Source organism: Wyeomyia smithii, chromosome 1 (genome assembly GCF_029784165.1).
Source record: "Wyeomyia smithii strain HCP4-BCI-WySm-NY-G18 chromosome 1, ASM2978416v1, whole genome shotgun sequence".
Taxonomy (NCBI): Eukaryota; Metazoa; Arthropoda; class Insecta; order Diptera; family Culicidae; genus Wyeomyia; species Wyeomyia smithii.
Window position 1 is genome coordinate 24,472,313 of NC_073694.1, and position 67,330 is coordinate 24,539,642.

At 39.8% G+C, this 67,330-nt stretch overlaps 12 protein-coding genes across 16 annotated transcripts; 7 read left to right on the top strand and 5 right to left on the bottom strand.

Annotated features, from left to right (window-relative positions):
* Positions 1 to 4,431: 4,431 nt before the first annotated feature.
* On the top strand, positions 4,432 to 7,305 carry LOC129717915 (zinc finger protein 728-like). The gene is made up of 2 exons (XM_055668202.1): positions 4,432 to 5,260; positions 5,321 to 7,305. The coding sequence occupies exons 1-2, from the start codon at positions 5,187 to 5,189 to the stop codon at positions 6,420 to 6,422; spliced, it is 1,176 nt and encodes a 391-aa protein (XP_055524177.1). The 5' UTR covers positions 4,432 to 5,186; the 3' UTR covers positions 6,423 to 7,305.
* A 2,313-nt stretch (positions 7,306 to 9,618) lies between these two features.
* On the top strand, positions 9,619 to 10,789 carry LOC129717921 (zinc finger protein 239-like). Its single transcript, XM_055668207.1, has 2 exons — positions 9,619 to 9,750; positions 9,813 to 10,789. Exons 1-2 carry the CDS (start codon positions 9,677 to 9,679, stop codon positions 10,756 to 10,758), a joined length of 1,020 nt encoding a protein of 339 aa, XP_055524182.1. The 5' UTR covers positions 9,619 to 9,676; the 3' UTR covers positions 10,759 to 10,789.
* Positions 10,790 to 11,534: 745 nt separating this feature from the next.
* Positions 11,535 to 13,002, bottom strand: LOC129717917 (zinc finger protein 239-like). The gene is made up of 2 exons (XM_055668204.1): positions 12,702 to 13,002; positions 11,535 to 12,642 (listed from the first exon to the last, which is right to left on the bottom strand). Exons 1-2 carry the CDS (start codon positions 12,773 to 12,775, stop codon positions 11,556 to 11,558), a joined length of 1,161 nt encoding a protein of 386 aa, XP_055524179.1. The 5' UTR covers positions 12,776 to 13,002; the 3' UTR covers positions 11,535 to 11,555.
* A 124-nt stretch (positions 13,003 to 13,126) lies between these two features.
* On the bottom strand, positions 13,127 to 30,646 carry LOC129716643 (zinc finger protein 91-like). The gene is made up of 9 exons (XM_055666479.1): positions 30,408 to 30,646; positions 29,169 to 30,352; positions 28,778 to 28,850; positions 27,620 to 28,722; positions 25,377 to 25,410; positions 25,235 to 25,327; positions 24,377 to 25,181; positions 14,218 to 14,372; positions 13,127 to 14,164 (listed from the first exon to the last, which is right to left on the bottom strand). The coding sequence occupies exons 1-9, from the start codon at positions 30,500 to 30,502 to the stop codon at positions 13,219 to 13,221; spliced, it is 4,488 nt and encodes a 1,495-aa protein (XP_055522454.1). The 5' UTR covers positions 30,503 to 30,646; the 3' UTR covers positions 13,127 to 13,218.
* On the bottom strand, positions 24,207 to 29,087 carry LOC129717912 (zinc finger protein OZF-like). Of its 4 annotated transcripts, none has more exons than XM_055668199.1 (3): positions 27,617 to 27,757; positions 25,235 to 25,410; positions 24,207 to 25,181 (listed from the first exon to the last, which is right to left on the bottom strand). In XM_055668199.1, the coding sequence occupies exons 2-3, from the start codon at positions 25,306 to 25,308 to the stop codon at positions 24,302 to 24,304; spliced, it is 954 nt and encodes a 317-aa protein (XP_055524174.1). In that variant the 5' UTR covers positions 25,309 to 25,410; positions 27,617 to 27,757; the 3' UTR covers positions 24,207 to 24,301. The 4 variants fall into 4 exon arrangements, with proteins under 4 accessions (XP_055524174.1, XP_055524170.1, XP_055524172.1 ...); XM_055668195.1 differs by lacking the exon at positions 24,207 to 25,181 and adding an exon at positions 28,778 to 29,087 and having other exon boundaries at positions 25,241 to 25,410; positions 27,617 to 28,722; XM_055668197.1 differs by lacking the exon at positions 24,207 to 25,181 and adding an exon at positions 28,778 to 29,086 and having other exon boundaries at positions 25,276 to 25,410; positions 27,605 to 28,722.
* Positions 30,647 to 30,798: 152 nt separating the features above from the next.
* On the bottom strand, positions 30,799 to 32,351 carry LOC129717913 (zinc finger protein OZF-like). Its single transcript, XM_055668200.1, has 2 exons — positions 32,217 to 32,351; positions 30,799 to 32,159 (listed from the first exon to the last, which is right to left on the bottom strand). Exons 1-2 carry the CDS (start codon positions 32,348 to 32,350, stop codon positions 30,962 to 30,964), a joined length of 1,332 nt encoding a protein of 443 aa, XP_055524175.1. The 5' UTR covers position 32,351; the 3' UTR covers positions 30,799 to 30,961.
* Positions 32,352 to 33,223: 872 nt separating this feature from the next.
* On the top strand, positions 33,224 to 34,382 carry LOC129717922 (zinc finger protein OZF-like). Its single transcript, XM_055668208.1, has 3 exons — positions 33,224 to 33,231; positions 33,302 to 33,409; positions 33,466 to 34,382. The coding sequence occupies exons 2-3, from the start codon at positions 33,309 to 33,311 to the stop codon at positions 34,307 to 34,309; spliced, it is 945 nt and encodes a 314-aa protein (XP_055524183.1). The 5' UTR covers positions 33,224 to 33,231; positions 33,302 to 33,308; the 3' UTR covers positions 34,310 to 34,382.
* A 184-nt stretch (positions 34,383 to 34,566) lies between these two features.
* LOC129717916 (uncharacterized protein K02A2.6-like) lies at positions 34,567 to 37,236 on the bottom strand. Its single transcript, XM_055668203.1, has 2 exons — positions 37,102 to 37,236; positions 34,567 to 37,048 (listed from the first exon to the last, which is right to left on the bottom strand). The coding sequence occupies exon 2, from the start codon at positions 36,259 to 36,261 to the stop codon at positions 35,086 to 35,088; it is 1,176 nt and encodes a 391-aa protein (XP_055524178.1). The 5' UTR covers positions 36,262 to 37,048; positions 37,102 to 37,236; the 3' UTR covers positions 34,567 to 35,085.
* Positions 37,237 to 41,309: 4,073 nt separating this feature from the next.
* Positions 41,310 to 43,318, top strand: LOC129717923 (zinc finger protein 239-like). The gene is made up of 3 exons (XM_055668210.1): positions 41,310 to 41,503; positions 41,571 to 41,863; positions 41,919 to 43,318. The coding sequence occupies exons 2-3, from the start codon at positions 41,772 to 41,774 to the stop codon at positions 42,757 to 42,759; spliced, it is 933 nt and encodes a 310-aa protein (XP_055524185.1). The 5' UTR covers positions 41,310 to 41,503; positions 41,571 to 41,771; the 3' UTR covers positions 42,760 to 43,318.
* Positions 43,319 to 53,221: 9,903 nt separating this feature from the next.
* On the top strand, positions 53,222 to 54,629 carry LOC129717918 (zinc finger protein OZF-like). Its single transcript, XM_055668205.1, has 2 exons — positions 53,222 to 53,379; positions 53,437 to 54,629. Exons 1-2 carry the CDS (start codon positions 53,306 to 53,308, stop codon positions 54,494 to 54,496), a joined length of 1,134 nt encoding a protein of 377 aa, XP_055524180.1. The 5' UTR covers positions 53,222 to 53,305; the 3' UTR covers positions 54,497 to 54,629.
* Positions 54,630 to 54,753: 124 nt separating this feature from the next.
* On the top strand, positions 54,754 to 63,930 carry LOC129717924 (ERC protein 2-like). Of its 2 annotated transcripts, none has more exons than XM_055668211.1 (5): positions 54,754 to 55,677; positions 62,543 to 62,667; positions 62,719 to 62,943; positions 62,996 to 63,094; positions 63,152 to 63,930. In XM_055668211.1, exons 1-5 carry the CDS (start codon positions 55,620 to 55,622, stop codon positions 63,374 to 63,376), a joined length of 732 nt encoding a protein of 243 aa, XP_055524186.1. In that variant the 5' UTR covers positions 54,754 to 55,619; the 3' UTR covers positions 63,377 to 63,930. The 2 variants fall into 2 exon arrangements, with proteins under 2 accessions (XP_055524186.1, XP_055524187.1); XM_055668212.1 differs by lacking the exon at positions 54,754 to 55,677 and adding an exon at positions 61,455 to 62,357.
* Positions 63,931 to 64,471: 541 nt separating this feature from the next.
* On the top strand, positions 64,472 to 66,446 carry LOC129717926 (DNA damage-regulated autophagy modulator protein 1). Its single transcript, XM_055668214.1, has 5 exons — positions 64,472 to 64,829; positions 64,918 to 65,039; positions 65,117 to 65,346; positions 65,410 to 65,700; positions 65,757 to 66,446. Exons 1-5 carry the CDS (start codon positions 64,765 to 64,767, stop codon positions 65,829 to 65,831), a joined length of 783 nt encoding a protein of 260 aa, XP_055524189.1. The 5' UTR covers positions 64,472 to 64,764; the 3' UTR covers positions 65,832 to 66,446.
* The last annotated feature ends 884 nt before the right edge of the window (positions 66,447 to 67,330 follow it).

Sequence of the window (67,330 nt, forward strand, 5' to 3'; positions counted from 1 at the left end):
AGACACTACGGACAGGATTCTTGCGCTACTTGAGAGCCAAAACGATGGACGCTATAAACCAGCACGTAGAACTTGTGTTCACGGTCGATTAGGTTTCTATGAACTCCAATAAAAAATCCAAATTTGGGCTAGATTATAAATTTGGATCTGCCCAACTGAGGCAGAAGCTTAAAAAAAAAAGTTCAGGTGGAAACAGCTGAATTGAATATGCAAAACAACTTGACTAGTGAGGGATCAGGGCTCACGAGCGAGCGGTCCCATTATCGTAAAAACCCACAAGGAAACTGGAGATGCTGGGACAAATATAAACGTTCAAAGCCAAATCCCACTCGTAACTCGGAGCAAACCGGTCGTACCACACAAAATGCAAACTACAGGAGGATAAAACTGCAATCGAGCGATAAAACAGTGTGAAGCAAAGGCCCCCACAACGATGCGGAAATTTAGGCAGAAGAAATGAATGATAGAAATATCAAATGCGTTCAAGTGTATCTTCACCACGCAAAGGGAGCAATAGAGATGGTCGGGTTTGATGTTTTTCAAACCCGAACCCAACCCGAACCCGAATTTTTTTTTTTCGGTCGAAACCCGAGCCCAACCCGAACCCGAAATTTTTTTTCGTTCAAACCCGAACCCGACCCGAACCAGAAATTGTGGAACCCGAACCCGATATTTCATAGAATTTATAGTCGGGTTTCGGGTTTTCATACCCAAACCCGACCTGAACCCGAAGTTTTCAAACCCGAACCCGACCCGAACCCGAAATTTTTTTTCTCACTTAACCAGAACCCGACCTGTACCCGACACTTTCAAAAATTTTCAAACCCGAACCCGACCATCTTTAGGGAGCAACCGCTGTACTTTGGAAGCGATTCACGGAGATCAAACTGGATGTTGCGTTAATCCAGGAGCCATGGACATATAACAGTATGATACAAGGATTTCCTTCAAATGTATGTAAGCTAATTTATGACGATTGTCAGCCCTCGCCGAGAGCCGCAATCCTAGTCAACAGGAGAACTAATTTCTTTCCAATTACAGAGTAGATTTCGAGAGACTTGACAGCGATCATATTGGAGGCACCAACGATCCACGGCAAAACTGAAATTTGTATTGCATTAGCATACTTTCCACGTGACGTGGGAGAAGTTCCTCCACCAGAGGAGGAACAAAACAAAGCTTTTATAATTGGATGTGATGCAAACGCCCATCACATGATTTGGTCCAGCACAGACGTCAACAACAGAGGTGAGTACCATTTAGACTTTATATCATCACATGGGAAAGATATATGTAATAAGGGGTATAAACCAACTTCTACAAATGTATCAAGACAAGAAGTTCTTGACTTTACACTATGTAGTCCGGTGATCTCCGGCAAAATAAAAAATTGGCACATATCATATGAAGAATCTTTATCTGACCACAAGCAAATCTTATTTGATTATGAAGCAAATCAAGAACGCACTGAGTTTATGAGGGATCCCAGGAAAACAAAATGGGAGCTTTATGATTCGAAGCTAATGGTAGCTTTGAACAGCTTCGAAGGAGGTTCCAAATCATACAGAGAGTTTAAAGAAAACTTCAAACATCTCTCAAATTTGATCCAACAATCTTACCTTGATTGCTGCCCTGCAAAGATACGCTCTACAAATATAGAAGTTTCTTGGTGGAATCAATCTCTACAAAAACTCCGGAAAAAAAACCCGGAAACTCTTCAACCGGGCTAAACGATCCCAACAGTGGGACGAATACAAATAATTCCTCACCGCCTATAATAAAGAAATAAGAAGATCAAAAAGAATTCATTGAAGGTAAAACCCAAGGTTGTAATACCCATTCTAACGCAACTCTTTCAATCCAGTTCAATTCTAGGCTATATTCCGGGAGCGTGGCGACAAATACGGGTTATTTCTATCCCTAAGGCCAACAAAAGGAACAAATCTCTGCCAAAATCCTTTAGGCCAATCAGCTTATCATCAGTCGTTCTCAAAACAATGAAAAAAATAATCGGTGAGCACATCAAATCATCATATCTTTCTAAAACTCCTCTTTGCATAAATCAATTTGCTTAGCAGAAGGGGAAATCACTTAATGACTGCTGCAATGGAGAAACGTGGTTTTGACAATTGCATTATTCATTGGATAAACGAGATGTTATCGAAAAGATAAATATCAGCAAGCCTTGGTAGCTCTAAAATAAGTGTAAAAGCTATGAAAAGGTGCCCGCAAGGACTGTGGTCATTAATAGTTGTTGATCTTCTCAAAACATTGATGGAAGAAGGCTTTGAAAAAGTTGGATTTGCTGATGATATTATCATTATTGTTCGTGGCAAGTATGATGATATCATCGCAAACCGAATGCAAATTGCCCTAAACATTATTTCCTCGTGGTGCGATAGGGAAGACTTAAATGTAAATCCTTCAAAAACCACTATCGTCCCATTTACACATAGAAAAAAAATTATGCGTAATGATATTAGGCTAAAAGGTGAGAGTTTAAGAACTCTCAGATAACCTCAAATACCTTGGAGTAACTCTTGACGAAAAACTTAACTGGAATACGCATCTAGAGCAGGCAATAAAAAAAGCTACAAATACCTACTCTATGGATATGTAACAAAACTTTCGGTAAACAATGGGGACTCAAACCAAAAATGATCCATTGGATTTATACGGCTATTGTGAGACCCAGAATTACCTATGCTTCACTGGTCTGGTGGACAAAAACAAGGGAGAAAGATGCTCAAGATAAGGAAAAACTTCAACGGCTAGCCACTCTCTCAATAACGGGTGCAATGAGAAGCACACCCACCAAGGCATTGGAAACTCTACTTTTTATGCTTACACTGCATCAATTCATACAATTAGAAGCCGAAAAGAGTGCATTACGGATCAAAAGATCATTAAAGCTCTTTGAGGGTGACTTAACGGGTCATCTAGGTACTCTAAAAACTATTCGTATCAAGCCCCTAATGATCAACCATGAAGACTGGATGGAGAAAAGATACAACTTTGAAAGACGATCTCGAATGTTTAAACCTTAGCGTGATGTTTGGGAAGGCGGTGGTCCATTACAAGATCATTACAAGATCAATCATTTTCTACACAGATGGTTCACAAATGAACAATCGATCGGGAGCAGGAGTAACTGGCCCAGGAATAGACCTGTCAATTCCAATGGGCCAATGGCCAACTGTCTTCCAAGCTGACGTCCAAGCAATACTTGAAGTTTCTGAAATATGCCTACGCAGGAAATACAGACACTCAAATATTTGCATGATGTCCGACAGTCAAGCAGTGTTGAAGGATTTGAAGTCTGCGACATGCACATCAAAACTAGTTTGGGAGTGTGTTCAATCACTCCAAACACTGGGTTGTAATAATCAAGTAGACTTATATTGGGTTCCTGGTCACTGTGGAATAGATGGGAACGAAAGAGCCGATGAACTGGCAGGAATTGGATCGTCTCATCAGTTCATAGGACCATAACCCTTCTGTGGTCTATCCGCTTGTTCCCTTAGAATGGAACTAAAAGCATGGGAAACTCTGAAAGTGGAATCCAACTAGACAAACACCTTCATCGGTAGGCAGTCGAAGCGTTTCATCACACCGAACGTTTCTATGACTCGTAAAATACTGGATCTTTCAAAAAAAGATCTAAGCACGTATACTGGTTTAATAGCAGGGCGTTGTCCGGGCCGTTATCATTTGAAGGTTATGAAAAAACTTCAAGATGATACATGTCGAGTATGTGGCATGAAAAAAGAAGACTAGGAATATCTGTTATGCCGATGTCCAGCAATTTTCATCAAAAGATATAAGTTCTTCGAGAGAGGTCTACTGGAACCCTCTGAAATCTGGAGAACAAATCCCAGTACGGTTTTGCGCTTCATACGAAGTATAATATCGGACTGGACTAATGCTATTGGCTAGACTGTAACGATCACTTCCAATAGTGCTACGTTATCCTGTTTTAGCAAGATTGAAACACGAGCAACAATGGGTTTACTCAACTGAAGTCAACAGCTTAAGAAGGAGTATTGGAAATTAGTAAGCTGCGACCCAGCTGTGTCCAACATAGCAATCTATTATTAAGAGAGCAATCAATTAATTTAATTATCGAAAACAAAAGCGTTGTTACTTTCAACCGCTGATGTCGACTTACAATTAAAAATAGGAGACACGGTAATAGAAACCGTTAGATATTCCAAATATTATGGAATATACGTGGTCGAACATCTCAGCTTTGGAACCCACATTAGAACTCCTAAATTTAAAGTGGATCGTCAAAACATGCTAGAAATGATTGAAAGCGCATCAAAAAAGGTGCCAACCCTCAAAGTAATGCTTAATCTACGAGGCTTTCTACGGGAATTATCAGTAATATGGATCGTCCCTGTATGGAAGAACCCCGAAGACTTACCAGAATATGTTAAATGTGTACCACAGACGATGTCAAAGGATTGCTACAGGATGTACAAAGACCACGCCAATGAATGCTCTCGCTGCATTGAGTAAGGAGAGACCGTTGTAACTCACGAGAGAACATCACACAAAGGAAAGAATAGCTCAGCATTCGAAGAGAAATGACCTGATAGGAGAAGATATGATCAACAAAAAATACCAAAACTAGCAGCACATATACGGTACTTGCTAAACCAGCTACAAGAGAAAAACGTGAACCAAACATCGAACGAGATTTTCGGGAGCATGTTGAGCAAGTGAATCAACTGGTCAAACGAGAAATAACGAGTCCAACAATGTTAGTCAACATATAGACATTAAATACTGGTAGGAAACTTTTCAGTATCGTAGGAAACTTTCCTTACAAGCCATGGTATTGAAAAGCAACTTTTTAGTTGGTCAAACTAAAAAACCAAGGATAGTGAAGTCTGTGATCTTTGCAACATTTTTACGATCAGGAATCATACCGAAACCGGACGGAACTGACAGAAAACTTCGAACAATCAAGGATGAAAGAAATAATCAAATTCATCAAAATAGCGAAACTAACACCGTGAAGCACGTTGAAGCAAATTTCCAAAGGGTAATAATTGGCGGCACAAGCTCTTCTAGCCGTGAAAACATAAAATACAACAACAACGATGACAGTTTCACCAGTTTGTTTGAAAACAGTGCAGTTCTAACTTTTTTGCTGTATCTGGTTCAAAGTGAATAACAAAATGAATATTCCCCATATGAACGAAGATTCCAAAGGCTGCGAAGAGGAAAGTTTCATTAAAGTCGAAGAAACACGGTGAGTTAATAGAGGAACCACATACAGTTAATAAAAATGTAAAACAAAAAACTTTTGTAGCTTAAATGAGTCGATCAATCAACCGAATAACATCTACCAGGACCCTTTAATTGATGAGAACAAACCGTACGATTGCAAGATCTGTGGCGTACAGCAGAAAGCTAATCACATTGAACGGCTTTTGTGTACGCACTACGGCAAGAAGTCTTTCGACTGTAATAAATGTGGAAAGAAGTTTCCCTATCGGAGTTCACTTATTCAGCACAAGCTCACTCATTCGGAAGATGATGGATCTTTCGGCTGCGATATCTGCAACAAAAGGTTCAAAGAAGAGGAGGTTTTTACGCGGCACCTTAAAAAGCACGAGAAGAATGTTGAATGTGATGTCTGCGGAAAACGTTTCCTTTATCCATGTCTACTGAAGCAGCACGCGCTGATTCACTCTGATGAGCCGGCCGAACGAAAGCTCAAATGTGAGATTTGTGAGAAAGCGTTCAGGACACGGTCCAATCTAAACGTGCATCTGGAAACGCATGAAAAATCTTTCGCCTGTGACGAGTGCCCGAGAACATTCGTTTACTATAAATCGCTTTGCGCACATAAGCCCTTACATTCCGATAAACAAGCTAACAAATGTGAAATTTGCGGGAAAAGTTACCCGAAAAGTTACCTCAAGGTTCATATGCTAATGCATGCTAGCAATCAGCGCTTCAAATGCGAAGTATGTGGAAAAATCCTTCAGTCCGCAAACACACTTGCAATCCACACGCAAATTCATCGCGGCGAAGAGCCTTACAAGTGTGAGATATGCGGCAAAAGTTTCTCTAGCAACTCTTCTTTGAAAATACATCTACGATCGCATACTAAAGAAGAGCCATTCGGTTGTGACATTTGTGGTAAACGATTTGCAGTGAAAGGCAGCCTCAAGTATCACATGGCAGTGCACAAAAATAGTCGGCCCCACCAGTGTGGCATCTGCGGGAAAGGATTTATTACCGGCTCGAAATTGTTGGCGCACTCGCGCACGCACACCGGCGAACGACCATACAAATGTTGCCTCTGTGACAAGTCCTACATAAGGGGACCATCATTGAAATCTCATTTGATGAATGTCCACAGCAGTGGGAAAGATATAGCTACGACGCAAAGTAGTAATGAATGAATAAAGTCAACTTTCTAGTTAGTTGTAAACTAAGAGTTTAGTTGTACCCAAGCATGGAAAAGTTCAATCACTAGCAATATTTCATGCAAATGTGTTCTTTGATGCATCAGTTATCGTTCAACTATTTCCACTCGCGTACAAAGTTTCCATAGAAACGCTGCTGATTGTTTTTCGCTTTTAAGAGCTCCGAATACCATAGAACAGCGGTGCTCAACCTGGGGTACGCGTACCCCTAGGGGTACGCGAAAGAAACAATCAGTAATGGCGGACAAAGCGTTCTTTTATAATACTTTATTTGTTGTTCAAAGTTGATCTTAAAACATGACTGTAGTAATCAAACAAATCACAGTTCAATTTTACATCTAAACTAGACTACCACAACAGAACATTCCAAGCCAGAGGGTACAATCGATTTAGGAAATATCACCAAGGGGTACGCGGACAAAAAAAGGTTGAGAACCGCTGCCATAGAAGGAGACTGAATGATTCAAACACGATAGTATTTATTGTATCTAAGTTCACTTGCATTCAACAGTATCGCGAGAATCTTTGAGATATTATCGCCAGTGGTACAAAATTATGAATCCAAATAAACGTTAGATTGCGCTCAACTGTTTGCTTACCGGAGCAAGCAAGTATCATCAATGCTAACGAAAATTGTAACATGGTGCATTAGCATATTTGAAATCACCAAGAAACATCGTGGTATATCACGGTGAAAGCACGACGTGGAGTAGCCGAATTCCGCCTATAAGCAACCAACATTTGAAAGAATCGTTGCGATCGCTTGAGTGCAATCGTTTACGATTCTTTTGTGAAACACTCAAAATCATCAAAGAAAGCTGACATATATTTCTTTGCTCTAAGTTGTCTCTTGCATGCGTGAGGATGTGTAACTTTTAATAGCGATGGTTTGCTAGGATTGAAAGCTTATGAATAGCACGTTCAGAAATGATACCCGAATGTGTTATGCGATACGATTTTTTCCATCCTTGGTTGTACCCTTTCAAAGTTCCTACTAATTAAAATAAAATCTTCAAACTGCAACGAACTACAAAGTGTATTTACTGTATTTTTCAATAATAGTTGTTTATTTTTCATTTTGACGCGGTCTTTAAACAACCTGTAGATTAGGGTGTCCCAAAATTGCACAAGTCTGGGGCTCACCCTCCAGATGATAGAAAATGGAATTACGAACAAACTTTTGTTCGGCGGCAACTCTAGAAAATGATGTTTTCAACTGGCCCCGATAACTTTTTTGAAAAAATCGGTTTTTTATATGTTAAATCCAAAAAACATGTCAAGTTATTCAATTTTCCATGAAATCGAAAAACTTTTTTTTTCGGGTCTACAGACTGCACTTGTATCTTCCGGAAGTCAATGTTATCCTGGTATTTATCGATAAAAATGTTAATGATGACTCGAAGAGGAAGGTGGTACAAAACTTGAAAAAAGTGAGCAGTGAAAACGACAATTCAAGAGTGAAAAATTTTCTTATGTTAAAAAACCTAGTGGACTCACAAAGAAGTCACTAAAGTTTTTTCGATAGACTGCGGCTTGATATCAAGTTTTTTTATTCAGGAAGATCCCAAGGTCTGGATAGAAAGAAAATATTATCTTGATGCCAAATCGAAATGTTGAAGCTTAACAGTTATCAATGACCCTGCAGAACGGGCCTTTTGAGTAGCAGGAGATTTAGTTGAAATTTTTATACTAAATGATACGGCAAATGAACATTTTAGTATTGGAAAACATCTGTAACTTTTTATTCCACAGCAAATTACGAATAACTCAAAATCAAGTTATTTCAGAGCCATGTAGTCTTTGGCAATTTTCTTCCCCATAAAATTTCCCAACTTTTAATGGCTTTCAGTTGGTGAGAGCATTAGGTTTAATACCCACTTTTATTGATTGAATGTCAAAGCATACTTGAAAAATCTTTTTTTCAAACGATAGAATTTTTTTTAGGAAAATAAATTGACGATAATCAATCCGAAACGAATTTTTCTCCTACAGTTTGGACCCTAATGTCGTTTTCGTTTTCGTGGTGTACTACACTTTTCGTGCTATACTTTGCAGCTTCAAATAAAACATTTTCAGTGTCATTGCATTGGTATGCGTAATAATGGGATAGCTGTCAATTCGTTTTGTTTTGGTCATAATCGCATTCGTCATTTTGTCTCGTTTCCATTTCATATGTCCATCTCGCAAATGTGCTGAGAAAAAATTTACCTGACACTTTACCACGTGGAACGAAAACCAAAACAAACCAGTTTTGACACATACGTGTGAATGTGTTGGTAACTTCCTACAGCACACTGTGCTTTTTTCGGTTGTCATCAGTGACAGAAAAAGTGTAGGGAGAGACAGAAAAAGGGTAACACGAAAAATCAAAAAAAAAACATTTACGGTGTCAAAAGTGTCATTTGAGTGTAGTACACCGCGAAAACGAAAACGACATAAGGAACCTGTTAAAAATATAAAAGGATTAGGTTTCATGGAAAATTGAATAACTAGACATGTTTTTTGGATTTAACATAAGAAAAACCGATTTTTTCAAAAAAGTCATCGGGGCCAGTTGAAAACATCATTTCCTAGAGCTGCCGCCGAACAAATGTTTGTTCGTAACACCATTTTCTATCATCTGGAGGGTGAGCCCCAGACTTGTGCAATTTTGGGACACCCTACTGTAGATCTTTCAGAGGCGCACTTTTTGTTATAAAGTTTTGAAAACGCTAAGTGATTCATTAGAATAGTTATTAAGTTTTAAAAGGTATTCTAAAATACGCCCTTTTTAAATATTTCTACCGAGCAAAATAGCAGATAGCAGACACTCGTGAATAATTACACTAAAATTAGTAACATTTGACACATTTTCGTAAAAAGTAGAACAACTCTCAAACTGAGTTACTCCACAAATACTCAAAATTAAGTAACCTTATGAGTAGCTGACTCGCTTCCAGCTTACGATGACAGCAATGTTCAAATAAACAGTTGTAGTTTATTTCTTTGCGTGACAATTTTTTTTATATTTAGCTTAAATTACAAAAAAAAAATTATTAAGGTTGGATGACTAAATTCAAAGGTTTTTCCTTTAAGTGTGAGAATACTTTCCGGGGCATCAGTTTCCATTCACAGTGTAGGTATACAAAGCGGACAATAACACTGTGATAACACGATGACAGTTTCAGTTTGTTTGCAAACAGTGCAGTTCTAACTTTTTTTGTCGTATTCGGTTCACAGTAAATAACAAAATGAATACTTGCCAAATAAACGAAAACTCCAACGGTTGCAAACAGGAAAGTTTTATTAAAGTCGAAGAAACACGGTAAGTGAATAAAGGAGCCACCAACAGTGAACAAAAATGTTTAAACAAAAATTTCTTTGCAGCTTAAATGAACCGATCGATCTGAAAACTAATAATATTAAACAGCTTTTGCGTACGCACTCCGGCAAGAAGTCTTTCGACCGTGATGAATGTGAAAGAAAGTTTCCTCGTCGGAGTTCTCTTATTCTGCACAAGCTCACTCATTCGGATGATGGATCTTTCGGCTGCGAGATCTGCAACAAAAGGTTCGAGGAAAAGGAGGTTTTGACGCAGCACCTAAAAATGCACGAGCGGAATTTTAAATGTGATGTCTGCGGTAGAGGTTTCCTTTATCCGTATCTAGTGAAGCTGCACGCGCGGCTACACTCTGATGATCCGGCCGTGCGAAAATTCAAATGTGAGATTTGTGAGAAAGAGTACATTACTCGGTCCAATTTGAACTTTCACCTGGAAAAGCACCAAAAATCTTTCGCGTGTGACGAGTGCCCGAAAACATTCGTTTACTATAAATCACTACGCGAACATAAGGCCGTACATACCAATAAACAAGCTAATAAATGTGAAATTTGTGGGAAAAGTTACCCGAAAAGTTACCTCAAGGCTCATATGCGAATGCATGCTGGCAATCAGCGCTACAAATGCGAAGTATGTGGAAAAATCCTCTCGTCCACAAACGAACTCGATATTCACACGAAAGTTCATCGCGGCGCAAAACCTTACAAGTGCGAGATTTGCGACTTAAGTTGCTCTAGCAACTTTTCTCTGAAGACACATCTACGGACGCATACCAACGAGGATCCTTTTGGTTGCGACGTTTGTGATAAACGATTTGCAGCGAAAGGCAGCCTGAAGTATCACATGGCAGTGCATGAAAATAATCGACCCCACCAGTGTGACATCTGCGGGAAAGGATTTATTACCAGCTGGAAATTGTTGGCGCACACGCGCACGCATACTGGTGCATCCTTGAATTCTCGTTTGATGAGTAGTGGGAATGATGAAAAGTAGTAACGAATGAATAAAGTCAATTTTCTAGTTAGTTGTAAAATATGTTCTTATGTACGCCCTCTCAAAGTTCCTGTAAATTAAAAAAAAATCTTCAAAATTCAACGAAAATTATAGTAGGTGTTGATATCATTGGTAACATGTGCCTACTGCAATGTACAGTCACTGTATATTTTACTAGTCTGGTGGAGTGGATTCGGGAATCTTGATCAACTGTTCGTTCGAATCAAGCAGTTTGGGTGTACTTGGAAAATCCAGAAGAGTACCGATTAATCGTCAATAAACAAGGCATCTGACCAGATCCGGATCAAGTCTCATAAGAAGGTCGTGAATGGGCTTTCAAGAGTGTGTAGTGCAGTTATTTGCTTGACAATTTCTCTCCCGTGATTTTGAGAACACGAATATCGTCCCTTTGAATAAATTCATCGATGTAGCCAAGACTTTCAAAAATACTTTCACCCAGCGACTTGTTAAAGAACTTGTAATATTTCCCAATCACAACTTTATCATGATTGTCTGAATTGAAAAAGTATTCTCCAACTCACGGGTGATTTGTTTTAGTTAAACAATTCTGAATTCAGGATCGAGTAATTTACTAATTTGATTGGTTTTCGTTTCTACCTATCTTTATCCTCAACCAGATTAAATAAAAGTTGCTGAAAAATTTTAGGAAAAATTCTTCAGCAACCGGAATCAACACCTGCTATGATTTTCGTTGAATTTTTAAGATTTTTATTTAATTTGTAGGAACTTCAAAAGAACGTAACTAAGTTAACAACTAACTAGAAAATTGATTTTATTCATTCACTACTACTTTTCGTTACAGCTTTATTTTTCCCACTACTGTGGGCATTCATCAAATGATTTTTCAAGGACCTTGCCGTTCTGTAGGACTGGTCACAGTTGCAGCATTTATAGAACCGTTCGTCAGTATGCGTGCGAGAGTGCACCGACAATTTCGAGCCGGTAATAAATCCTTTCCCGCAGATGTCACACTGGTGGGGTCGACTATTTTTGTGCACTGCCATGTGATACTTCAGGCTGCATTTCGCTGCAAATCGTGCACCACAAATGTCGCAACCGAATGGATCCTCCGTAGTATGCGATCGTAGATGTATCTTCAAGCAAGAGTTACTAGAGCAACTTTTGCCGCAAATCTCGCACTTGTAAGGTGTTTCGCCGCGATGAATTTGCGTGTGAATTGCGAGGGTGTTCGTGGACGAAAGAATTTTTCCACATACTTCGCATTTGTAGCGCTGATTGCCAGCATGCACTCTCATATGAGCCTTGAGGTAGCTCTCCGGGTAACTTTTCCCACAAATTTCACATTTGTTAGCTTGTTTGTCGGAATGTACGGGCTTGTGATCGAGCAGCGATTTATAGTAAACGAATGTTTTTGGGCACTCATCACAGGCGAAAAGTTTTTTGTGCCCCTCCAGATGCACGTTCAGATTGAACTGATTCGTGAACGCTTTCGCACAAATCTCACATTTGAATTTTTGTACGGCCGGATCATCAGAGTGAATCAGCGCATGCTGCTTCAGTAGACATGGATAAAGGAAACCTTTTTCGCAGACATTACATTTATAATTTCTCTCGTGCTTTTTTAGGTGCTGCGTCAAAACCTCCTCTTCCTTGAACCTTTTGTTGCAGATCTCGCAGCAGAAAGAACCATCATCATCCGAATGAGTGAGCTTGTGCTGAATAAGTGAACTCCGATAGGGAAACTTTTTTCCACATTTATTACAGTCGACAAATTTCTTGCTGAAGTGCGTACGCGAGTGCCGTTTAATATTATTAGCTTTCAGCTGTATGCCACAGAGCTTGTTCTCATCAATCGAAGGGTACGGGTTGCTGTTATCCGGTTGATCGATCGGTTCAATTAAGCTACAAAAAATGTTGTTTCACATATTTGTTCACTGTTGGTGATTTCTGTATTAACTCACCTTGTTTCTTCGACTTTAATGAAACTTTCCACTTCGCAATCGTTACGGTCCTTGTTTATTTGGGGAATATTCATTTTGTTGTTCACTGTGAATCTAATACAACAAAAAAGTTAGCACTGCAATGTTTTCAAACAAACTGGTGAAACTGTCCATATCGTGTTATTGATGCGCTTCGTACACTGTAAATGGAAATTGATGCAACGAATAGTATTCTTACACTGAAAAGAAAAAACCTATAGAACTTGTTATCAAACAACTGCAAATGACGAACAACAGGTGAACAATCGGAGCCAAGCTTCGGTAAACAATAAACAAGTCTTTAGTTTTAGGGAAAATCGCATTCGTTCTTCTGAAGATTATTCCAGTTTGTTAAGCCTTTCACAAAATTTCCTAAACCGTTAGTGGTTTCAAGAAGGATACAAAAATTTAAAACAAGCAAGAGATAAATTATTTATTGATACATTACATCAACTAAGTATTATCCTAAAAATGATTGAATCGGGATGATTCTGAACGTTTAGCTACTTTCCGTCGCAGCAATAGCTTTCTCACTGTCGTGAGCAGCCAAATGGGTTTTGATGGATTTTGTCGTTTTGTAGGACTTGCCACAGATGTTACATTTATGTAAAACCGGCGGTTCGCCGGTATGTCTGCGCGAGTGCTTCAACAATTGCGCACCAGTAATAAATCCTTTCCCACAGATTCCACATTTGTGAGGTCGATCATTCGTGTGCACTGCCATATGATACTGCAAGTTGCTTTTCATCGTATAACGTTTACCACAAATTTCGCAACCGAACAGATCCTCCTCTTTATGTGATCGTCGATGTGCCTTCAAAGTGGAGTTGCTGAAAAAACTTTTGCTGCAAAACGCGCACTTGTAAGGCTCTTCGCCACGATGAATTTGCATGTGAATCTCAAGGTCATTTTTGGACGAAAGGATTTTTCCACATATTTCGCATTTGTAGCGCTGATTGCCAGTATGAACCAGCTTGTGAATCTTGAGGTAATCTTTAGTGAAACTTTTCCCACAAATTTGGCATTTGTTAGCTTGTGGATCAGAATGTAGGACTTTGTGTTCGCACAATGATTCATAGTGAAGGTATGTTCTCGGGCACTCATCGCAAGCGAAAGTTCTTTTCCTTTTGAGGCGGGGTTCTAAATGAAGCTTCTTGTGCCTCAATTGACTGGACTTATCATTGAACCTTTTGTCACAGATCTCACACTGGAAAGGTCGCTCATTGGTATGACTCCTTTCGTGCGTGACCAGATAGGTTTGATTCTTGAGCGTTTTGCCACAAATCTTACATTTGAAAGTCTTCGCGCGCGAGTGTACACGCAAGTTCCGTTCCATATTTTGAACTTTTGGTCGTTTGCCACTGATCTTGCTCACGTTTGGTTTGTTCTCAGCAATCGAAGGTTTTGAATGGATGTCATCCGGTTGATCGACTGGCTCACTCAAGCTACAATTGATGGAAATTAATCTAAAAAATTGATTGCGCATTCAAAAACTTACCGTTCTTCTTCGACTCTAATAAAACTTTCCTCTTCGCAACCATTACCATTCTTGATTATTCGGGAAATATTCATTTTGTTATTCACTTTGAACCTAACACAACAAATAGGTAGATCTAGGTAGAGATTTGCGTTTTTAGCATCAAACTGACCAAACTGTCAGCGTATACGGTTGTTTTTGCTATGTACACTGTAAATGTAAACTGTGCACAATGAAATACACACTAATTTTTTATTCTAAACTGAGTAAGATATCACTCATTTGTGTTGAAAGTGGAGGTACAGTGATTATTCGCTCGTTGGATGTTCGTTAGTTGGAGGTTCGTTAGTTGGGTGTTCGCTAGTTGGGCTGTCACCCAACTAAAAAGCAGTCGAATGTCAGAATTCAACGTCATTCAAATGCATTTCAGGGGTCAGAAAAATGAGAAAAAAATTACTAAAATAAAATTATATTATTTATTGTTGTAAAAAATTTGTAAACATGTTTAGTTATTACGCTTAATCCATTCAGCACTAATAAGCTTGTTTCTCAGCGCTGTTAACTGGACACTTCATGCAGATCATCTCTGGCATAATCAATCGCGTTTTTTTAAAAGTACATGTTATAAATTTACAAAATTTTGTGTGTAATTTAGAGGTTTACTGTTCGGTTGTTTGTTCTTTTATTTCTTCAACGCCTTCACCGGAAATATACAGCGTAGCGATCCTCCATTTTTTAGGCAAGAAGCAGAGTGATGTGCTTGCGCTTTATCATTTTGCTTCTCGTTGGAATTTTTGTAAAAAAAAGTATTGACCAAATACATAAAATATTTACTACAGTAGCAAGACAGATGAGCAAAGTTCATTTTCTTTGACATAGTTTTGCCGCAATTAAATTAGAAAATTTTCCAAAGCTGGAAGAAAACAAACAATCGGCGCTCTACTTTAAAAAATTTGCCCAGTTGTCAGTTCATCCAGCTAACGAACACGATTCGCTAGTTGGGTGGCAGTTGTGTTCCAACCAACGAAGGGTACAGCCGCCCTAATCTGAGTACTTCTACGGTTACTCACTTTTGCGTAAAGCCACAGACAAATAGACGTACCACTTCGCACAAAATTTTAAGTAAATCGTGGTTCCTACTAACCCGTGCGACACCTACTGGACATATTCCGCAAAAGATGAATGTTCAGCCTTTCTGCTATATTTGTAGCACGATGCGCGACAACTGCCAACTGAGTTTAAAGGGAAAAGCACATTAGCGCCACCACCGCTGCGACGGGAATATTCCGCATAACTGAAACTTATTTCAATTGATCGTTATTTTGATCCACGAAAATAAATTTCGTGATACGAAAAAATTTTTAACATCTTGTAAACAAACCCGTGGGAAATGTCAAAAAAGTGAGGTTATTTTTTGTATGCAATGTTCTATAGGTAAAATTTAGTGTGTTCTATCGTTCAATCGCGAAAAGACAAATCGACCACTTCGGCGATTGCGGCAGTCTCGTGCGACTTGTGCGTTTATATGTTCAATTGCGACCTTTATGTCGTGTTGTGGGCACTCTCTATACGTTTTCTCAAGGAGCTCCTTCACGTTGTCGGTTTTATCTTTTGTCGACGCGTACACGTACACGAGGCTGTAATTGAAGAATCTGCTCTTGATCCTCAATACGCAAAGACGGTCATTAATTGGCCTCTTCCTAATGACACGTTTCATTTGGTTTCCTAATAGCACGAAGCCGACACCCCGTTTCGCTCTGTCGCCGCCACTCTAGTAGATGTCGTACTTAAAAAAAGTGCCCGCGGTCGGATCAACCGTCCGGAATTCACTTTCTCCGGTTTGAGGCCAACGTTCCTTTTGTATAGCTGCCACCTTCACTTTCGCCTTCAGTAGCTCTCTGGTCAAGATGCCCGGGCGTGCCGGTTCGAGCAGAGTCCTAACATTCCAAGTTTCCAATCGTTCTTCCTCGTTTGCCTAGGTCTACACCGGTTGTTCCGATTCGTATCGTTTTCTGGAGTGTTCGTCGTATGCGAGGAGCGAGACAGCTTTTATCTGCGTTACTCTTATGCTTGGGAGTAACCCTAATTTACTCAATATTACTTCGAAATATCCAGATGATTCACATCTTCGCTTACCTTGAGAACAAGAAAAATATATGAGCGGTGAGACCGAGCAACGTTCATATTTATATTCGCGGTGGGGAAAAGGTTTGAGGATAGATGTTCAGAGACACGAGGGAAACTCAGATTTGCCATTTTTTTTCACGTTTTCTCAGAAAAACTCAAATTTACTCACTTTTATCTGAGTTACACTTATGCTTAAGACTTACTCTAACTTACTCAATATTACTCCGTATTTCTCAGCTAAATCACATCTTTGATTACCTTGAGAGCAAGAAATATATATATATATATATATATATATATATATATATATATATATATATATATATATATATATATATATATATATATATATATATATATATATATATATATATATATATATATATATATATATATATATATATATATATATATATATATATATATATATATATATGAACGGTGGGACCGAGCAACATTCATGTCTGTATTTGCGGTGAGAAAAATGTTTAAGGATGGATATTCAGAGACACGAGAGTTACTCAGATTTGCTCTTAATTTTTCAGGTTTCCTCAGAAAAACTCGGAAAACCTCAAATTTACTCACTGTCTTACCCCTCGGTCGTATGTTTATTTTAGCATGCTGTCCGAGGGGCGAGACAGCTTTTATTTGAGTTGCTCTTATGCTTGGGAGTAACTCTAATTTACTCAATATTACTCCGAAATTTCCAGCTGATTCAGATCTTCGATACCTTGAGAACAAGAAAAATATATGAGCGGTGAGACCAAGGGAATGGTATGGTAGCCTTCAAGCGTTACGAACATCTATTCCTGTACCGTTTGTTCCAAAACTACTTTTTCTGCTGTCACAGTTTGCTTTACTTTGCTTTGGGACACAATTAATGTACTAAATATCACTTAGAATATCACATACCATGTGAAAACCTTAAGAAATTGCTCAAAACTGTCTGATATGCTATTAATAATTGCAGTCAACATTTAGCCGGTTTGCCCGAATCAACATAAGATGAGGGTAAACTGCCCATTTTTCGGGTGCCAGTGCCAGTGATGTTGGTAACGCGTCAAATGTATGGTAGCTGACAGCGATGCCATTCCCGTGGGTGAGACCGAGTAACATTCATATTTATATTCCCGGTGGGTGAAAGATTTAAGGATGGATTTTCGGAGACACGAGAGTTACTCAGATTTGCTCTTTATTTTTCACGTTTTCTCAGAAAAACTCAAATTTTCTCACTTTTGTCTTAGTTGCTCTTTTACTTGGGAGTTACTCTAATATACTCAATATTACTCTGAAATTCTCAGATGATTCACATCTTTGATTACCTTGAAAGCAAGAAATATATATGAACGGTGGGACCGAGCAACATTCATGTGTATATTTGCGGTGGGATAAAAGTTTAAGGATGGATATTCAGAGACACGAGAGTTACTCAGATTTGCTCTTTATTTTTCAGGTTTCCTCAGAAAAACTCGGAAAACCTCAAATTTACTCACTGTCTTACCCCTCGATGCTGTCTTACTAGGGTACTAGGGCTACAATGCCTACCCTAATAAATAGGAACCATAAACGGACGATAATCTATATGGTTCAACTATAACCCAGACAGTTCGGACTATACCCCGAATAGGCTGTTAAGCATGTTGTTATGGTTATTGGTTTTGCGGGTATTCTCGCTACGGGGCTGTCGTCTTGGGTGTAGCTGGCAAGTCATCGCATTTCATAGTTCAGCCGTCCGTTCCGGATTAGACGCCGTTTGAGCCGCCACTAACCTGGGGAACAGACGCTCATATGGTAAATTAAAATGTGTACCACTCCATACAAAATTCTAATAGCATCCGACTAACTTGTGCGACACCTACTGGACATATTCCGCGGAAGATAAACTAAGCCTTTTTGTTGTTTTTGGCAGTACGACGTGCAACAACTGTCAACTGAATTCAAAGAGAAAAGGCACATCCAGAGTTGCCGTTTCGAAATCAGTGTTTCGACAGTAAAAATCTGTGAAAATCTGTGACCAGAGAAAAAAAATCTGTAATCATATTTGTGATACAAATATTTGTTTGAAACAAAACGAGTTAATGTAAATACTGAATATAATCTGGTAGTTTGTTAATTAGTCATTCTTTTTTTTTTTAAGGGGGGGGAGCTACTAAGCTTCAGTATTTATGATAAATATTAGTAAATAATGAGTATGTGTGTCCAATCACAAATGGTGACTTCTCAACACTGTTAGAAATTTGTAATTTCAATTGTTAGGATTTCTTTGCTTTCGCAATAAGGACTTATCATTCGTAGGGATTTAAACCTACTTGTCAGAAAAGGGGAAGTTAACTTACAACTAACTTAATTGCTAACTTATTGGCTATAAAGAGAGCTTATCGTAGCAATTGAGGATTGAATCGATTTTTGTCGAAAATTGTTAATAATTTTATTTGACATAGCTTCTAATGCTTCAACACCAGTAAGTCTATGTAATTCGAGTGTACCAAACCAAGGAGGACGCTTCAAAATCATTTTCAGAATTTTATTCTGAATCCTTTGAAGCGTTTTCTTCCTTGTTGAACAGCAACTTGACCAGATCGGTACAGCATAAAGCATTGCTGGTGTAAAAATTTGTTTGTAAATCAAAAGTTTGTTCTTTAAACAAAGTTTAGAATTCCTGTTAATGAGAGGATATAAACATCTCGTATATTTGATGCACTTGGCTTGTATACTTTCAATGTGCTCTTTGAAAATAAGTTTTTTGATTAGTCATTCTATAAATATTCTAGGACGTTGTATTATCATGCAATATTCCTCCGCTCGATTGAATGAACTAATTAGCTTTGAAAATTGCATTGGAACCAGCGTTGCCAGGTCATTTTTTTTTAAATCTGGAAAAGGCAAAAAAAAAAATCTGGAAAAAATCTGGAAGTCATTTCGTGGGGTGAAAGGTAAATTCTTCGGATAGAAGTCTTGGGGTACGTAAAATTTGAGGTGACAAAATTGCAAAATTTCGCGCCAAATTTGAAGTGATGACCTTTTCGCGGAACAGAGAAAATAAAATCTGGATCATTCATGAAAAATCTGGTTAATTGGACATCAAATCTGTCTACCTGGATACATGTTCAAAAATCTTGATAATCCAGCTAAATCTGGATACCTGGCAACGCTGATTGGAACAGTCAACTTGTTCAGGTTTTGTTCAGGTTGGTATTGAAACCAGATAAGCTGCGGATTAGAGAAAGTGGTCATGATTTAGTCAGAAGGCGTTGGATAAAGTAAACGCCAGAATATCGTAAATTCAATCATAATGAGGTGATTCAATAGGGTGTTTTAAGAGTATGTATATTATTCTTTCTTTTTAAAGAAATGTCAGAAATATACATGTTCTACTGACTTTTTTTTTTAATTTATACAGTAGAACCACATACATAAGACATACGTAACACTCAGGAAGAAATCTTCCAAAAAAGTTGGTACAAAATGAACTACTCGAAAGTACCAACCTCTGTAAAAAAACCTCTGTTTGAGTTGTTTTTAAAGGCAGTGTACCTGCGCAGCCCTGCATTTGTCTCGTTCCTACTTGAAAAATGCTGCATTGATTTTGTAAATAACTTTTTGACAGTTCCTTATGGGATTTTCTTTGGGGCTCAATAAGGCCGAGAAAAAGAAAATTCATTTTGTTCATTATTTATCGAGCAGTTTGACAGGGCGAGGTACGGAGTACTATGGGGCAAAGTGTACCAGAAAAAAACGCCAGTGTTACGTATGTCTTATGTATGTGGTAGAACTATTGAAATAAAGCGATTTCGAATTTAAACAACTGTAAGTGATTTTAAGACAAACCCTGCCGTTAAGAAATCATGACACAGTGGTGCCAGGTCATTTTTCAAATGTCTTCACACTCCATAAAAAATGTCTTCACACATAAAAAATCTGTAAACATGGTTTACAGTTAGCAAAAATCCCAGTGAAAACATTAAATCAGGTGCGTAATTTGTGTTGACTATTAGGCGTCAACTTCTTCACACGAGCTCTAATGTTTTCGAAATTGAGACATGTCTTCACATTTGGCATACCTGTCATAACACGCGAACCAGGGTTATATTTCGACACGCCAGCAGTATAAATGTCTCTTTGTGGTCTGTCAGGGTTATATTTTCCATAAGCCAGCAGCAGAAATGACATTTTGTGCCCTACCAGGGTTATATTTTCCAGCAGTAGAAGTGTCACTCTGTGCACTACTTGCCAGTTAGTGAAAATTCAAAAAAATCTAATTTTTCAATTTAAAAATCAAGAAAAATCGTAGAGATTTAAGAAAAAATACGTAGTGGCTAGTGAAAGGGGTGAAAGTTGTCGATTAGTATAAGAAAAAGCAGGTATTTTACCAAATCAAAACCCCCTATTAGGAGTAGGACCCCCCCTCCCCCTAGTGGTAGACATTAGTGCAGAATTTTGTCTTCAATAACTCTAATGGTATAAACGACATCTTTAGCCCATAGAAACATCTGTGTAAAGTATCAGCCAGATCAAAAATAATTGATTGGAAATTTCGCCCTATGTACCGGGCTAATCCGTCTGCATCAACTAGCTTGCAGTATAGGAACCGAGCTGTGACAATTCCTTACCTTGATTCTCTTGTAACCCCATTAGAAACACGGTTCGGTGAAGATAGTGCACCTGCCTACGCGTTGTCCATGCTGCATTCCGCTAACGAAACACGCATATCGTTGGAAGAGTTCAAGCGCAAAACCGAAGCTTTCGTAATTTTTTACGAAATTGACAATTTTGTTTGAGAGGTGGAAGTCTGGTATTAACATTGTAGCAGCGTGAGAGCAGACAGTAATCATCGGCAGATGGTTAACAACAATCGTGAAAAATTTACTGAATTAGCGATGCGGAAGAACAGGAACAGCATCCATCTTTGTGGCTAATGCGGTTGCAGTGCTTGCTAAAGTGGTTGTTGAAAAAGCAGTCCTTCACAAAATGCATTTGACCGCATTGCCAACATGATGTCTTCGGTTTCTTACCGCTTTGCTTCGAAGAATTTCGCTGATACGGTGCACTCTTCCTGTCCCTGACGGCGTAGATTTCGAGCCGCTGCATTGTTGCTCGATGATCGTGGTGTCTTCCTTTAAGTTGACAAGGCGTTGATACTCATCAATTGGGTTGTTTAGCTATTCACGAATTTCTGATTGTTATGTATCATCTGAAAGAGTGTAATTTTCTGAGCAAAACGTGATTTTTTAAAACTTTATATCATTACCCTTCGATTTTTAAATGAAGGATAAAAAATCACTCTAATGTCGAATTCGTTTTTACGGCAGGGCTTTGCTGCTGAAAAAAAAAACACTTTCCGAGCAGTTGCAATGGTGTGCGTAATACCAGAGGTAGCTGTCACTTTTTGGTCATTATCGCCATTGTCTTTTATCGCGTTTGTGCTACTGTACGAAAAATTTGCCAATTTACTGAAAAATGACAAAATAACAAAATAAAATAAATAAAATTCAACCTGATGTTTGACACGCGAAGAACGATAATCAAAGCAAACCGATTTTGACACATTTTTTTATTGATTTTGACACATACGTGTGAATGTGCTGGTGTCTTCAAAACTGCACTCTGTTTCTTGCGCGGACTGTCCGGGACAGAAAAGGGTAGTCCGGGATAGTCCGAAAATATAAAAAAAACAGTGGTAGGACAAAATGTAGTCCGCGGGGTAGCTACACCGCAAATACGAAAACGACATAAATAGCTACAGTGACAGTTGGTATATGGGCGAACTGTCATTGTAGCGATTTCGAGCAGTTTTGAATCGTGATTTAAAAAGCGAAGGACAATGATAGAAAATTTTTTTAAATCACGTTTTACTAAAAAAATGCAGATCTTTCAGATGATATAAAAAACTGATATAGCTAAACAACCCAATTAACGATTGGAGAATAATTGGTGATTCAGGCCTTCCATTGCCTAGCATGGAAAGTAGTCTTGCCCGGACATCCGCATATTTAGTGGCTTTCAATCCGCTGACGAAAATCAGGCACTTGAAATGGTCCGGTGTTAGGTTCTGGAACTGAAAATCTCCATAGGCTCGATTGACGTTGCCACCGTAGCTGATATCTTCAGATTCGCATTTCACTAACTGCAGACACATGAACCGCTTCCGGAACGTTGACGTTTGATGCCCAAAGATTTTATTTAGAATTTTGGCTGTATCTTCAAACTTAACGTCCTTGGGAAGCTTTGGCAGCATGTAGTTGAAATAGCGGCTGTGCGAATGGGTGTCCAGCTTCCGGAGAAGTAGACGTACCTTTGCCGCATCATTCAGCTGCCTTGCATCGTTCTCAAAGAGGCCCTGGTAGCGGTTAAACCAGCGTTCGAACGTAACTCCGTTTTCTTCGTCGAAGACAAATTCGGTGATGTTCGATGGGAGGGACTCCAAACTCTGCCACGGGGCATGATACTCAGGCTGCTGCTGCTGGGCTGCCATCTGCTGTATAAGTTGGGCCATTTTGAGAATCATACATTGAATTTCCGGTTGCGGCTGCTGAGCAACTCTATCTTCTTCAATGTTTGTGGATTCTTGAGATCCTCGTCGCCAAAATGATATGTCCAAAGGTTCAAATGAACCTACGAATTTTTACTAAAGAACATCTACATATTCACTTTCGAGGTTGGACAAAGAATAATCAAACTTTTCACTCTGATGTCGAGGACAACTTTTCACTGGTTGCCTCGATATAACAATCACTAAACACTAGTATTTATTTCTATTTTTCAAAATACCATTTTTTACTTTTATCTTAAATTTTGAAGAGCTGGAAAACTATCGATTTTATCGATTCATTGACCACTGAGTGTTCTTAGCGCCACCATACTGCGTATTGCGACATGCTAAAAAACCGTTGCGTCTTTTTACACATGAAGTAAAATTAGCTTGAATGTCTGTTATCTATGGTCCCCGTGGTTCTGTGGTTAGCGATGTCGGTCGGCTAGCTCTCCCATACGGTTGTGATATCGGGTTCGATTCCCGATCGAGTCGAGGATCTTTTCGAGCTGGAAATTTTCTCGACTCAGCACTGGGGCACGGTGTATCGTCCAGGGGGAATCTATCTGTCAAATATCGTGAAACCATGACCAACACATTTGGCAACAAGGCGTCTGTATGTTTTGGTTTTTGTCGTTTTGATCGAAGTAGAATGGAACGTTCTTTTTTATCAAAACTTGAGAAATCGCGGAACACTTTTATTTATAATGCGTTTCGTAGTGAAATTTTGGGACAGCAACAAGTTTTTGACGAAAATTGATGATGTTTTATCGTCACATTGGTAATTTATCAAACGTCATGGACCAACAAACTTCATGGACCAGAGTTGATCTGCGATAACGCACACATATATGAAATTTGACAGCGGTAAATCCCCCCTGGTATCGTCGTACTTATCCTACACATACCAAATGTGCCAAAAGCAATATCGATAACGAATTCTCTCAACTAATCTAGTTGATCGAGACCGCTATTAGCCCCAACGCTAAGCGTGCGATATTGTTGTTTGTTGTCTGTTATCTGTGGTGATACTTATCTATTTCACATTCAATGCTTCGAAAGTGGGACTCAAAAATAGGCGTACTTATTCCTTACCAATAGTTGACAGATCCGTAGAAGTTTGGTTATCTATGTGCGACATGCAGTTTGCTGCGTAAAATTGTTTACCAAATAACCGCAAATGACATTGAGCATGTCTTAAGTTTAAGTAAAAATCGCATCCGTTTTATTCTAGACTATACTCGTTACCGTTTTAGTACGGAGTGTCCTGAACGTTAATATAACAATACTGATAATCTACCTCTAATAGAAACCAGCCTCGTTTTATTATCAACAAAAAGTAAAACGAAACACGCAAGAGATACAGTATTTATTGATACATTAAATTAACACAGCATCATACTCTATATTTTGGAATCTAAATATTAAGCTTAGGATGATTTTAAACGTTTAGCTACTTTCCGTCGCAGCAATAGCGTTCCCACTGTTGTGTGCAGCCAAATGGTTTTTGAAGGAATTTGCCACTCTGTAGGACTTGCCACAGATGTAACATTTATGTGGCCGTTCCTTGGTATGCGTGCGAGAGTGCCTCAACATCTGCGAACCGGTAATAAATCCTTTCCCACAGATTCCACATTTGTGGGGCCGATTATTAGTGTGCACTGCCATGTGATACTGCAAGCTGTTCTTCAATGTGTATCGGTTACCACAAATTTCGCAGTCGAACAGACCCTTCTCTGTATGCAACCGTAGATGTGCCTTAAAAGAAGAGCTGCTTAAGCAACTCTTGCCGCAAATCTCGCACTTGTAAGGCTCTTCGCCACGATGAATTTTCATGTGAATCTCAAGGTCATTTTTGGACGTAGAAATTTTTCCGCATATTTCACATTTGTAGCGCTGATTACCAGTATGCGTTAGCATATGAATCCTGAGGTAACCTCCAGTGTAACTTTTTCCACAAATTTGGCATTTGTTAGCTTGTGGATCAGAAAGTAAGGCCTTGCGTTTTTTTCTTTCAAGGTGAGTTTGCTGGTGCCTCAATTGATTGTGCTTACTACTGAATCTTTTGTCGCAGAATTCACATTTGAAAGATCGCTCATTGGAATGACTCTTTTTGTGCTTGGTCAGACGGGTTTGATTCTTGAGCGTTTTGCCACAAATGTCACACTTCAAAGTCGACGTGTGGGAGTGCGCACGCAAGTGCCGTTCCATATTATAAACTTTTAGCTGTTTGCCACAGATTTTGCACACGTCTGGTTTGTTCTTATGGTACTCATCAATCAAAGGTTTTGAATGGATGCTATCCGGTTGATCGACTGGCTCACTCAAGCTACAATTGATGGGAATTAATCTAAAACATTGGTTGCACATTCATTAACTTACCATGAATCTTCGACTTTAATAAAACTTTCCTCTTTGCAACCATTGCCGTCCTGGTTTATTTGGAATATATTCATTTTGTTATTCAATCTGAACCTTCAACACAACAAACATGTAGAAATTCTCTTTTTAGCATCAAACTGACCGAACTGTCATCTTACCGTTGTCCGCTATGTACACTGTAAATAAAGACTAAGCATTGAAATGCATTCCTACGATGAAATACATCGAAAACATCGAACATTGTTTGCGCAAGGAGATTTCGACCAAATAAAAAATGGCTGGTATAATACCTACTTATTTTTGACGTAGGACTACGTCTAACCGCACTATATCGAGGGGTCTACTACGAAAGGCTGAAACTCAAAAGGCTAAAACACGAAAGGCTGAAATTCGAAAGGCTGAAATCACGAAAGGCTGAAAACTACATAAGGCTGAAAACACGAAAGGCTGAATCACGAAAAGCTGAAAAATCATAAGGCTGAAATTCACAAAGTTCATTTCTAGAAGAACACTCGCGGCCTACGGCCGACTCGATTGTCCGAGATGTATGCTGTCCTTACTCGCTATCGCTCGTTCGGACTAAACTAAGGGATCACCCCTACGAGTCAGTAGACCTAGGAAAACGAACGAACCTATACAGAGGTGATTTCTGCGGGGGGGCTGCCCCCCCGCAGTGGCCGGCGCTTCCGACGGCGGGTCGCCGGCGCACACTCGCGGCCTTCGGCCGTCTCGCCCTGAATTATCTAGGAAACGTGTACAAGAGTCAAGTGTGTATAGATTCAAATGTTGCCGAAAATTAATTTTCCATTGCACAAACCAATTAATACTCAAACATTGAACTCTGTCACCTTATAAAGGTTTGTTATCCATGTGTCCGAATTTTTCAATGATTATGATTCAAGTTACAAAAGTTTCAGCCTTTCATGTTTCAGCCTTTTGTTCATTCAGCCTTTTGTGGTTTCAGCCTTTTGTGCATTCAGCCTTTCGTTATGAAACATACTTTTCAGCCTTTCGAGTTTCAGCCTTTCGGGTTTCAGCCTTTTGAGTTTCAGCCTTTCGTTACTAACCCATATCGAGATACATTCTGCGGAAACTTAAATCAAGGTGTAACGTTGGAATGAAAGATTTCAAACGGTGATACTGATGTAACCACATGATGGATTACAATAATCAATATGTCGTTGGATTGATAAAATGATGAGCAATTTTATCATTATCACTTCATTTTTAAACAGTGAACATTTCATAAAAGTTTCAAGGTTGAACTTTCCCGAAGAATGTACCAATCACAAGCAAGCACGCCTGGCACAGACTTCATGAGTAGACACCAACTGCCTGCTGTGATAACCTGTATAACAGTGGCAAAAAATCGTCTCCCCGTCCCAATAGGTCAACTAACGTTTGCTTCTATGAGACTAAACTATTTTGATGTCTTGAATTGAAGCTTTTTGGGAAAGTTCGTAACCACCTCCACTATCAAACAGTTTTACTTTCTGCTGTTAGAATGTTATTGAAACGGATGTCTTGAAGGAAACAATTTTCCTGTTGCCAAGATTGAACCATGCCAAAAATTAACGGTTCTCTTTTCATGACTTTTTTTTAAAGATATCTCCACTAATGAACTAGTTTTCGTTCCAGGTCATTTGAGGTGTCGCTTGATGAATTGAGGCTGACGAACTAGATACTTGATATAACTACCCGAGTAATTGGGTTGTTTAGCTATATCAGTTTTTTATATCATCTGAAAGATCTGCATTTTCTAAGTAAAACGTGATTAAAAAGAAAATATCGTTGTCCTTCGCTTTTTAAATCACGATTCAAAACTGCTCGAAATCACTACAATGACAGTTCACTCATATACCAACTGTCATTGTAGCGATTTAGAGCGAATTTTTATTCTTCATTAAAAAATCGAAGGATAATGATATAAAGTTTTAAAAAATCACGTTTTGCTTAAAAAATTACACTCTTTCAGATGATCTATAAAAATCGGAAATCCGTGAATAGCTAAACAACCCAATTAGAGGCATAGTACTGCTTTGATCATGATCATTATATTACCGAGACATGATCCGGACATATTCCAGGAACCGTTTTACCGATTCCGGTCATCCGCTTCGGCAACATAAAGAACCAAAATACTCTTCTTTTGGAGGATGTTGAGCTTAAATTGGTTTAAATAATCAAGAAAACTAAGAAATGTAATTAGACAAATTCGCTCGTTTTTGGCACAGGTGTGTAAAACGAGCTCAAATTAAACAGAGGCTCAAAGGGAAATAGTCCTACGTCAACTATGCGGTCGTGTCTTGGATACCACCCTCCTACTATTATACACAATTTACATCTAAGGTTTGGGTAATTAATATTAACTTCATCCATTACTACTTTTCGTCGGCGCAACAACTTTGCCACTGTTGTGCGCAACCAAATGGTTTTCCAACCATCGTGTCTTCTGGTAGGACTTGCCACAAATGTCGCACTTATGGGGCCGTTCGTCGATATGCACGCGTGAGTGCGCCAACAATTGCGGACCGGTGATAAATCCTTTCCCGCAAATGTCACACTGGTGGGGTCGTTTATTTTGGTGCACTGCCATGTGATACTGCAGGTTACTTTTCAGTGTAAATTGTTTGCCACAAATGTCGCAACCGAACAGATCTTTCTCTGTGTGCAATCTCAGATGTGCCTTCAAGTAAAATTTGCTGGAGCAGTTTTTGCCGCAAATCTCGCACTTGAAAGGCTCTTCACCACGATGAATTGTCATGTGAATCGCGAGTTCATTTCTGGACGAAAGGATTTTTCCACATACTTCGCATTTGTAGAGCTGAGAGCCAGTATGCACTCGCATATGAATCCTGAGGTATCTTTTAAGGTAACTTTTTCCACATATTTGGCATTTGTTTGCTTGTTCTGTGGAATGAATAATGAGCTTGTGATCGGTCAGTGATTGATTGTAAGCGAATGTTTTTGGGCACTCGTCACACGCGAAAGATTTCTCTTTTTTGAAGTGACTTTTCTGGTGCCTCAACTGGGCGTACTTTTCGTGGAACGTTTTGTCACAGAACTCGCACTTGAAAGATCGCTCATTGGAGTGAATCAACTTGTGCCGGGTCAGGCTGCCTCGTACGGCAAAATCGTTCCCACACACGTCACATTCGAAAGGCCTGCTGACATTGGTGTGATCTTCCGAGTGAGTCAGCGCGTGCTTCTTTAGCATAGACTGATAAAGGAAACCTTTTCCGCAGACATTACATATAACATTCCTCCTGTGCCTTTTCAAATGCCTCCTCAAAACCACCTGTTCCTTGAATCTCTTGTCGCAAAGATTGCAGTTGAAGCATCCAGCATCCGAATGCGTCAGCTTGTGCGAAATAAGGGAGTTCCGAAAGGCAAATTTTTTTTCACACTCATTGCATTCGAAAGACTTCCCCTTAGCTTTCAGCTGTCTACCATCAGTCAATGTGTTCGGGAGGACGTCATCCGGCAGGCTACAATTATTGAAAATTTATCTAAAATTTTAATCTATTACTTCCATAAACTTACCGTGCTGGTTCGATTTTAATAATACTATCCTCCTTGATGCATTCAGCTTCGTTTGGCACTTCAACAGATTCCTCTTTTATTTGGGGCAAATTCATTTTGTTATTCACCGTGAACCTAACACAACAAACAGATAGAACCGGTAGAACATGTAGAGATTCACTTTTTAGCATCAAACTGACCGACCTGTCATCGTACAGTTGTTCGCTATGTACACTGTGAATGAAGACTAAGCATTGAAAACCATCCCTACGATGAAATACATTGGAAACATCGAACATTGTTTGCGGAAGGAGATTTCAACCAAATAAAAAACGGCTGGTATAATACCTCTTTATTTTTATACAAAATTTACACGGTTTGGGTAATTTATATTAATGTCATCCATTACTACTTTTCGTCGGCGCAACAACTTTCCCACTGTTGTGCGCAACCAAATGGTTTTCCAACCATCGTGTCTTCTGGTAGGACTTGCCACAAATGTCGCACTTATGGGGCCGTTCGTCGATATGCACGCGTGAGTGCGCCAACAATTGCGGACCGGTGATAAATCCTTTCCCGCAAATGTCACACTGGTGGGGTCGATTATTTTGGTGCACTGCCATATGATACTGCAGGTTACTTTTCAGTGTAAATTGTTTGCCACAAATGTCGCAACCGAACAGATCTTTCTCTGTGTGCAATCTCAGATGTGCCTTCAAGTAAAATTTGCTGGAGCAGTTTTTGCCGCAAACCTCGCACTTGAAAGGCTCTTCACCACGATGAATTTTCATGTGAATCGCGAGTTCATTTCTGGACGAAAGGATTTTTCCACATACTTCGCATTTGTAGAGCTGACTGCCAGTATGCACTCGCATATGAATCCTGAGGTATCTTTTAAGGTAACTTTTTCCACATATTTGGCATTTGTTTGCTTGTTCTGTGGAATGAATAATGAGCTTGTGATCGGTCAGTGATTGATTGTAAGCGAATGTTTTTGGGCACTCGTCACACGCGAAAGATTTCTCCTTTTTGAAGTGACTTTTCTGGTGCCTCAACTGGGCGTACTTTTCGTGGAACGTTTTGTCACAGAACTCGCACTTGAAAGATCGCTCATTGGAGTGAATCAACTTGTGCCGGGTCAGACTGCCTCGTACGGCAAAATTATTCCCACACACGTCACATTCGAAAGGCCTGCTGACATTGGTGTGAGTTCGCAAGTGCAAATTCAAGTTATACTGACTCTTGAACGCTTTATCACAAATCTCACATTTGAACTTTCGTATGGCCGGATCTTCCGAGTGAGTCAGCGCGTGCTTCTTTAGCATAAACTGATAAAGGAAACCTTTTCCGCAGACATTACATTTAACATTCTTCCTGTGCCTTTTCAAATGCCTCCTCAAGACTACCTGTTCCTTGAACCTTTTGTCGCAAAGATTGCAGTTAAAGCATCCAGCATCCGAATGCGTCAGCTTGTGCGAAATAAGGGAGTTCCGAAAGGCAAATTTTTTTTCACACTCATTGCACTCGAAAGACTTCCCCTTAGCTTTCAGCTGTTTACCATCACTCAATGTGTTCGGGAGGACGTCAGCCAGCAGGCTAAAATCAATAGAAATTTACCTAAAATTTTAATCCATTACTTCCATAAACTAACCGTGCTGGTTCGATTTTTATAATACTTTCCTCCTTGATGCATTCAGCTTTGTTTGGCACTTCAATAGATTCCTCGTTTATTTGGGGCAAATTCATTTTGTTATTCACTGTGAACCTAACACAACAAACAGGTAGAACTTCGTTGTTTGAACATCAAACTGACCGAACTGTCATCGTGTTAAGGTGCGCTATGTACACTGTAAATAAAAACTTATGTGCCGAATAGTATTGTCACTATGAAGTACGAAAACATCGCATTAACATAGTACAAATTATTCTTCGATTTATGAACACGAAACAGTAGTTTAAACGTTGAATAATAAAAGAAGGAGAATCATAGTTTTATAAATGTAATTGTTAATTAATTCAAAGTCAGGATTCTCGTTGAGAGCTGGAAAAACATAAAGTAGCTTGTTCGCTATTTTTCAATTGTAATTGTGCGAAACATTCATTTAAGATTTACTAAGTCTTCTACAATGCATAAATCAAAAGCAAATGCAAAATCAAAAGCAGTATAATAAAAATTATTTATTATACAATTTATGATAACTTCACTTATTCATTGCTACTTTTCGGCGCAACTATGACTTTCTCACTGCTGTGACCAGGCAAATGATGTCTTAACGTTTGCGCATTTCTGTAGGCTTTACCACAAATGGAACACTTATGTGGTCGCTCGTCGGTATGCATGCGTAAATGCATCTTTAATCTTGTGGCGTTAACAAATCCTTTCCCGCAGATGCCACACTGATCTTTCGTGTGCTTTGCCATGTGATACTGCAGGCTTTTTTTCATTGTAAACCGTTCACCACAAATGTCGCAACCGAACAGATCCTTCTCTGTGTGCGATCGTAGATGTGCTTTCAAGTATTTGTTGCTCGAGCAATTTTCGCCGCAAATCTCGCATCTGTAAGGCTCTTCGCCAAGATGAATTTTCGTGTGGATGGCGAGGTTTCTTTTAGACGAAGGGTTTTTTCCACATACTTCACATTTGTAGCGCTGAGTACCAGTATGCACCCGCATGTGAATCTTGAGGTAACTTACCGGGTAACTTTTCTGACAGATTTTGCATTTGTTAGCTTGTTCATCAGAATGAACGGACTTGTGTTCGCTCAGCGATTTATAGCGAACGAATGCTTTCGGACACTCGTCACACGCGAAAGGTTTTATCTTTTTAGAGTGAGTTTTCTGGTGCCGCATCTGGGAACACTTTTCGTTGAACGTTTTGTTACAAAACTCGCACTTGAAAGATCGCTCGTTGGAATGACTCAACTTGTGCCGGCTCAGGACTCTCTGATCGACATAATAATTCCCGCACACGTCACATTCGAAAGGCCTTTTAACATCGATGTGCGATGCGCGCCGGTGCCGGTTCAGATTGCTGCGAATCTTGAACGCTTTGTCACAAATCTCACATTTGAACTTTCGTATGGCCGGATCTTCCGAGTGAGACAACGCGTGCATCGATAGTTTATGCTTAAAGGGAAACCCTTTTCCGCAGACATCACATTCAAAATTCCTCTTGTGCCTTGTTAGGTGTCTCCTCAAAACCTCCTTTTCCCTGAACCTTTTGTCGCAGATTTCGCAGCTGAAGGATCCATTATCTGAATGCATTAGCTTGTGCAGAATAAGTGAATTCCGATGGCTAAGCTTCTTTCCACATTGATTACACTCGAAAGATTTCTGCGATTTGTCATTGTCAGCCGATGGGGTATCATGGATGTTATCCGGTTGATCGATCGGCTCACTTAAGCTACAAGATGTTTTTCTATAATTTAATTCACTACTTATGGCTCCTTTAATTGCGTACCGTGTCTCTTCGACCTTAATAAAACTTTCATCTTCGCAACCATTAGACTGCTCGTTTATTCGGGGAATATTCATTTTGTTATTCACTTTGAACCTAACACAACAAACAGGTAAAAGTTTACTGTTTACATGCATCAGACTGACCGAACTGTCATCGTATCGTTGTGCGCTATGTACACTGTAAATGAAAACTGATGCACTATGAAGTGGAAACTAAATACGGTTTGTTTTTCGGTTTCAGATGAAAATGACACATTTTGCTGGTTTTTTATAAAAGAAAAAGCAAAATGGTATGTTCCTATGTAGAAACGTAGGTTTTACGTAGGACTAAAAATAGTATGATATATTTATGAACCGATAGGATCCATTGTTTTCTCTCTGCCTTGTAATTGGTACGTATTGCTTGGCAGTGAAAACATACCTTGTCGAATATATATATTGTGTGAACAAAAAACAACTTGCTATCATTTGCTCAAACTTTTTGATGTCTGTGTTGGAGAAAAAACCAATCGTATAGAATAGAGTAGTACGCAGTTAAAAAGAAATTTCTCTTACTATCTCAGTCCTATACACTGTAAAAAATCTACACGTTACTGCGAAGTGTATTCCACTTACATCTGTGCTAATAGATGAAACATTTGACATCCACGTGGAATACATTTAGGTTTCAGTTCTCAGCACAAAATCAAGTGTGTTACACTTCAATTTGTTACGTCATGCATACCGGAATCAATCTTCCTATACACTCAGATTCCAATGCTTACACACGTCAAATGCCAAAACATGTTAAAACACCGTGGATTCCAATAAAAAAACGATATGGGTCGACATAATAGAATGATTAGGTTCGCTCATTGACATTCATATGTAAAGAGCACAGTGCATAAATTCGCAGATTGAAACTGTGTATTTTAACACTCTATTCTAAATTCCTATTATTTAGTGTGTAAGTTGGAAGCGAATCAGCTGTTCACTGTTTTGATTATTTCATTCGTAATGATGGTGCAGTTAGAGGTGTAAGATTTTTCAAAACCATTAACATAGAATTGATTTGAGTTCTGAAGTTCTACCTGTTTGTTGTGTTAGGTTCACGATGAATAACATGAATTTGCCTCGAATAAAAGAGGAATCTATTGAAGTGACAAACGAAGCTAATTGCAAGGTAGAAAGTATCATCAAAGTCGAAACAGCACGGTAAGATTTCAGAAGTGATAGATCAAAATTTTAGATAAATTTCCATTAATTTGTAGGATAAGTGAGCAACCCCTGCTCAAGCACACCAAACTCAGGCCTTTCGAATGCGACGTCTGTGGGAATAATTTTACGTTACGAGGTAGCCTGACCCGGCACAAGTTGATTCATTCCAATGAGCGATCTTTCAAGTGCGAGTTCTGCGACAAAACATTCAACGAAAAGTACATTAAGTTGAGGCACCAGAAAACCCACCTCAGAAAGGGACCCAACTCAGAGGAGAAACTCTTCGCTTGTGACGAGTGCCCGAAAACATTCGTTCTCTATGAATCACTGTGCGATCACAAGTCCGTTCATTCCACAAAACAAGCTGACAAATGCCAAATATGTGGGAAAAGCTACCATAAAAAATACCTTAAGACTCATATGCAAAAGCATACTGGGAATCACGACTACCAATGTGGAATATGTGGAAAAGCTCTTACGTCCAGATATTATCTCGCAACTCACATGCAATTTCATCTTGGCGAAGCGCCTTTCAAGTGCGAGATTTGCAGTAAAATTTGCTCCAGCAAGTTTTACTTACAGGCACATCTACGGGTGCACACAGCGCAGGATATGTCCGATTGCGACATTTGTGGTAAACGATTTACACTGAAAAGCAGCCTGAAGTATCACATGGCAGTGCACACGAATAATCGACCCCACCAGTGTGGCATCTGCGGGAAAGGATTCACTACCGGTCCGCAATTGTTGGCGCACTCACGCATGCATACCGGCGAACGGCCACATAAGTGCGACATCTGTGGCAAGTCCTACCGAAATGCACGATGGTTGGAAAACCATTCGGTTATTCACAACAGTGGAAAAAAAATTGCGGCAACGAAAAGTAGTAATGAATGACCTGTATAATAGTGCTTACATCTTTACAATTACAAATATTTTTCCAGTAAAGTCATTTTCGTCAGTTTTAAAAGATTGAAATTTTATGAAAATCGTCACTGTACACCATCCATTGTAGCCTTGCTTGTTGGTTTTGCAGGGAAGCCATTTTTGACCATAGTTTTCCATAGCTCTACTTGGTCGATGGTGTGATACTTCACTATTCATCAAGAAAACGTTATGTTATTTCCCAGAATAATCATTTATTAGCACGCGGTACTTAACAACCTTTTCCACTCTCGTTTATTCTCTTTATCCTATATCTCTCGTCAACACTCCTCACCCAGGGCAGTACTTAGGTATATTTAATGTATTTCTATCAGAGCCGTAGCTGGGAACCACATCTTCCCTTCTTTTAAATTAAGTTACATAACAAAATCATTATATTTTTCTGGTTTCTTCGTTATCCTTTGTCGGCGACCGGATAAGCTTTTCGGAAGATCGTTTCCTTCATCATAGCTGTGGAATTCTTCTTCAGATGATGGTTATTATTATTCACATCGTTCGTGTGTACATTCTCAATCGGTTCGAGAGCTTTCTTAAGATGAGCAACATTTCTGTCGTAGCACTTTCCGCTATCTGGATCTTCTACAGTAATACGGGGGCCAGTTCGTGTAACCACTGAGTATTTCTTAGGATTATACGTAGTCGTGAGTTTATTACCTGAAATCTGATATTGCATAAGAACCCTATCTCCCTGTTTAATCGAAGAGCGTCTGGCTCTACGCCGTAAATCCTTAGTTTTTTTTTCCGTTTTCTTTCGCAATTTGATCTTTATCACGAAAATCCGTGCTGGTCGGAATGGTTTCAATATCTTCAAGGGCTGGAATTTTCGATCGAATCGTACGTCCATAGAGTAACTCGGTTGGTGTTTTACCTGTTGTGGAGTGTGGCGTGGTATAATACATTATAAGATAATCGCGAAGGTCTTGCTGCCAATCTCTGCCTAGGGAGTTGCTAATTTGAAGTCTCTTGAGTAAGGATCGATTCTGTCTCTCTACAAGGCAATTTTCTTGTGGCCAATAGGGCGTCGAATGGTTCAGGTGTATCCCGTGTGTTCTGCAATAACTATCAAGCTCAACTCCAACAAATTGCTTAGCATTGTTTAAAGTTATTGTCCGTTGAAAACCCAGTCTTGTGAAAATTCTATCTAGTCGACTGACCGTCTCTTTTGCTGTGATTTTATGCATAATCTCTACTTTCTTGTACCGACTATAATAATCTATCACTACAAGCAGGTAACTGGCACATGGCATCGGACCGAGAAAGTCGATAGCTATATCGATCCAAGGTTTCAATGGTATTGAACGACGATGCATTGGTTCGGGTTTGTTAGGTAGTCCTTCTAAACGGCATTCCTCACATAACGCTACGCATTGTGTGATATCTTTGTCCATTCCAGGCCACCATGCTCTTTCCCTAAGCCGTCGCTTCATTACGGACTCCCCTGGATGTGCTTCATTAGCCAGGTCAATCATTCGGGATCTCAAACTAGTCGGCACAACTAACTTATCTCCGCGTACAAGTAATTCGCCTACACAGCCCAATTCATTTTTGAACGGTAGAAACGGCTTAGCATGTGGATGGTCCCATTGTCCAGTTTGCAAGCATTCTTTAACTACTTTCAGAACACTATCCGATTCCACTACTTTTTCTACGTCCGTAACGTCGATGGCTGCTGACTTTATTATAGCAAGTACCATAAACGTACTTTCAGCATCAAACTCTTCCGGCGGTGAGTTGTCGACCAGACGAGAAAGAGAGTCCGCGATATAACCTGTTCCCTTACGGTATTTTACGATGAATGAGAAGGACTGAAGGCGCAATACCCATCCCTCGATTCTAGAGCAAGGCTTGGATTTGGGCTGGAAGATAGCTTCGAGAGGTTTGTGGTCGGTCTCCAGTTCAAACATGCGCCCGATGAGATAAATCGAAAACCTCTCCACGGCCCAGACTAAAGCTAGCGCCTCCTTCTCTGTCTGGCAGTAGCGACGTTCTGTTTGAGTCAAGCTTTTACTAGCATACGATATTGGGCGTGGTTTGTCATCAGTTAGACCTTCGAATTGGATTAAAACAGCTCCTAAGGAAACAGGAGAAGCATCAGCTATCACTCTTGTCCGGAGTGTGTTGTCGAAAAACCAAAGATGTCGAACGTTTGATATCAGTCGTTTCAATTCCACAAACGCTTCTTGCTGTTCTTTGCCCCAGGAAAACTTGACGCCTGAATGGGTAAGCTCACGAAGCGGAGTGGAGATGGTAACGACGTTGGGAAGAAATCTACCGACGTATGTAACGAGGCCTTAAAAGCTACGGACTTCCTCTGATGTGGAGGGGGCACGAAAAGGCTTCAACCTTACTTTTTGAAAGTTGCACTCCTCTGGAAGAAATTATATGTCCCAAGAACTCCAGCTCCGATACTTTGAACACACATTTCGCTTGGTTTAATAGAATACCTTTTTCGCTTATAATTCGCAGCACCTTTTCCAGTGCTGCATCGTGCTCTTCCTCAGAAGAGCCGAAAATTAGAATGTCAGCAATGAAATTCACTGCATTCTTACTGCAGGGGCTAAGTAGCTGTTTCATGATTCGTTGGAATATTTCAGGCGCAATAGCAACGTCATACATTAAACGTGTATATCGAAATAAACCCATGTGTGTGATGAATGTTGTCATATATCTGCTACCTTCTTCTAGCTCCACCTGATAGATCCTGAAATGGATAAAAGCTCTATAATGAAAATAAACAAACAAACCTGATGGAAGGCCTCCTTAATGTCCAGACGACTGAAAATTTTCGCAGATAAATCTTGGCAAGAAATCGTCTACGGTAGGCATAATATGCCGTTCGCGTAAAATCGCAGTATTCGCTCTGCGCATATCAACGCATAAACGAAGATCTCCGTTGTCCTTTACGACTGTGACTAATGGAGACACCCATTAACAACCGCCTTCTACTGGTTCTACTGGTACTGCCATGACCTTTGCCATGACCATGATCTACGATATTCTTTTTGCATCCTGAGTCTACGAGCATTTGTAACATGACACCTCCAAGTTTAAGCCACATGAAGTCGTCTCTGTCACCGATACTAAATATAAAACTCGTATGAGCTAACAATATTCGTCACAATATCGATATCAAGGGTATCTTTCTGAAGTAACTGTTCTTTAAGGTCGTTTGGAGCGAATAAGATGACCTTGTCGATCACACTTATTGATCTGCTCACTTCCGGTGTCTTACCAAAGTTGCATTTTCTTGATTGATCTTGACATCTTAGCATAAATTTTCCTAAACTTTCATCTAGCTCCGGTTTTAAAGTCCAGAACATATTTCTTACAAACGTATCGTGTTATTTCGGAGAGAAATACGTCTCGAGTTTTGATATTGCAACTTGGTAAGGATCCACAGATTTCGTTGTGTCCTCCTGAACATTCGCACCGGGTATTGACAGGAATACTTCTTGGAGATCAGGTCCTGCTTTGGCTAAAAAGACGTTCTTTATTTTTGTTTTGTCTGTTTCGCCGGTTGCTGCTACGATGTACTCGAAATGTCGCTTGTATTTAATCCATTCATTGTGGATACTGTTCCGAGCAATTTGATAAATCCTTTCTCTTCGCCTGGCGGCCTACCACCTTTGTGGTAATTCACGTTTATCGCTGTAACGTACAGCCGCTAACCTTTGTAGCATAAACTTGTTTACACTGTTTCTTAAACAGTCACTACAACCGTGTTGCAGTATGCGGAAGTTTTAGATCTGTCCGAAGAAAAAATAATTTTGTTTACCATGAGTATAACCTCAATTTGAGGAAAAACAATTATTCTTCCTAAATTTAGATGTACCTTACCAAACAGTCCCAAGCCGTGGTGTGGCCTTTGCTGTACGTAAGAGTCGTCTCCATTCCACCAGGTCCATGGCTGCAGTTCACCAGCTCTGCAGTCTGCGTAGGGTCCGCAGGTCGTCTTTCACCTGATCGATCCACCTTGCCCGCTGTGCACCTCTCCGTCTCGTCCCTGACGGATTGGTTTTAAGAACCATCTTTACCGGGCTGTCGTCTGGCATCCTTGCAACATGCCCAGCCCACCGCAACCTGCCTATCTTAGCGGTGTGGACGATATATGGCTCCCCAAGCAGCTCCTGCAGTTCGTGGTTCATTCGCCTTCTCCACACTCTGTTTTTTTATCTGCAGTCCACCGAAGATGGTACGCAACACCTTCCGCTCGAAGATCGCAAGGGCGCGTTGGTCCTCCACAAGCATAGTCCATGTCTCATGCCCGTAGAGGACTACCGGTCTGATCAGCGTCTTGTAGATGATTAACTTGGTGCGGCGACGAATTCTACTTGATCGGAGCGTCCTCCGGAGACCAAAGTATGCACGATTTCCTGCCATAATGCGCCGTTGAATTTCTCTGCTGGTATCGTTGTCGGCAGTTACCAGTGAGCCCAGGTACACGAACTCATCGACCACCTCGATTTCATCACCACCAATTTGAACTCGAGGTGGGAGGTTACTAATACTGTTACTGTCTTCACGTGAACCCCTTTCTTTCATGTACTTCGTCTTCGATGCATTGATAACCAGTCCAATCCGTTTGGCTTCAGCCTTTAGTCCGATGTACGTATCCGCCATCTTCACAAAGCTCCGAGCCACAATGTCAATATCGTCGGCGAAACCAAACAGTTGAACCGACTTTTGGAATATCGTGCCACTCGTGTTAATCCCCGCCCTTCTAATGACACCTTCCAGGGCAATGTTAAACAGTAGGCACGAGAGACCATCACCTAGCTTGGACCTCTTCGGGTTTCGAAGGGGCTCGAGAGTGCCTTAGATGTTCTTAGTTTAAATTTGGTTTACCTTTTTCTCCAGTTTTTTCGCTCGTCGCCAAATTTGATAGTTCACTATTCATCAAGAAACCGTTATGTTATTTCCCAGAATAATCTTTTATTAGCACGCGGCACTGAACAACCTTTTACACTTTTGTTTATTCTCTTTATCTCTCGTCAACACTTCTCACCCAGGGCAGTACTTAGGTATATTTAATGTATTTCTATCAGAGCCGTACCTGGGTACCACAGATAGTATCGGAAGCGGCATTGAATTTTCAGTCCTACGTCAAACCTGCCGTTTTGCACTTAGGAACATGTCCTCATACTTTTTCTCTTATACCTCCATGAGTCGATGTTCTACGAGTCGATATTTTCCATTACTCGATAATATCTTCAGTCCCTCCAATTTACCATATAGGCTTGCCCTCAACAGTCGGTATTTCCCTTACTCGATGCCTCCCTTGGTCGATGGTCCCGCTTGGTAACTATGCTCATTGTTTGGTTTCTTTGAGTCGATATCGTTCTCAAGTTTCAAGTTCGGAAGACGTGAAAAATTGTTTTGAAAAATTAGAAATAAATTATCCGTACTGACGATGGAGAAAACTGAGAAACGAAAACTGAATGTGTTAACTATTTCCCAAAAAAAAACAAGATAATCGAAGAGTTTGATTCGAGTCATGAAAAAGTGACAGAAATAGCGGAGAAATTTCATGTTCCCCAAAGCAGCCATGGTATAAATACTGAACCGCGCTGCACTGGAGCGGTTTTTACATGGCAACACTCCACTGGAGCTGCTCTTTTAGACATAGAAAAAGCATTCGACAGTGTTTGGCATAAAGGTTTAATTGCGAAATTGCAAACTTTTAATTTTCCAATTTTCCTAATCAAAATATTAAAAAATTATCTTACTGATCGAACTCTGCAGGTTGTCTATCAGAATTCAAAATCTGATAGATTTCCCGTCAGAGCAGGTGTACCTCAAGGTTTAGTCTTGGGTCCAGTTCTGTACAACATATTCACTTCAGATCTTCCTGATTTGCCTCCAGGATGCACAAAGTCATTGTTCTGCGATGACACAAGCATTTCCGTAAAAGGAAAAAGTCTTCGTGTCATATGCAGTCGATTGCAGAAAAGTTTAGATACTTTTTCTTCCTACTTGCAAAAGTGGAAAATTTCTCCCAATGCTTCTAAAACTCAAATGATAATTTTTCCGCATAAGCCTAGGGCTTCTTTCCTCAAGCCAAACAATAATCACGTTGTCAAGATGAATGGGGTTATTTTAAGTTGGTCTGAAAAGGTAAAGTACTTGGGACTAATTTATGATAAAAAACTTATTTTCAAAGAGCACATTGAGAGTATACAAGCCAAGTGCATCAAATATACGAGATGTTTATATCCTCTCATTAACAGGAATTCTAAACTTTGTTTAAAGAACAAACTTTTGATTTACAAACAAATTTTTAGACCAGCAATGCTTTATGCTGTACCGATCTGGTCAAGTTGCTGTTCAACAAGGAAGAAAACGCTCCAAAGAATTCAGAGTAAAATCTGAAAATGATTTTGATGCGTCCTCCTTGGTTTGGTACACTCGAATTACATAGACTTACTGGTGTTGAACCATTAGAAGCTATGTCAAATAAAGTTATTAACAATTTTCGACAAAAATCGTTGCAATCCTCAATTGCTACGATAAGCTCTCTTTATAGCCAATAATTTAGCAATTAAGTTAGTTGTAAGTTTACTTCCCCTTTTCTGACAAGTAGGTTTAAATCCCTACGAATGATAAGTCCTAATTGCGAAAGCAAAGAAATCCTAACAATTAAAATTAAAAATTTCTAACAGTGTTGGAAGTCACCATTTGTGATTGGACACACATACTCTAATATTTATCATGAATATTTAAGCTACTAACAAATCCCCCTATTTAAAAAAAAAGGTTCCAGAGAAGACAATATCTAGATTCCTATTATTTAGCGTGTAAGTTGTAAGCGAGTCCAGGGAAACCAGATGTGCAGATTTGTCTCCAAAACGATGATTTGCAGATGATTTATTTTAGAGTCTCCTCATATTCACGTAGATTTTCACAAAATGTGTGCAGATTTTTGCCTGCGCGAGCGATTTTTTTTCGAATCACGGATAGATTTTTTTCAGATTTTTCCGGTTTTTCGAACAGTTGCAGTCATTTTTCAGAAACATCTGGCATCTCTGAGCGAGTCAGCTGTTCAGTGTTTTGATTGTTTTATTCATATTGATGGTGCAGTTAGAGGTGTCAGATTTTTCAAAACTATTAACATAGAATTGATTTGAAGTAATTTCAATTAGAATTCTGGTAAGTAAAGTAAAAGCTAATCGCTTTCACCTTCTTCCGCATATCAAACAATTTGCGACGTTTTCAGGATATAGACCTATTCACGTACGAATGTGTTGGGGTCACGCGTTGAGGAGAACATAAACAAATCGCTGTTTTGTCCCAAAGGCTACGTTTTTAAGCTGGAAAAGTATTCAGTTGAACACTTATCGACTGCAGTTTAGTTAGTTTGATACTATAAAACAGTGAAGCTCTACCTGTTTGTTGTGATAGTTTCACAGTGAATAACATGAATTTGCCTCAAATAAAAAAGGAATCTATTGAAGTGACAAACGAAGCTAATTGCAAGATAGAAAGTATCATCAAAGTCGAAACAGCACGGTAAGATTTCAGAAGTGATAGATCAAAATTTTAGATAAATTTCCATTGATTGCAGCATAAGTGAGCAACCCCTGCTAAAGCACACCAAAGTCAGGCCTTTCGAGTGTGACGTGTGTGGGAATCGTTTTGCCTTTCGAGGCACCCTGACCCGGCACAAGTTGGTTCATTCCAATGAGCGATCTTTCAAGTGCGAGTTCTGCGACAAAACGTTCAAAGAAAAGTACAACAAGTTGAGGCACCAGAAAACCCACCTTATAAAGAGACCCACCTTAGGGAAAAAAAATTTCGCTTGTGACGAGTGCCCGAAAACATTCGTTCTCTATGAATCACTGTTCGATCACAAGTCCGTTCATTCCACAAATCAAGCTGACAAATGCCAAATATGTGGGAAAAGTTACCATAAAAAATACCTTAAGACTCATGTGCAAATGCATACTGGGAATTATCGCTACAAATGCGAAATATGTGGAAAAGGCCTTACGTCCAGACATCATCTCGCAACTCACATGAAATTTCATTTTGGCGAAGAGCCTTTCAAGTGCGAGATTTGCGGTAAAGGTTGCTCCAGCAACTTTTACTTACAGGCACATCTACGGTTGCACACAGAGCAGGATATGTCCGATTGCGACATTTGTGGTAAACGATTTACACTGAAAAGCAGCCTGCAGAATCACATGGCAGTGCACACGAATGATCGGCCCTACCAGTGTGGCACCTGCGGGAAAGGATTCACTACCGGTCCGCAATTGCTGGTGCACTCACGCATGCATACCTGCGAACGGCCACATAAGTGCGACATCTGTGGCAAGTCCTACCAAAAAGCACGATGGTTGGAAAACCATTTGGTTGTTCACAACAGTGGAAAAGAAATTGCGGCAACGAAAAGTAGTAATTAATGAAGTTTGGATATAAAATTCGAATGTTTTGTATACGAGTTTCCATTTATAGGGTACATGAGATTTACATGTATAATAGTGCTTACATTAAAGTCATTTTCGTCAGTTGTCACTGTACACACACTTGTCACTGTACACCATCCATTGTAGCCTTGTTCAGTTTTGTTGGTTTCGCAGGGAAGCCATTTCCGACCATAGTTTTCCATAGCTGTAGATAGTATCGGAAGCGGCATTGAATTTTTAGTCCTACGTCAAACCGTGCCTTTTTGCAATTAGAAACATATCCTCATACTTTTTCTCCTGTTAATGTTTCATATTCATTTGAAACCGAATGGCACCAGTTTCCATTTACAGTGTACATAGCGCACAACCATACACTCTGAAAAATAGGCACGTAAAATCCACCTGAAAAATCACGTAAGTGACTGACCTAAAGAAAATCTGGCATTTTACGTGAGATTAGTAACTTTCACCTGAACTTCACGTACGATTCACTGTCAATTCACGTACAATCTGTCAAATTATAATGCGCGTTGGTATCTGTGTGTTTTGACTCTGTTAGTGTTAGTGCGGCTGTGGTTTGACGTTTCTGACAACGGAATTTACGTTAATATTTAGTATGCAAAAAAAAATCAAAATGGCGTACATAGAACGCCAGAGCCTCTCCAGCAAGTTCAATATTGGAGAAAACGCAATGTAAGTAGCCAGAATATTATGCAAATCAACAAAAGATACAAAAAAGTAGGAGGGTGGTATTCAAGACACGACCGCATGACGTTGACTATCGTATTCTTATAATATATATATATATATATATATATATATATATATATATATATATATATATATATATATATATATATATATATATATATATATATATATATATATATATATATATATATATATATATATATATATATATATATATATATATAAGTTACAATTCTTTCTAGCCTGAAGGGCTTTTTAAAAAATGATTAATGAAAACCTAAAGTTAACTATCCTCTATCGTGTCTCAATTAGAACTAACTTTATTATTTTTATGCCCTGGTTACAAAGCTAGAAAAGCAACTGCACCGCTGACCAAGCAAACTGCAGCCCGCGTCGTTGTCGTCGTCGATGCCGTTGCATGCGCTGCCAACGCCCGTGGGAATCGTTCCAGTCAGCGTCTGTAGAAATCCGACTCGCTCACTTCGAATGAAATAATGTGGCGAGTGGTTCCTCGAGTCGGTGGACTTCGCGTTCCAGTTCTTGCAATCTGCTGATCTGGGAGGATTCGTCTGTAACTTGCCCCTCCTTGAAGATCGAAACGTCCTCGTTTGCAGTGAATTCAACTCTGTGACCGGATGAGGGCTTCTTGTTGTGATGGTTCCAGTGGTTGCTAAATTTCCTGCTTATTAAGAAAAATATAGCGATTGTTGCGATTATCAGGTTTATGCTCGACAAAGATATGGAAGTAAAGGCGGTTACGTTGGTTTTAGAATTTAATGTCTCCAAATGATGCCTGTTAATGAAATGAAGTTTTTCAAAACTTATTTGAGGCTCTATATCAATAGTTTGGATTTCTAAACCATCCATGGGAACGACCAATAATGGCTCTACCTTGTACCATTCTTTGTTGGTAAATTCTAACCCATTTATAATTATGGTACAATTGTGGTATTCGATTAGGAATGTTCCCGAGAGGGTTCGATTCCGCATCCCGCAAGTGGTTGCTATCTCTTGACTGTTTATTTGTTTTGCAATCAAGTGATTATCGGTTATAGACTTGATTTCTGAGGGTAGACTTACTTCCTTGAACGAGCAGTTCGCAGGGATTCCTTTTAGCAAGTATGGAAAGCAACCATCTAAGGTGAAATTGTTCAAATTTTCTGGGTGGCAGATTTGGTTATGGCCGACTCGTTGGCACTCCTCGATGATGAAGTAGAATTGTTGGTCATTGGTGATTGCTGTGTGAGCGGGTAGCTTAAGTGTTTTATTTTTGACTATTAATGGCTCTAATAGCAGCGTTCTATAAGCAAGTTCATCTAGTAAGGGAATTTTCACTATGAAAACAATTTTTGTGTGATTATAAAATGCGCTGAGATTAAGGAATTGATAAACCTGATCAATGCTATCTATGATAATTTTATGGTTGGTAAAATGATCTAATATTATGCTCAACTCGTCGGGGGAAAGGATGTCTCTTGGTATGGTATTTAGTTTAGCTAGTTGGATTGATTCGAAAATAAGCTTCAGGTGAGATTCTAAATTATCTAGCTGGATATTAATTTTCAATATTTCTCTCAGTAGTTTGATTGTTTTGTCGATTCCTGAATTTGACTTAGCTGCTATAAGATTTTTCCTGATAAGGTTGTGATCAAATTCAAACTGTTCTATAAACTTGTTTAACCTGTCCTGAAGTTGGGTGTTAATCCTAGCTTGCTCGTTATTTTCGTTAATTAAAATTTTGTCATCGATTTCTAGAGCTTTGAGAGTTTTTGATATTTCTATTAGATCGTCATTATCGAGATTTCCGGTTATCTGCTTTATGGCTGATCCTACAAAGTTGAGCAACCCTCTCTTGTTTCTTTGCCTTGGCATTAAATTTTGAAACATCTTGCGAGTATTGCTAAACTTTGATTCCAACATTGCTGTCAAGTCTGAGAGGTTTCCAAAGCTTTTCAGTCCGTGTATGGCGACGTCTAGTCTGGCGAAAATTGGTTCGCACTGCTTAAGGTCAACAACGTGATATAAGCGATGTTTCCCAATCCTCACGAAAGGCTTACCCATATCTAGTGCCAATAATCCGGGATTATGTTGGAGGTCGGTTATTTGAATGGAGGAGCTGGAATGGGATGGATTAAGGAAAGCGAGAACCCACACTGCCATGGCCAGTCGAAAATCCATTGGTACTAATCCTAAAATGAGACTGTGTTAATATGATTGAAATCGTAAATAAGATGAATAAAAAAATTAATGCTAGTATTACATAAAACTAATTACTGGGTTTTTTTTTTATGTACGGACCCTTTTTATTTTACTCTTATGCAATTTCCGGTTGTTAGAGTCCGTGAATGTCTGGTGGCCGTCATTGGCTACTGTTACGGGGTTGAAGAAACTCTGTTGTTTGTTTTTTATCCCCTGCCGTTTATTATAAACAATTTGGCCGGGCTCCAACGCGGGTGGATCCTCTCTTGAAGGGTTTCGCTGGTCGTTCTGTTTCTCTTGGGATTGCCTGATTTGATGAATTACTTCATCGTATACTTTGTTGCGGGCTTCCAGCATTCTTTGAGGGTCGAGGGGTCTCTCTTCACCATCTTCAATCCCATAGAAAGCTTCTCGAGGTTTGATTTTCAGAGAGGAGTGTACGCTGTTGTTGTATAAGGTACAGCAAATCAAAAACATCTCCTTGATTGAAACATTGGGAAACTTATGCCTATTGCATTTGTAGATTTCATTAATGGTCGAATGAAATCGCTCTACAATCCCGTTAGTTTCACTTCTATCAACCGGTGTAAAATATTGTTGGACATTGAGGTCGGCGAGCATGCCTCTCATTTCGATAGACCGTATTCCCGGTTCGTTATCAGAAACCATTAGCTTCGGTGTGCCATATAGCGAGATATATTTTAATATGGCCCTTCGTATATCCGGTGTGGTTCTTGACTTCATGGAAATCAAAGTTCCAAAGCGTGTCAATTTATCGACCACTGATAGGAAGGTGTATGGTCGCGAAATCAATATGTCAACATGGATAATGTCCAAGGGTTTCTCTGGTATAGGAGTTTCCCCATGTTTGATTTTGTATGGTCTACGCTCGTACTTCATTTTGTTACACGTAGGACACAAAACAATGTACGTGCGGATTTTTCTCTTCATTTTTGGGAAATACCACCTTCGTAGTATTTCTTCTCTATTTTCTCGAATACCCCGGTGTGCGGTTTCATGCGTTTCTTCTATAACTTGATCTTGTTCGGTATCTGTGGTTAAATCGGTTAGTAGTCTTTGTGAAATTTTTACTTTGAACGTCTTGCATCTACTGAAATAATTTCGATACACTAGTTGAAGGGTTCCGAACAACTGTTCAGGGCAATGAATACAATTTACCTTTCGTGGATCCATGTATTCACGAAATATTCTAATTAAAATTGGCACCCCGAACGCGAAATTTGTAATAGTTCACCGGTGCATCTGTGGAAACACTTCACTGTAATCTTCAGTGTAATGATCGCCAATTTTTAATATAACTTGATTATGAAAGAAGTTAACGAGCAGCTCAGTGAACTCAATTAGATTTGATGAGTCAGAGTCTGCGGAGTGCACGGAATTGCTATCTGTTGATTCATCTTCATTGGCATTTACCTCTTCGGGAATTCTGGATAGAGCGTCTGCTACCACATTTTGTTTCCCTGGTCGATGAGTTATTTGGAAGTCATATTCCAGGAGTCTCAGCCTCCACTTCACTAATCTGGTATTAGGTGTCTTCAGATTAAGTGCGTAAGTAAGAGGTTGGTGGTCAGTATAGAGGGTGAATTTCCTCCCGAAAAGATATGGTCGGAAGTACTGAGTTGCCCATACTATAGCCAAAAGCTCCTTTTCTATAGCGGAATAATTTTCTTCCGTCTTCGTAAGCGTCCGAGACGCGAACGCGACCGGTCTGTCTCTTCCTATACAACCCTGCGACAGCACGGCTCCCAACGCAAAGTTACTAGCATCGGTTGTCAAAATAAATGGACGTTCGAAATCGGGATACTGCAATACGTCACTTTGCGTAAGCAATTCTTTACACTTTTCAAAGGTTTTTACGAATAAAGGTGTATGTTCAATCGTTTCCCCTTTTCGCAGCTGCGCAGTTAGTGGTTTGGAAATTTTTGCAAAGTCGCGAATGAATCGTCTATAATAGCCCAAAATTCCAAGGAATCCTTTCAGCTCCTTTTGGTTTTTCGGTAGTGGCCAACTTTTGATTGCATCAATCTTAGCAGGGTTCGGTTTAACGCCCTGATCCGTAACGATATGCCCTAAGAAAGCTACTTCTTTTTTAAGAAACTCACACTTGTCGAGCTGAAGCTTTAAATTTACTTTTTCAAGTGCTCTCAGTATTTTTTCTAAGTTCTCGAGATGCTCTTGCAAGGAAGCTGAAAAAACAATTATGTCGTCCATGTAAATGAGACAACATTTTCCAATGAATTCTCTGAGTACATGGTCCATAACCCGTTGAAACGTACCCGGAGCATTTTTCAGACCAAACGGCATTCGTAAATATTCGTATAAGCCGTGGTCAACTTGAAACGCTGTTTTCTGTACATTTCTAGCGTCGACCTCGATCTGGTGAAAACCAGAGGCCAGATCAAGTGTGCTAAAGTATTGGCACCTGCCTAGCTTGTCCAGTATCTCGGTGATATTGGGCAGCGGATATTTGTCATCTATAGTCTTCGCATTTAGTTTTCTATAGTCGACTACTAGGCGCCATTTTTGCTTACCAGATGCATCGGCCTTTTTTGGTACTATCCATATGGGTGACCCCCATGGCGATGTACTTGGCTGTATGATGCCTTGGCTGAGCATTTTAGAAATTTGTTTCTGTACCTCTTCCTTATGGACGAAGGGGTACCTGTAATTTTTTGTATAAACGGGCAGCTCGTCGCTGGTGTTTATACGATGTTTAATCACGTTAGTAAACGATAGGTCGTCACCCTCTCTGTAGAACACTGTTGGGTTTCTTGTAAGCAAGCTGAGAAGCTTCGATCTCTCTTCGTCGTTCAAATGATCTGTACGCACTTCGTTTTCAATATTTCGCCTACATGCTTTAATTTGTGATGGAAAATCCTTCACTTCAAAATTATTAATTTCAGAAACGATTTGCCCATAATCAATTTTCTTGTTTGTTGAACATTCCTGTGTGCAAACAAAAACTAATCTTGCTTTACTCTCTTGAATACTGTATACTCCGGAGGGCTCGTATACGTCAGCGGCAACTTGTAGGTCGTCTTCCAGGAAGAAATCTCCGGAGGCGACCGAAACCGGGACCTCGTGAATTGTGGACATTAATTCATGAAAGTTCAACTCAATCAAATCGGGATACTTTTTCTTCAAAGGTATGACGGTGTCTTTAATAATCAATTCGACTGTTGAGGTGTCGAACAGGGCTCCCAACTCGTGAAGTGTCTGAAATCCAATCAGACCATCGAAAAAGTTATGAAACTCAAAAAGATGAAATTTCTGATTGGAAATACTAGTTATGTATTTTGCGAATGGGTTAAAAAAGGTGTGTTGGTTAATTATATAGGATCCATTGATGTTTTTCACTCTATGAAGTGATCCTGAAGCTACGGATTTTGTTGGAACTATTTTTGGAGAAATGTAATTTCGATTAGCTCCTGTATCTATTAAAATTTTTAGAGGGGGCCCGGTTCTTCTATTGATCTCTAAATATGGAAGAAAGGTCATTCCCTTGCTTGTTGTTCGGAATCGGGCATAAAATTTACATCGTCATCTTCATCTGCATATGGACAGCCATTATCATTGTCCTCGGTCTGTTTATTTTCGGTTAGGGGTTCAACACACTCCTCGTGCGAATTTACTTGCGTCGGACGATAGTTGTTCGTTCTAAGTTGACCGGATGGGTCCGGTTTGATAGCGAGACGCGGGGGGTACTGTCGAAATTGATTCGAGTTCCAATCTGGTCGATTTTGAACAACGTTTCTGTTCTGGGAATTTATATTAGGATTTGGATTGGGGTTAGGAATGGGATTGGATTTTGTGTTAAATCCTTGTTGAGCAGGCCATTTTTGAACGTCCTGCGGTCTCGCAGAAAATTTGGGCAAAAATTTTGTTTGCTCGAAGCCAACATTCATGGATCTTCGCTCTCGTTTTCTCCGTTGTGCACTTTCTAAAGACAAGGCGCTCTGGTATGCTGAATGCAATGTTTTCGGTAGACCCACTCGCACTAAAGATGAAAGGCTGTCATGCAGTCCGTCAATGAATGCGTCGATAATCATACTTTCGTACGATTCCAGGATAACGTTAGAACACTGCTTGAGTCGATCGTCAAGTTGAATTTTGGCATTGATGCTTGCCAAAATTCCTTTGCATTCATAATGAAAATCGGTAACATTTTTGTTACCTTGGCGTAAGTATGAAATACTGGTTACTATGGCAGACAAGTCGCGCTTGTCGCCGAAATGGTCTTTCAATGTACACTTTATTGCCTCCCACTCGAGCCTACATTGACTCATAGTGAGTGCTTCGTTTGCATTTCCGTGGATTTTATCCCGAATAATGCCAACCCAAAGGGGCATCACTAGCGGCAGATCTGTTTCACTCACTAGATTTTTTGAAATTTGTAGCTTTTGCTCTACGGATTCGAGCCAACAGGCCAGAGAATTAGGACTTCCATTATATTCTGGAACCATCCTAATCGCGTCAGGGATGCGTGAAATGTCAAATTTCGGCATCTCCATGATCGAAGACGTGCTTGCGATCGCTTGGTTTGCGGTATTTGTCCGCGCATTTTCTAACAAAGAGGCTATTTGTAGCCGTTGTGCCTCTAACTGGGCGGTTAGAGTATCTAAACGCGCTTGCATTTCATCACTCATTCTTCTGGTTATCATAAAACACCTTCACTGCACTTAGTTAAACAAGCAAAAAAAAGTATTGCAACTAAAATAGAAAAAAAAGATTAAAATTACTCACGGTTTTGTTTTTATTTTATTGAACAGAATTCTCAAGTATACCCCGTCCTTCGGGAAGAGCCTCGAATCCTCGATATCACCTCGAGGTGTGATTCCACTTTGTCGATATTCCTTCGATTAAGTTTTATCACGGACACTTGCACTCGCGGACTAAGGATTTACTTGAATCCTACTTACGACTGCGCCAGTTACAATTCTTTCTAGCCTGAAGGGCTTTTTAAAAAATGATTAATGAAAACCTAAAGTTAACTATCCTCTATCGTGTCTCAATTAGAACTAACTTTATTATTTTTATGCCCTGGTTACAAAGCTAGAAAAGCAACTGCACCGCTGACCAAGCAAACTGCAGCCCGCGTCGTTGTCGTCGTCGATGCCGTTGCATGCGCTGCCAACGCCCGTGGGAATCGTTCCAGTCAGCGTCTGTAGAAATCCGACTCGCTCACTTCGAATGAAATAATGTGGCGAGTGGTTCCTCGAGTCGGTGGACTTCGCGTTCCAGTTCTTGCAATCTGCTGATCTGGGAGGATTCGTCTGTAACTTATATATATATATATATATATATATATATATATATATATATATATATATATATATATATATATATGTATGTATATATATATATATATATATATATATATATATATATATATATATATATATATATATATATATATATATATATATATATATATATATATATATATATATATATATATATATATATATATATATATATATATATATATATATATATATATATATATATATATATATATATATATATATATATATATATATATATTATATTCCATTGAAGCAAATAGTAGAGGGAATTGCAACGCTTCTTTTACAAAACTTCTGTAATAAAATTTCGAGGCACCAAAAGGTGCCAGTTGCCGATTATATTGTTGTTTTTTGGTTAGTCCGTCCAGAATTCCAGCCATTGAAGTGTTTTGCAGTAGCCATTTACTACTAAAAGCCACCAGCATAACGGGTGAAACCGGCACGAGATGACCGGTACTATTTTGTCTTTCCTCCTTTCAGCTGCTAACACCTAGCGCTGTCGTGAAATTAACATCGACATAAACATGCATTTTTGCAAGGTTTTTTTCCGCTAGCAGCAGCAATTGTAAAACATAAAATTCAACTAACCGCTTCTATTATAAAACTGCGAGGCACCAAAAGGTGCCAGTTGCCGATTTCTTGTTTACTGGTTTCCGTCCAGAATTCCAGCCATTTTAGTATTTTGCAGTAGCCACCAGCATTACGGGTGAAACCGGCACGAGATGACCGGTACTATTTTGTTTTTCCTCCTTTTAGCTGCTAACACCGAGCGTCCGTATGTATCCGGTACGGTTTGATAATGAAACTGATGGGGTGAAACGTTCGAACGATACGTTTTATACCAAGGCTTCGTCAGATAATTAGAAAGAAGGAGGTGCTACATAGATGATGGAATGGTAGAGACAAATGTTTCTTGAAAGCTGCGCCGGCCGCTGTCGTAATATTAACACCAACACAAACATGCATTTTTGCAAGGTTTTTTCCGCTAGCAGCAGCATTTGGTAAAACAGAAAATTCAATTAGCCGCTTCTGTACCAAAATTTCGAGGCACCAAAAGGTGCATGTTGCCGATTATATTGTTGTTTTTTGGTTAGTCCGTCCAGAATTCCAGCCATTTAAGTGTTTTGCAGTAGCCATTTACTACTAAAAGCCACCAGCATAACGGGTGAAACCGGCACGAGATGACCGGTACTCTTTTGTCTTTCCTCCTTTCAGCTGCTATCACCTAGCGTCCGCATGTCACTGGTGCGGTTTTGGAATTGAAATGATGGGGCGCCGGCCGCTGTCGTAAAATTAACACCAACAAAAAGATGCATATTTGCAAGGTTTTTTCCGCTAGCAGCAGCATAAACATCGGAAACAGAAAGTGACAACAACAATAACAACAAAGTCAGATCGATTGTATCCGTTAGTGTCGACTGTGCTTGGGAAGAGAGGTAGTGATTGGCTGCGCGGTGTGATTTAGACAAACGATATTAATTACCAATTTTTCAATAGTGTATCTCAAACAATAGTTTGTTTTTGTTACATAAATTTAACCGTAAAAGAATTTCTGATCGATTGATGCCAAAACCTCGAAAACCTGATTATAGATGACTGCAAAATAAGCGCTCAAAACCTGACTACTTTTCTCTGGTTTTCCCTGGTTGAATTACTAGATTTTCAAATTCAGGGGCCTAACTTCGATATAGACGTTAGTCAACGTCAAAAACTTTCGAATTTTCAATTGGTGAATTCTTGCCGAGCCTCCGGAACGATTGGAATCGTCAACAGTCAGGTCCGGGCGGAGCACATCCTGCGTCAAAACTATGAACGGTTGACAATCGTTCCGGCCATTCCTGGTTCTGTCTTGTTGGTAATGTTGTCTCTGAGCAAGTTTTTTTGTTGGTATTTAAAAATAAATTTTATTTGTTATATGCGCTGTGTTTTCTATTTACTTTAAATTCACGTAAATTCCATCTGAATAACACGTAAAAAGTACGTGAAAATTATGTGGGGTTCAAACGTCCTATTTATGGTTTCACCTGAATATCACGTAAAAAAGTACGTGAAAATCAGGTTATAGTTACCTGACCAACACGTAGACGATTGACACTGAAGTTGACACTAACACACTAACACATGGTCGGCTTTCAATAAATCGGCAAAAGTTACGTGAAAAGAAGGTGGATGAGTATCAGTCACTTTTCCCGGTAAATTTTACGTGCATTTTTTTCAAGGTGTACGATGACAGTTCGGAAAGTTTGATGCTTCTAAACAGTTAAGTTCTACTTGTTTGTTGTGTTAGGTTCACAGTGAATAACAAAATGAATATTTCCCCAATAAACGAGCAGTCTAATGGTTGCGAAGATGAAAGTTTTATTAAAGTCGAAGAGACACGGTAAGTAATTGAAGGAGCCATAAGTAGTGAAATAAATTATAGAAAAACATCTTGTAGCTTAAGTGAGCCGATCGATCAACCGGATAACATCCATGATACCCCATCGGCTGACAAGAACAAATCGCAGAAGTCTTTCGAGTGTAATCAATGTGGAAAGAAGCTTAGCCGTCGGAATTCACTTTTGCTGCACAAGCTAATGCATTCAGATAATGGATCCTTCAGCTGCGAAATCTGCGACAAAAGGTTCAGGGAAAAGGAGGTTTTGAGGAGACACCTAACAAGGCACAAAAGGAATTTTAAATGTGATGTCTGCGGAAAAGGGTTTCCCTTTAAGCATAGACTATCGATGCACGCGTTGTCTCACTCGAACGATCCGGCCATACGAAAGTTCAAATGTGAGATTTGTGACAAAGCGTTCAAGATTCGCAGCAATCTGAACCGGCACCGGCGCGCATCGCACATCGATGTTAAAAGGCCTTTCGAATGTAACGTGTGCGGGAATTATTATGTCGATCAGAGAGTCCTGAGCCGGCACAAGTTGAGTCATTCCAACGAGCGATCTTTCAAGTGCGAATTCTGTGACAAAACGTTCAACGATGAGTGGTCCCTGATGCGGCACCAGAATACTCACCCTAAAAGGATAAAACCTTTCGCGTGTGACGAGTGTCCGAAAGCATTCGTTTGCTATAAATCGCTGAGCAAACACAAGTCCGTTCATTCTGATGGACAAGCTAACAAATGCAAAATCTGTCAGAAAAATTACCCGGTAAGTTACCTCAAGATTCACATGCGAGTGCATACTGGCAATCAGCGCTATAAATGCGAAGTATGTGGAAAAATTCTTTCGTCTAAAAATAACCTCGAGATGCACATGAAAATTCATCGTGGCGAAAAGCCTTACAAATGCGAGATTTGCGGCATAAGTTACTCCAGCAACTTTTACCTGAAGGCACATCTATGGTCGCACACAGAGGAGGAACTAATCGGTTGTGACATTTGTGGTAAACGATTTACAATGAAAAGAAGTCTGCAATATCACATGACAGTGCATACGAATGATCGCCCCCACAAGTGTGGCACCTGTGGGAAAGGATTTTGCGTACTTTGTCTAAACTAGCTGTAAGGTTTTTTCTCCTGTTTGAGTTATCCTCATACCAAGCGATTTCGCGGTAAAAAAAACTTTCTGCATTAGTCCATCTGTTGTGAAAAGAAATTTATCTTGAGAATAAAGCTACACCTATTTCAGATCAGATGCTATTTATGCTATTAAAAGACAGCAAGGTCTTCAAAATATCCGTTTCAGCCATTCCAAAGTCCGAGTTCTTCCAAATTACGTATAGTGTTTTTTTTTTCCAAATATTGCCTCGTTTATTTGTATTTACCTGGAGGGTTCTTTTTCTAAAATGATTTTCCAGTCGAGAATTATTAAATATTAAAGATTTCTCGCAAAAATGATTCTTGTGACAGTTGAAGATCCTCTGCCCTTAGTCAGGCTCACGACGAAGAAGGAACTGGATGCCTGAAAAAGTCAAATTTAGCTCCATCTCTCTAATTTATTGATCTTTTTTGTATGAGTCACCAAAGAAAAAAATCTCAAATTTTCAAACTCCTGTCTTAGATACCACACTGTAGATAGGTGTAGGTAATCAAATTTATATCAAAATGTGTATGTAGCATTGTAGACATGTATCTCTCTTTTACTTAGTTCCTAGTAAATACAAATTCCCACAGCAATAGCAATTTAGCAGACATGTTGTCCCTGTGCTCAGGTATTGACTTTCTTGAGGAATCCCAAAAATAATGCCAGCAGTTTAACCACCCCCGGAAGGGTGGAATAACAAAAAGCGCACGGTCGCCATGTGGCAACCGCATAAACAAGCCCTATTCGGTACCGCCTGCAAGCAGAGATTGCTCCAGATATCATTCCTGTGCTGTCTGTTGGTCGAAGCTAGTCGTGTAATAATACTCTTCTATCCAACCGGATAACTTAGCGTTTGACACTAATTTGGTGTATCGGATCGGTGTCATCATGGCGTTAGCAGATAGTAGGCATTGACTTGGAGACTTTGGTGTAAAAGTGTCTACTGCGTGACGACGGGCGTTCAAATGTGATTCGTTGCGAAATTAAGTGGGGTTTAAGTGTTGAATGATTTTGCAAGAAGTTGGGCGGTTTATCAAGTGCCCGTGGTATACGCAAACCAATCCGTTCGTATAGAGGATAACAGCCAGAAAGACAAGCTATGCTCTCACCAGCCAGTTTGGATGAGATCAAGGAACGAATCAGCAAAAATCAAGAAAGTAAGTGGCTAGTCTCTCGAAATAGCTTGTATAATGATATACACTATAACTAGCATCGCATACATTATGCTTCATTAGGGTGGTTCATTTATTCGACATAGGGTGGTTCATAATTTTGTGTATGTGAGTGTTCCTACACCGCTGAAACAGTTCCTACACTTGCAAAATATGACAAAAACAATATCGATAACGAATTCTCTCAAGTAATCTAGTCGATCGAGACCACTATTAGCTCCTGCGTTTGACATGAATTCTCATCGAGAAAATCCTCTAACTCAGCGTCTTCGAAGGTGTTTGGACTTCTTTCACGCGGATAGTCGTCATCATTTAAAAAACCATCTATAAAGCAAGGGAGCAGCATTTTCGTAAACTTTTTTCAACTTTCGCTGCGCTATAGTCACCGTTTTCTTCAAGCGGAAAGATAAAAGTAACACTTTCCGCAAATAACGATTATTTGGCACAAAATCCGCGTTTTTACACAACTAAAAGTATATAACGCCACAATAAAATCACTACCGTGTCGGAGCTGTTTGTTCACCATATCTCAGCCCTCACCTTAGATCATTACATTTCAGATGTGTGGTAGGCGACTAGCACTTCTACTGGCATAAATTCAAAAAAAAATATACGCATTATATAAGCAATGTATTTTGACACTTTTTCAACACTTTCTTTCCTATTTTACACTTCATTGGCATTATTCTACATACATATTTTCACATTTGATCTTTTCCATCAATTTTGCATGTATTTTCGATACTTTTCAACACTTTTCGGACAACATTTTAATACATTTTTAACAACATCAATTTTACAATTTTTATGACACCGTTTTGCCGTTTTTGGTAATTTTTGGATCATTTATTTTTCTTATTTTTTATACTTCTTGACAACACTTCTGGTACTTCTCCATAGTTGGACGCGTTTTAGATACACTTTGATGTCACAGTTTGTTAATTTTTCGATACTTTTAAAATACACTTTTGAATATATTCAGACAAGTAATAAATTCGAATTAAATACTACAAGGTATACAGCCCTAGGAGTTGTATGAAATGGTGACGTAGGACAAATATAAATGTTGATTTTAACTCTTGTTTAATATTTTTCACTACGCCTGTTATGCACCGTGTATCTCACACAGATATAAGGGTTCCACTTGCTATCGTGTTAAGAACAAGAATGAAGTTGATTTTTCTACACGCGGTCTTTTATATCGAGTTGAGCGTAGTTTTTTGCGTTGTAGGCGTGGCCACACAGTCTCGAGAAAGCTAAACGAAACAAAACACATTGTTGAGTCAGAATATGTAGGTAGTGGAATTTATTCCGTCCATGTTATTGTTATCTGTGCTCGGGAAGCGAGGCAATAGCGAGGGAAATGTATGGGAAAGCTTAACCTTGGAACTTTTCACCTATTTTCACTACTAAGCAGTAAAGCAACATTGTTAAACATTATATCAAACAATTGTCACACATTTTATCTATCCACCGACACATAAATGACTAAGATGCAGTCAGCCGTTCGCTTGCTATTGTCGTTTGAAATCGGACGCAACATTTGTCAGTTTTATTTTCAAATTTATAAAATGTCATCTAGAATAGAAAACAGAGACGTAGTCCTACGTCAAAAAAGCACCATTGGTGTTGTCACAATAGTGACACCGGGAATTTTTTTTTTTTTATTTTCTGGTCACTTCGAATTGTCATTTGCATATGACGCCGGATATTGATGCATCAAACTACGACCTCATTACTGTTATTAGGACTTTTTGTTCAGTGAGAAGTTTCGTAATTACGCCAATCGTTATTTAATCTCGTTTGACTAAGATTTGGAAGGATATGTTTTCTATTAATTAATTCACTCAATTCGATAAAGTTACCAAAAAAAATATTTAACTATGCGCAAATCTTAAATTGAGTTCAAAGTATATGGAAGTAATTTATTTTTTACTCAATGCACGAAACCATTTGAAAAGAGTGCATTGTTACTAGTATACAAGCTATGATCCCGGATTATTCGGTATGTTTATGAATTAAAAAAAGCTACATGTTGCTGATCTGAAGGCCCAAACTGAACTGAGGTCAGGGCCGGCGTCACGTTATTTTTACGAGTGGGTATTAAGGAATAGGGAAAGTTCATGGGTAACCGAGAAACGACCTACTGATACCTGAACATAATTTTGAGAAAAATTGACATTGCATCAACAATGGAATGTTTAAGAGGAATTAGATTTTCGTATTTCGTTCAGTAGTAATGTTTGCATTAAAAAATTAACTTTTTTCGGATGGTTATATAAAAAACCAAGACAGATAATTGATTTTAATGAGTTTCCCATGAAAGGTAATTATATAATCAAATTTATTATATCAATTTTCGCAACAAAATTGTTGGAGTAGGTCTTACGCTTCTGGTTTGCCCAAAGGCTCTGGATAGGACGCAGCTGAGGGACGCTGGGTTGGTTGGCGACCTGGGTACCACATCGATTTTCAGCCACTTCATCTCCTCACACGATTGCTTCGGGTAGCCGGCCGACACCAGATCAGGCCAGAGCACCGCGTCTACGCTCCTATAGTATGTCTTGATGAACGACGCAATTTCCGGCAGGCACTTTGTACTAATAGTTTTCCCGTTCACGGCCAATACGAAGCTCCTCGCTTATTGTCTGCCACAGCAGCACCTTCTGTGGGAACTTGGTGTGTGAAATGAAATTCACCTCAGAGCTCACTTCCTTCGTGAAGGAAGTAAAAAAACGAAGTGCCCTGCCAGTCGTTGCCATCCAGGGTGAGATAGGTCTCGGCGTCGACCACCAGAATCACGTCGCGATTCGCCAGACAAATCGACTTGACCATCTTATTCAGCCGCTGCCACTGCGTCATTGCCTGCAGCTCCGAGGCCAATGGAAGAAACTGCCGCTTTTTGACATGTATGTCCATGTTTGTCAGATACTTTTACGCTGTTTGGCCGGTTGCACCGACCTTCCGATCAAGGGTACGCTGTGATGTAGCCACTTTTCCCTCGGTATTCCTCTTCAGTATTCTTCGCAGCTTCTTGTCGTTCAGGGTCGTCGATTGTCCGATGCTTTGATAGTAGTCCAACAGTACCAAGATAGATACCGGAACAAGCGTAACCGACACCCTTTTCCGTACGATGTCCGTTTTTTTCGGCATTACGGTTAAAGTTCGAGTTATTTTTTTTCTGCCGACTCATGGGTTACTATGATTGATGCTGCATGGGTAGTTTTTTCAGTGCATCTAAAGGTAAACCCATGAAAAATCAGCATTTTTTAAGCATTTTTTTTAAGGCAAACGTTGGGGCTCACCAATTTTGTCTTCTCGAAAAAAGTCTCCATGTCAAATTTAGGCCTAACCGGTCTCAAAATAAGATTTCACTTACAGTCGTGAAAGTCTCACCTTTTTGACCAACGAAAAAATGCACAAGAGTAGTTCTTGAAGTTTCCGAAATCGACTTTTGTGATAGCAAATCTCTTAAAAAGGTATGAGATGTCGGGATCTGATGTAATTTCATGAAAAATTGTTAAAAAAATTAACTTCAAGGGACATGGAAACTTTCGCGTTGGGAAACTCGAACTACACCAGAACACAAAAGAGACACTCTCAGCTCGAATATTTAGGCCGCTTTTAGGCTCTACTTCCCGAAATCCGATTGAGCTCAAATTTGGCATGGAAATTTTTACTAAAAAAAACTTTAAAACTCTATCGTAAATGAAATTCGAGAAGTCGATATTCATTGGAACCCAAATAAACTATCAAAAAATGGTGAAACCAAAAATTATTCAGGTTGGTGCAAAATAAAAAATATATCAAATCTAAGACTAAAAAATTGCCAACAACCGCTAACTATATTATTTTTTATCTAGGAGCCAACATTCAAAGACATTTGATCGTTTAGCAAAAAGTCGTTTATGGAGGAAAAGAATTTGAGGTTGAGAAGGTCTTTTATAGAAGCATTCAAAAGGTATGATTGAAAATTGTAACCATTACATATGTTCACGTGGATTTCAGAATAGACGCGTTTTTTTCATGCAAATATTTGTTATTTAATATTGTTTTCCATTTTGCGGCTACTGCTTTGAAAAGCAGGATATGAATATAGAATCGCCACGTAATTGAGCCGATTCTAAACAATAGCAGATTTTAAGTAGTTTTTAATTCGGCACGGATCAGAAAAATACTTATTTCGTCACAACAAGCCTGGTATTGATTAATCAGAGAAGGCAAACAAATTCGAGAACAAGTAAAAAAATAATCCTTTTCTCTGAGAAACATTACAACTGTACATAAATCTAAAGATTTATAACCTCTCGCTCAACGATATGCATAAAAAAAGTTATCGCTCGCAACATTAGTTTTTTTGCGAATTTCGGAATATTTTCTGTGTTTTTTACAGACATGGATCATGAGTTGTATAAACATCTTTCCTCCTCGTATCAAAACACAATCTCTTCGAAGCAACATTAATCCATAGCGAACTTAACATCCAAAGGAATGCTGTCTCCAGTGTATAAGTGATAAATAGATTGAATTAGACACGGTGATTTTTTTCAAGAATTTTTGTATGTGTTTCTCAAAACCCTGAGGGGGGCAATTGAATGCTAGGTTTTTTTTTCAGGGGGTAGTTGAAGTTTTGTGACCAAATGCTACGAGGGGGGAGAGGGGGTGGTTTAAAAATCATGAAAAAAATGCTACGTCAGCTGCGTCTCATCGCGAAATTTTGAACAAACCAGAAGCGTAAGATCTACTCCAACAATTTTGTCGCGGAATTCTTCTTTGGGTTTGGATTTTTTCAAGTTATTGCCACTGTTGTCTTTTTACGTATATTTGTATGTATTATACCTTATTCACTACAAACTGTGTCGTGCTTAGTTAACGCGACTTTTGCAACAACAAAAAAGTTCGCTTTGGTTTGGCAACGATAACACTATCAAGATGTCACGCCCCGAAGAAAATCCTGAAAGTTGTTTGCAGATGCAATTTGCCGTCCCGTAGTTTAAAAACTGTGAAGTTTATAAAGTGCCTGAATTTGTTGCTGCCTACTAGCCTCATTCGAAGGGAAATAATTATTCACATACATACATACCAATTATTTATAGTTTCTTTCATTTTGTTTAAAAAAAAAACGATGTTTTCCACAAGTTCTAGCCTTATTTTCCGCGACTGACTTTTTGCGACTGTGGTGAAAACAACAACAAATTATCAGCTGATGAGAGTCTACCGACATTTATTCGAAAAATTAAGAGTTCAGCTCATTAGTGCAGGGGTTTCGGACAAAACGCATATAGAGAAATGTTTTTTTTTTTTTTTTATTCTCGCTTATTTTCCGTCACTGTTGTGGCCAATCACCGACGCCCAGGGAGGCGACTCCACACCCAGGATCCTAACTCACGACCCGTTTATTAACGGAACGGCGCCAACGGCTTTACTTCGGCATGCGATGGAAGGCGTGATCCCAGAGATTTTTCGCCTCAGAAAATCTCCCGGTGTCGGCTAGGATTGAATCTAGACCAGTTGGGTTGGTTGTGAGTGGATCACGCCACCTCACAACCATCGACACCTATGTCGGCGGTGGGATTCGAACCCAGGCGTCGAGCGTGGTTGGCGGAGACGTTACCAACCACACTAGGCCCCCGCTCATAGAGAAATGTTGTTCACGTCCATTAAACTTCAATTTGACTATCAAAAGTTATTGACATACGATAAAAAGCAATACAAATAGCAGACTGGCCCATAATACTGGTTGACTGTATTTCAAATCAAAAAGGTTATCGAATATCGCAAGTGTGATGTCAAAATTTTCTTCGGCAGCATAAAATATCTGAATAAGTTCGAGTAAAAATGCATCAAACGTTGAAAACCCGTCTGTTTTTTCAGATTGTTCCCAGTGGAACTTCCCACTGTGCACCGATCCCGTCGATAATCGATTCATTTTCCCCGAGCGCAGAATAGAAAATTGGAAAACATCCTTCCTTCCAACGTTCCTTCTCAGCTGTGCTATTTGCAAACATATTGCAATCCTGACTACGCCAGTCCAATCGTCGTTAGTGTGAGAAGAATGGAGGGAGAAGTAGTTTTTACCGAATGACAAAACTTTAGAACTTCAGTCCCCTCTCGCTTGGTGTTGTCCCAAGTGCTTAACGGCCACATGGCTTCCATTGATCCAACAATCGTCGGTGGTTCGGGGAGGAATATAATACAAACGGGAAAAAACAGGGAACGCAGCTACGGAAACATGCCTAGGTTATGTTATCTTCGCGACTGAAGTAGTCATGATGTGATGGTATTTACATGACTATTTGGCAGAACGCAATAAAGGTCAGACAAAATAGGGAAATTACTTTTTACCTTGCAAGCGCAGTAAAGCCAAACAAAGCAGCCTACTTTTCGCAGGCTGTCAAATCGCAAGCTGGTTGACGTTCCGTTGCGCTGGAAACTACCATGAATCGGGTTAAGGGGTCATAAATATTTTCGTTTTTTTCACTGGGATAACAATGCGGGTTGCCCATGGGGAAGGTTTTATTTATAAAATCTCAAATTGCGCTTCTCTTTCCCACAGGATTATTTTCGTGAGTGGGTGTGCTGTGTTTGAGTTGTGTACGAGAGTCATGTGGAGGGAGCAAGGAGCATTTTGTTGAACCGGGTTGCGGATCAGTTGTGTGACATGGGTAAGAGGGTCAAGGCGGTTTTGGAAATTTCTGGATGCAAAAAGGGAAGAGGTTTTTTTTAATCAATTGAGTTTAAATGTTTGCAATCAAAACGCCAACTCACTGCGACTTTTAAAGCATCCATTGAGTCAGAAACTTGTATAATTAGATTGGCCATTCAATAAACCATGCTTCTTTCGTTCTAGAAATCCACGTGCTGCAGGCAATCAACAACGTTCTCAAGGAGCGCCATGAGATCGAGTCAAACTACAAAAATTTAGCTCTGAAATTTCGAGACATGCAGGAAGAGGAGGCCCACCGGAGGGCGAAGGTTCGTAACTAAGAAAAAACTTCGTCTTCCACTAACTGATGTTTGTTACAGTTTGATGAAGCCCGTAAAAAGCAGCTGGCGGAGCTGCAAGCCAAGGGCGAGGCCCTCTGCCGGGAGAAGGCTAAACTGCAGCACCAAATCGAACATGTGACGTGGCATCTGGAGGGATGTCGTCGACAGAGACCCTGTCTGGCTCGGCTGCCGGAGAATTGTCCCCTCAAGGGGGAGGGAGCCCCAAGCTGTCTACCCCATTCGCCTGAGAAATTGAAAATCATGGTTAATACTGTTGCAGTTTGTGGAAAGAAAGTCTAACGCTTCTGTATTCTAGGCAAACATGAAAACCACGGCAGACCACTTGGTGCGAGGCATTATGGATCTGCGGAAGAAGATCCACATCGTTCAGGATAAATTGGAGATGGAGGTTGCGGTAAGACACGGCAGGTTAATCATCAAAGCCGAACTAATGTTAATCTTTCTTCGCCAGCGCAAGAAGGACATGGAGAAGAAGTTGGCCGAATTGCGGAAGCAAATCTGCCAGCACAACAAGTGCATGCAGCAGCAACCGAGTCACGTGCGGGAGCACGCTCATCATCATGCCCATCATCATCATCATCACCATCACCAACAACAGGGTGGCGGACAGGCAGGCGGAGGAGGAGGAGGAATCACTTCGCTCCCGCCGATCAAAAATTGTGTGGCAGCGAAATAGCATCGAGCAGCCTCGGAAAGTGTGAAGGGACATGGAACTGGAAGTCGACGACATCCTCGTGGCAAGACCGGTGGCCAGTGTCCCCACGGGAATTACGTCAAACTTCCGAGGCCCTGTCCTGCCGGTGGCTCACCATAAATCGCTTGTTCGCTTTGGTGGCCGATTTTTGTTGCGATTGCCGTTGAAAAAGTTTTCGGTTCTGCTGCTATAGATTCTATTTCAACGTTGTGTTCTGCATCAAATGCAAATAGTTTAAACGCTGGAAGTTTATTTGATTATATATTCTAGTATTCGGCTTGAAACCGTAGAACACCGGAGCTACTGTTAATTAATGCTGAGTAATAGTTTATGTCATGTGTCGCAGTGATTATTGGGAGCATGAACGTTTAATCCGTAAATAAGATAACACTATCGAGTAGTTCCGAGTAGTTCCGAGTATGATCGAGTACTCGGGATAAACACCGATAAAATTGCAGTAACTGTATAAAAATAGTGCAAGTAACAATTGATTTAGTCATAGCATTTACTATTGATCATCTCGCAAACGTTTTGTTTAACCATCATCCATGTTTATCTTCCATCAATTACGAATAAACGATTAAATACGCTTAATATAATGTTGCAATTTTTATAATAAATTTAGAGAAAAAACTGTGAAAATAACCAGGAAATTTTCAGTTTTCGTGAATACCAGTTTTGCTTTTGTGATTGAGTCACTTTTAGTTATTCTAACATTAACTTTAGTCATTTTATTAGTTTTTGTTGACGCTCTACTGTTTAATTCCCTTTCGATACGTGGCATAAGCATTAATTTCGAAATCTGCGTTAAAACATCGTTTGTAGAAAGTTTTCAATGCTGTCTTAGAAAAAAAATTCATGATCAGCGCAAATTTAATCGAGAAAGCATGTGATTGAAAATATGTTTTACTTCTAGATTTCAACTGAACCACGTTTTGCTAGGCGTTGTGTTATGATGAATTTAAATATGTTACAGGACAGCAAAAGTTACAGCATTTTAGTACAAATCACCCAGTTTTAGTACACTCTCACCTCTCACGCAGTGGTGAAATTAAGCGCAGAATCTGACAGTTCTCACAACAGTATCAGTATCAGTAGCAGTAGCAGTCAAAACAAAAGTGCCGAAGTCTGGTTCGCATCATAATACATAATCTGTAATTCTTCTACACTAGGGCTCTTAAATGATGCAATTAGTCATCTAACGAAATGCGCTCTCCAGAAGGGCCGTGCTTAGTTTGTTGTGATTAATCGCGAATAATCAGTGCGCCAGTGATACAGTGTCGCAGCAAAGTGATTCGTTTTCTTCCTTATTTTCCACCCCCATTCGAATTACGTTTTTAGTAGTTTTTTACCTTTAAGTAACAATTAAAATGTCTCAGCTTTACTTGCTACCGATTTCGGTGTTTCTACTGTTTAACTTCACCTTCATCGGAACGTAAGTATTTGCTGCCGCACAAAGCGCTTTCGCGTGAGTCATTCGCTTTCGAAAAAAAAAAATAACTTCGTTCTCCGTAATTGTTTAGCTATATAGCGGCTGTTCTACAAGGCCATGTGGTACCCACGGTGCCGTACATTTCGGACGCCGCTACCTATTCCCCGGAAAGTTGCGTCTTCGGGCAGCTGATAAGCATTGGCTGTGTTCTGCGTGAGTACCTAAACAAGAATCTTAACTGGAGAGAGACTAATTCGAGAAGGGGATTTTTCTGTTTTTGTTTCTCGCAGTGGGAATCACCATCTACGTTCGCTTCCGACAGATTCAGGAAATCGCGCTACGACATGCCGACGTTCAACGGGTTGTTGAACGTCTGAATGCCAGAGCCTTTTGGGTCGGAATGGGGTCCTGTTTGGGTGTCAGTATGGTGGGAAACTTTCAGGAGACTAATGTACGAATAGTGCATTACATTGGAGCGTTTTTAGCCTTCGGTTTGGGTACGGTTTACTACTGGATGCAAGTGAGTGTCATTTGATTATCTGCTTTTAAACGATTTATATGTTTTTTCTTTATCATATTCTAGGCTTATGTTAGCTATCACCTCCAACCGTACATCGGATCGATGGTGAAGGCTCATATCCGGCTTGCCATTGCGGTGCTGTGCACCATCTTTTTCATCATCGTTTCCGTCACCGGAATCATTTCACATATCCTATTTGATGGAACTGATCCACGCAAGTGGTACCCCTCGGATGGAGGATGGGAATACCACGTGGCCAGCTCTATCTCGGAGTGGATCGTTGCAACCGCTTTCTGTTTCTACATTCTAACCTTCACTGATGAGTTCCGAGTGATGCAACTCGAGCATCCTCCGGTAGGTTTGCCGATTTTTTCCTTTTTGAGCAAATTTATTAACAACAAACATTCCAGCTCATTTTCATTGAAGTTGAGGGTAGCCAGTATTACGAACCGGTGATCAACGAGCCAATCAGTACCGTCTCGTGATGTGATTCCCCAGACCACCAGCCAAACTCATCGCGACCTATATCACCAGCACTTACCAAGCTTCCCCACTGCAGGCTTCCATCACCACCGACCACCTACAACGTCCGTAAAATACAACGATCGCTTAGTCTGCCAAATCTTAACCTACAGCACCGGCCACGGCCGAGCCAACCTGCGGTACTATGTGACGGTTTGAACTGCATCATCAATATCAGAAACTCCTTCCACAGCCGGGGAATCGAAACTTCCAACAGTGGACTACTCGATGACCAGCAAGAACTACTAGACGACTTTGACCCGCTTGATTTGTGCTCTTCCGAGCTGGAACTGTACGAGTTGGTTCGCGACAAGCTGGACCCCCGGAAGATCGCTTCGCTCTCGATGTCGCTGATGCTGGTCGCCATCTTGGAGGCCCTGCACACGTTGACCGTCTTCTTCAGCGACAACTTCAATCGGCATAGTTATCTGTAGAGCCTCCTACCTCTTTTCTTTCTCTCAATTTCCTTAATTCATTAATTTGTCGTTGACGATATTTAGTTTTTAAACAAGACTGGGATAACCTAGAGTGTAATTGTGTTGAAAAAATGAATAAATAAATAAATGAGTACATATTTACGCGGTTGTAGCTAGTAGTTGATATAAGCTCTGTTGTTTTGGAACATGTTGGTTTACTTACAGAACATATTGGTCACTCTGCAAGCATCTTGGAAGACACCACGATCATCGAGAACAAGACAGCGGTAGAAAATCTGCAGATCATGTCGTCAGGGACAAGATCCAAGATCTTTGAGCAAGGCATGTATCGTATAGCGTTCGAAACGCAGTGAAGTAAGAATTGAACTTAAGTGATCGCTAGGATCCACGAAACCACTTCGGTAGTAAGTACGATGGTTTATGTAAAACGTATCTAAAAACTGAGGACCAGTATTGATCCTCCACAGCTACCCGAACTCAATGAGACGTCATCACTCGTTAACGACAATAGAGGAGATATCGGGGAGTTATTGAATTGCAAACATGGATTCTGGCAGATAAACATAACCGAAAAAACGAGATACCTTACTTTTGACCCTTCCTGGGGTAAATATATCTGTAGTCGTCTTCAGTTTGGCATCAGCGCTGGAAGTCTTCCAGAAAGTAATGCAAAACACACTAGAAGGACTGCAAGTAGTCCGTGAATGATGACCTTGTCCATGCGGAGGACTCAATGAAATTGGAAAAACAGACCAGTCAAGTGATACGCCGAATTCCTGCAGCGGGTTGAAGCTAAATAAGGAGAAGCATACATTTACCCGATATCAAGGAATGGACTAAAAGCAGATCCAGAAGAGATGGAAGCAATTGGAAACCTTCGGGCATCAGCGAATCGTGTTCAGCTTCAAAGAGCTCTGGGGATGATTATGTACATCGGGAAGTTTATCTTCAATCTGTCACTTTACCCCTTCACCAACTGTTCTAGTGTTGGGAAGTAAACCCAGCAATTTTGTTGATGTACAGTA

What these genes read in the sequence shown, in the direction of transcription:
- LOC129717915 (XM_055668202.1), top strand. Translation starts at nt 5,187, where the DNA reads ATGAATATTCCCCATATGAACGAAGATTCCAAAGGCTGCGAAGAGGAA. An exon ending in ATTAAAGTCGAAGAAACACG is followed by an intron (nt 5,261 to 5,320) that starts GTGAGTTAATAG and finishes AAACTTTTGTAG; the next exon opens with CTTAAATGAGTCGATCAATC.
- LOC129717921 (XM_055668207.1), top strand. Translation starts at nt 9,677, where the DNA reads ATGAATACTTGCCAAATAAACGAAAACTCCAACGGTTGCAAACAGGAA. An exon ending in ATTAAAGTCGAAGAAACACG is followed by an intron (nt 9,751 to 9,812) that starts GTAAGTGAATAA and finishes ATTTCTTTGCAG; the next exon opens with CTTAAATGAACCGATCGATC.
- LOC129717917 (XM_055668204.1), bottom strand. Translation starts at nt 12,775, where the DNA reads ATGAATATTCCCCAAATAAACAAGGACCGTAACGATTGCGAAGTGGAA. An exon ending in ATTAAAGTCGAAGAAACAAG is followed by an intron (nt 12,643 to 12,701) that starts GTGAGTTAATAC and finishes CATTTTTTGTAG; the next exon opens with CTTAATTGAACCGATCGATC.
- LOC129717912 (XM_055668195.1), bottom strand. Translation starts at nt 29,055, where the DNA reads ATGTTCGATGTTTCCAATGTATTTCATCGTAGGGATGGTTTTCAATGC. An exon ending in ATTAAAATCGAACCAGCACG is followed by an intron (nt 28,723 to 28,777) that starts GTAAGTTTATGG and finishes CAATAATTGTAG; the next exon opens with CCTGCCGGATGACGTCCTCC. An exon ending in TGTTGCGCCGACGAAAAGTA is followed by an intron (nt 25,411 to 27,616) that starts GTAATGGATGAA and finishes CTTTATTTACAG; the next exon opens with TGTACATAGCGGACAACGGT.
- LOC129716643 (XM_055666479.1), bottom strand. Translation starts at nt 30,502, where the DNA reads ATGAATTTGCCCCAAATAAACGAGGAATCTATTGAAGTGCCAAACAAA. An exon ending in ATTAAAATCGAACCAGCACG is followed by an intron (nt 28,723 to 28,777) that starts GTAAGTTTATGG and finishes CAATAATTGTAG; the next exon opens with CCTGCCGGATGACGTCCTCC. An exon ending in AACGGTAAGATGACAGTTCG is followed by an intron (nt 25,328 to 25,376) that starts GTCAGTTTGATG and finishes GTTGTGTTGAAG; the next exon opens with GTTCAGATTGAATAACAAAA.
- LOC129717913 (XM_055668200.1), bottom strand. Translation starts at nt 32,350, where the DNA reads ATGCATGTAAACAGTAAACTTTTACCTGTTTGTTGTGTTAGGTTCAAA. An exon ending in ATTAAGGTCGAAGAGACACG is followed by an intron (nt 32,160 to 32,216) that starts GTACGCAATTAA and finishes AACATCTTGTAG; the next exon opens with CTTAAGTGAGCCGATCGATC.
- LOC129717922 (XM_055668208.1), top strand. Translation starts at nt 33,309, where the DNA reads ATGAATAACATGAATTTGCCTCGAATAAAAGAGGAATCTATTGAAGTG. An exon ending in ATCAAAGTCGAAACAGCACG is followed by an intron (nt 33,410 to 33,465) that starts GTAAGATTTCAG and finishes ATTAATTTGTAG; the next exon opens with GATAAGTGAGCAACCCCTGC.
- LOC129717916 (XM_055668203.1), bottom strand. Translation starts at nt 36,261, where the DNA reads ATGTTTGAACTGGAGACCGACCACAAACCTCTCGAAGCTATCTTCCAG.
- LOC129717923 (XM_055668210.1), top strand. Translation starts at nt 41,772, where the DNA reads ATGAATTTGCCTCAAATAAAAAAGGAATCTATTGAAGTGACAAACGAA. An exon ending in ATCAAAGTCGAAACAGCACG is followed by an intron (nt 41,864 to 41,918) that starts GTAAGATTTCAG and finishes CATTGATTGCAG; the next exon opens with CATAAGTGAGCAACCCCTGC.
- LOC129717918 (XM_055668205.1), top strand. Translation starts at nt 53,306, where the DNA reads ATGAATATTTCCCCAATAAACGAGCAGTCTAATGGTTGCGAAGATGAA. An exon ending in ATTAAAGTCGAAGAGACACG is followed by an intron (nt 53,380 to 53,436) that starts GTAAGTAATTGA and finishes AACATCTTGTAG; the next exon opens with CTTAAGTGAGCCGATCGATC.
- LOC129717924 (XM_055668211.1), top strand. Translation starts at nt 55,620, where the DNA reads ATGCTCTCACCAGCCAGTTTGGATGAGATCAAGGAACGAATCAGCAAA. An exon ending in AATCAGCAAAAATCAAGAAA is followed by an intron (nt 55,678 to 62,542) that starts GTAAGTGGCTAG and finishes CTTTCGTTCTAG; the next exon opens with AAATCCACGTGCTGCAGGCA. An exon ending in AGGCCCACCGGAGGGCGAAG is followed by an intron (nt 62,668 to 62,718) that starts GTTCGTAACTAA and finishes TGTTTGTTACAG; the next exon opens with TTTGATGAAGCCCGTAAAAA.
- LOC129717926 (XM_055668214.1), top strand. Translation starts at nt 64,765, where the DNA reads ATGTCTCAGCTTTACTTGCTACCGATTTCGGTGTTTCTACTGTTTAAC. An exon ending in AACTTCACCTTCATCGGAAC is followed by an intron (nt 64,830 to 64,917) that starts GTAAGTATTTGC and finishes GTAATTGTTTAG; the next exon opens with CTATATAGCGGCTGTTCTAC. An exon ending in CGGTTTACTACTGGATGCAA is followed by an intron (nt 65,347 to 65,409) that starts GTGAGTGTCATT and finishes ATCATATTCTAG; the next exon opens with GCTTATGTTAGCTATCACCT.